General features: G+C 44.5%; 1 protein-coding gene across 1 annotated transcript; it reads right to left on the bottom strand.

Annotated features, from left to right (window-relative positions):
- Positions 1-588: 588 nt before the first annotated feature.
- Positions 589-48,572, bottom strand: ETF1 (eukaryotic translation termination factor 1). The gene is made up of 11 exons (XM_068277925.1): positions 48,404-48,572; positions 48,196-48,312; positions 32,288-32,463; positions 29,209-29,348; positions 25,319-25,457; positions 18,372-18,562; positions 14,080-14,209; positions 11,384-11,539; positions 11,224-11,288; positions 7,142-7,289; positions 589-3,549 (listed from the first exon to the last, which is right to left on the bottom strand). The coding sequence occupies exons 2-11, from the start codon at positions 48,279-48,281 to the stop codon at positions 3,467-3,469; spliced, it is 1,314 nt and encodes a 437-aa protein (XP_068134026.1). The 5' UTR covers positions 48,282-48,312; positions 48,404-48,572; the 3' UTR covers positions 589-3,466.
- Positions 48,573-60,948: the final 12,376 nt, after the last annotated feature.

Genomic DNA, 60,948 nt, shown 5'->3' with positions numbered 1-60,948 from the left:
TCGTTAGGTCGATTTGCCACACTTTACATGGCAATCGACTTAAAAATAATCGAAATTCGTTCGGAAATGCTCAGAAATAATCAAATTGAAGCGTATCGACGGACGCATTTGACGCGGAAACTCATGGTGTGTATCCAGCATTAGAAAGATCAGCTTTTCACTGACAAACCCATGTGACAGATAAAAATCTTTGCAAACTAAGGAATTTATCTGATGGTGTACTCAGCTCAATAGAATAGACTGTGCAGGTATACTCTCATACTACATGGTCTGTGATCTTTCATTTTCCAAATACTTATCTCGTGTGTACTTAAAAGTTGGTATCCAAGGTCCAATGTATGTCCACCTTGAATAAAAATCAACCAAAAATTGGTACCAATACAAGACAATTAAAACATGCAAATTACAAAAATATCTTCGAGACAGATGACTACAAGTTCGGCAGGATTTTCTTTTGGAACTTATTGCCGAGTTCCCCAAAAAGTTGCATGACCGTTAAAAACAACCAGTTCTGCAAACAGTTTCTACAAACTACAGTGCATTAAGACAAGAGTCAGTATGAGAGTGGAAATAACAGCATACAACAAATATTCTTAAATATGGTTTAATACTTTTCTCCATTTCTGTACATCACAACACCAAGTTATTACTGCTTGGGAACACTCATTTTGAGGATAAGGTTAAGAATTGTACCCCATTTTATTTGTACATGTATGTATATGATGTGCCACTGTAAAGATAACATTAAGGAAATACAAAAAAATTTGGCATCATTTCCAAATATAGCAAAAAAGAAAAAAAGGCTAACGTGTTGAATAGTACAGAATTGTGTGGAATAAATTTAACATCTTTTCAAATCAATGCAAGTTTAAATTGATTATCCTATAAGCATCTACAATAAACCCATACACAACGGGATCATACCATTTGTCAGTTCTGCAATTAATGAAAGGCTCAGAAGTACTTACATTAGAAGCATTTTTTGGAAGTACAAAATAAGTACTGTAGACCTGGTCTTAAAAAGGCATTTACCCAGCAAAGAAACCCAATAGCTGACAAAGTTAGAAAAGCATAAATGTGAAGTAGTTACCCGTTGTGTTTCCATCCGAGAATTCCACCATCAAACTATCAGTTCCAACCACACACTGACCCCTGTATGCCCCACTGCACAGGCTCATACTTCACCATCAGCCAATCAAATTATTTCATCAACTATGGGTGGAATGCGGGATGGCATGCAGTGGCCAGTGTGTTCAGGAAATGACGAGCCTTTGTTCCAGGAATCGGGCTTTCCCGGAAATGCCATATTAAGAGACAGGGAGGCTTTTATTATATACTGTTGTGCTGCATATTACATTTGTTTCTTCTCCATCGGGAGTACGCAGCTTGACAAAGGTTACTAAACGCTGACAAAAACATCACCACAATGCACGAAGGCATTTACGAAATATGCCAGAGTAGATTGTTCCCATGAGTGCTTCCAACTCTCCACTAGAGCACTTTTGTGGTGTGCAATGCTTAAAAGTGTACCAGAGATGAACCTTGGGTCAAAAAACAAATACCTGGAAGGAAGACTCTGGATCCTGTAGAAGCTTTCCCACACTATCCTCTGGACCACTGTTGCCGCTCACAGACCACCGAAAAATCAGACAAGCTTTTTCTGATTGCTATCGCTCTCCTCTTCATGACCAGGCACACAGTAGCTGTGCGCATATGCAGTGTCTGCACAGTAAGCCAGAGTCACTCCTGAGAGCGCGGTCACGATCTTCAGGAGCGTCCCATGTAGCAGCTGTGGTCTGGAAGAGGATGTGAGGGTCCAGAAGCTTTCCTCCTCTTGGGTATCTGTCACGAGGTTTGCATCAGGTTCACTTTAATGCTCGAGGAATGCAGCATAAGAGGGGACAGACTTCTATTCAATGAAAAAAAAAAAAAAACAAACCTGTATGTAGTGGCATCAATGCATACCCAAAACAAAAAAAATATAGGAAATATTCCATTTGGCCTTCTTTGGAGTCTATGAATGCGTCGTATGAGTGCAGGCCTCTCAAGAGTTCAATAGAACTATTAACAGCAATATGTACACCAGTCAGATGTGTCTATCAGCCCCCCCCCCCAAAAAAAGTGTAATGAGTTGTGCCCTTTTACTTTTCAAAGACACATTAGAATTGTACACATGTTCCATAAACAAAGCCTCTCGAGATCCTGACGTAATTCTGTGGCAAGCAAGGCAGATACACCTTGTTGTACACACTAGCCTTGGTGATCACATGACAACTTATCTATGCTGCATTAAAAAAAGCCAGTCTGATTTTACCACATGCTTCCAAAGATAAAGTATTAGAGGGAAGAGCCGTCCCAACAGGAGTGTAAATGCATCTTCGCGATTCTGCAACGTTTTAAGGCTGAAAGTAAAAATCGGACGTCAAGTCATTGCAAAGGACTAAGTACGAGAAAACTTGCGCACTCACGTTTGTGACAGCTGAGCATGGAAGCATATTATGAAGTTTAAAATTAATCATGCAAAATGACCGATGTTACAGACTTCAGGGAAAAAAAAAACCTAAGGAATAATTAGTCACAAAAATGACTTAATAAAATACATGAATAAAATTAAACTGAGAATCCAGTTCAAACCTTATGTCAGGAGTTTAAGTTAACTTTAGGTTAACTTCCCATTGTTATGAATTGCTGTGGCTGTGAAAGGCAGATACCACATACTTTCCATGCTCTGTACAGATTGTACAGTTTGCATCAATCTGTTTTGCGGGTGTCGGAGGGGTGGGGGGGGCGTTAGCAAATGCTGCGCTGCGAACTGAAGTCTCCATTTATATTGCACAGTATCATGCAAAGATATGTTTCGTTGATTTTGCATTCAGGGCATATTACATCATTTCATGTTCATTTTATTCCAAGAGGTAAAGGAATAGTATTCGCCTATCCCCTGCAATTAAAGTAGCACAAATAGATTACAATATGCTTTGTAAGTTCTGCTATACTGTTTTTTTTTACATTTATACCGTGTACTAGTCTCATTTACTCTGAAGGTACAAACAAATTGAATTAACAGGCTTTCTCCATTATGTAAAATAAAAAAAAAAGAAAAAGAAAAAAGTAAGCATCGTGTTAACTTGCATGGATATCTGAAGCAACTTATTTGCCTGTGTATAAAGATAAAAAAATAAAATACAAGACCAATCGATTTTTTTTTTAAGTAAAAATTGATTTTTGCCAGACATGTCCGGGTGGCATGAATGAACCTTGCAGAAGCATTCACTCTACATTATGACAAAACAGAACAAAGAGGGAGGAAAAAAAAAAAGTCATTTTCATATCCAATGCTTCTAGACAAAGTACTGGAAATGTTCGAATTCTAAGGCAGGGACATATATGTCTTTCTCCAATGAAATTTCTTCTTGGGTTGGATGCTGGAGGGTTAGGCACATTCTGCCGGACCCGTGTCGACTACCTAGTAGTCATCAAGGTCAAAAAATTCATCATCTCCTCCTTGGTATTCCATTCCTTGAAAATCAACTCTGTATCGCAAGATACCTGAAAGTTAAAAAATAAATACTTAAGTTACCTTGTTACTAAACTTCAATAACTTGGGTTAATGCATCTTAAATTTAGGAATGATCAATGAAGTGCAAATAATTCAGAGTTCAGGTAGAATTATGTAAATTCTGTATGCAAATGTATACGGCTTGTAAATAGACCAATCAATTTAAACATTGCTGGGACTTGATTGGTCAATTTTTCAAGCTGCATAAGAAATGAATTTGCGTACAAAATGTACACAGTACTGCACGAACGCAGAATTATTTGCATTCCATTGATCACCCCTACTTAGGAAACGTTTGTTTTTTTAAAGAAAAAAATTGTATGTTTGCACTGTATATTCCTTTGTTTTCAAAAGGTACACCAAACAAATCATTCAACTTGTTCTTAATATCTGGATGGATAAATCCGTCCAGCAGGAGCTGCTTAGTGGCAATCTGGACGGATGTATTGGAAGGTGCACATACACTGATAGCTTCCAGGAAAGTCTACAGCGCCATCTAGTGGCGGAAAGGTAAAAATACATACATTTAGTACATTGGGTTGCAAAAGTTTGGGCAACCTTGTTAATAGTCAATTTTCCTGTATAAATCGTTGGTTAGGATACAAAATGTCAGTTAAATATATCATATAGGTAGGAGACACACAGTGATATTTGAGAAGTGAAATGAAGGTTTTTGGATTTACAGAAAGTGTGCAATAATTGTTAATATAAAATTAGGACAGTTAATATAATGACAACAGTGCCTAAATGTATGGATTCCAAAACCTTTAGAACTAATTATTGGAACTCAAATTGGCTTGGTAAACTCAGCGACACCCGAGTTAAAGAGATCTGTCCATACTCTGAAGCCATCAAACCTAAATTATAGATGTTTTGTAAAGCGGAATGGCCCAAATACCTTCAATCAGAATCCAGACTCATTGGAACCTACAGGAAGCGTTTTGAGGCTAATTTCTGCAAAAGGGGGCTCTACTAAATATTGATTTCATTTTTTTGTGGTGCCCAAATGCATGCACCTGCATTTTGTTTGAACAATTATTGCACAATTTCTGTAAATCCAATAAACTTAATTTCACTTCTCAAATATCACTGAGTCTCCTATATATTTAACTGACTTTTTTTTACTGTAACCACCAACGAGTTATATAGGAAAATCATGACGATTAACAAGGCTGCCCAAACTTTCACATCCCACTGTATTTTTTAAAACTATTAACTCCCCCTTCCCCCTAGCAACCAAACATGAAAAAAAAAAAAAAAAAAAAAGAGTTTACAAAAAATACATAGTTACTTTACGGTCTGAGACCAGGTGCACACCAGTTTTTAAATATGCTGCTAATGTTATCCTATGTGTCTGTGCACACTGGAGCAATGAGGTTTTGTAAAAAAAAAACCATAGCATTACATTGGGAAGAGCTTTTAGAGGTTTCAAAAGCTCTTCCCAATGTAATGCTATGGGTTTTTTTTTACAAAACCTCATTGCTCCAGTGTGCACAGACACATAGGATAACATTAGCAGCAGATTTAAAAACTCAAAACGCTCAGAAAAACTCCTCTGGTGTGCACCAGGCCTGTGTTTTGTTTTTTTTAAATATGTACATAGTGAGCGTATACTACTGTTATTTAGGAAAATAAAGGCTTGTAACTGTTGATAGGGTAGAAACAGAAAAAAAAAATATTTGTAAATATATTGTCACCATACATTGTACTAGGAACATAATTTAAAATGCTGTGATAGCCGGTACAAATGAGCAAATAAAATGTGTGCGTTTTATCCATAGCAGAATTGTTTATTTTAAAACTATAGGGGATGGAATTGGAGAAATTGTGCATTTCTTGTCTTTCACTATAAAATGCATAGAAAATAAAGTAATTACTGAAATAGAGTATAAACACCAAAAAATCCTAATTTGCGGCAACAACAAAACAAGATAGCATAGATCATTTAGGTGTTATACGTAGTGATAAAGCTGTTAGTGAATTAATGACAGAGGAAAATTGCTTCCGTCCTTAAAGAGGAAGATCAGCCTAAACAAACATACTGTCATTAAGTTACATTAGGTTAATTAAAATAGGTAGGTAATATAATCTCTCACAGACCCTGTTTTAAAAGAACAGGCAATGTTTGTGATTTCATGAGGGCAGCCATCTTTTTGGTTGAAAAGGAGGTGACAGGGAGTATGAGACAGTTCCAACTATCCTGTGTCCAGATCACTCCTCCCAGTTGCTAAGCAACGAGATCAGAAATCCCATCATGCTTAGCACAGCATCAGGGGAAAAATGCCCGGGAAGTTTTTTGATGGGGAGCTTAGTTTCCGTGCAGCTAAAAATGAGGCTTTGGTAAGAAAAGTTCTGATGCTGTGAAATAATATGATGTGAATTACAACCTAGAGCACCGGTGTCAAACTCCAGGCCTGGAGGGCAAGATCCATGCCAGTGTTTAGGATGGACTGAGAAAGAGGAATGTGTTCTACCTGATGGACCACACCTTTCCTGATTCAGACCCATCAATTTGAGCTGTGTCAAAAGTGTGTGATGACCTCAGCCCTCGAAGGACTGGTTTGACATCCCTGATCTAGAAGGTAGTTGGATTGAGACACTGGGGGAGTAGATAAAGGGGTTCACACGTTGTCTATACAGACATTGATTCCAACAAAAATCTACCAAAACCTTGAGCAATTCAATAAAATATCGATTTAATATTGATTGGACAAGCCTATACTGAATACTGATTGGAAATGCCAATAATACCCAAAAATACTGCCCCATAGTGTATGGGTGGGTCAGAATTTCAGGTGATATTACCAGACATTAAAGAGTACCCAAAAATCACATGCTAACCTAAGGAGAGGGAAGCCTCTGGATCCTGTGAAAGCTTCCCATACCATCCTCAGGTCCTTTGTTGCTGCTCAATGGGCCCCCCAAAGATTTCTGACAAGGGCTTGTTGGAAATCTGATCAGTGCCATGCTCCCCTTCAATCACGCCAGAAGAGAAGCACGAACCCAATCAGCGGCAGAAGACCGGGTTGGAAACTCCTGGAAGATCCTCTACAGGTCTACACTCCTTAGGTTTATACGATTTTTCACCTGAGCTTCGGCTCAGGTTTGCTTTATGTGAACGCCAGCAGAGCTCAAATAAAATAACATGAGGAAAAGTTACTGCTTGCCAGCACTAATTCCAGAAGCTGAACATTGATTTGATTGGAAGCTCACCGCCTGGAAATGACAATGTTCACAAAAGCCATGGAAGCAGCAAGGTGGGAAAAAAAAGTGTGTGTGTGATATTCAGATAGTACAGGTTTTATTTTAAGGCAGCAGGAAAGCCAGGCAATTGGTATTGTATAAAAGGAGAAAATAAGGCAGCCTTCATATCCCTCAGTTCCGGTGTCCTTCAAGGCTGCATTTGTGCTGTATAATCTTTCTTAATGCAGTTCACTGGCAGCCATTTTGCATGGCGGCTGGCCCTCTAACGTTGAGTGTGGCATGTAGTGAATAATGTTATAACAGACCATTTCTGTATCAAATAAAGGAAGAACAAATTGATAAAATTTAGCATTCAGCAGGAGTCTAATCTGTATTTACCTCCAATACCACCAAATCCTTTCACAAATTGGGATCCTTCTTGTGACTTGTCTGTAACAATCTCCAGTGTTGCTCCAAATTTTTTGTAGTTATTAGCAAACCATTCTAACAGAGGCATACTCTCTATCAGTTCATGTTCTTGTCCAGTCTGAAAGACAAAGTAATTAAATTACAAACGCAACAGTCAAGTTCTGTTGCAGAGCAATGAAAGTAAGGCCCGTTCAGTGGTGCAATGCTGTTCAGCACAATGGCTGCTCTGTAGCAACCAGAGGCTGCTCCATACTGACGCAATTATGTAACTTTTTAATTGAAAAAAAAAATGCTAATTTTTAATAGCCTATTTTTGTGCTGCAGCGCCAGTTATTTTTTTGCCTCCCCACTGCAGAGTGGTGCAGGGTGCGCTTTATAAGTTACCTGATCCAGACACAGGATCTCCTATTCCACCACCAAGCAGTGCTGTAACAGCATCATCCTCCAAGTCTTGATTACATGATATGACATGTGACTAAAAAGGGCGCATACACTGGATGATTTCAGCCATCAATTGGATCGATCAGAAATCGTTTCTTTCAAAATCAATTTGTTGCCGATTTCGATCAATTTGATCTGATGGAAAATCTAGGTCGATCTGCTGCTGGTAGCAGATAGATGGCCCATAGAGCTGCATTGGATCTAATGGTCCAATAATGCATTTAGATCGATTTCCAATAGATTAATTCTGAAATCTATTGGAAATCTGTTCCTAGTGTGTGGCACACATCAGATAGATTCCTGTCAAATTCGACTTGACAGGCACCTGACAGAAATCTGATTGATGGTCGAATTTGCTGCAAATCTATAAGTGTATGGCCACCTTAAGGCCCCAAAGGATGTCAAGTATTAGAGCTAGTTCACACTGGGCACTCTTCTAGCGATTTCGGCAGCATTTCGGATCGCTACAGATCAGGCAAAAATTGCTGGAAAAGTGCTACAGCAACGTATTTTAATGGAGCTGTTCTCATTTAAGCAATTTGTGATTTTAGGAATCGCAAACAATGTGCATGCAGTGTTTTTGAAGCAATAGCGCCTCCATTATAAGTATATAATCACAAAATATAATGTAATCACAAATCGCTCCAATTCTGTATTCTATAGAATCTTAATAAAATATAATGTATAAAATTCCAATCATCCACAATCCACACTCATACACACCACAACCACTCAATATTGCTCTAGGGCCCTTTAAATCAGCAGCACTCTAATTTCCAACTAACTATAATAAGTTCGTTAGGAATCACTCATATCAATGCACAGAAGGGATTCAATTTGTCAGGCAATATTTAATAAAATAAACGCTACTTACCGGGGGCGTCCTCCAGCCCCAAGCTCCCAGGACCTCCCTCGCCGCAGCTCTGCCCGCAGCAGTTTGCTGGAGCTCCGACCCGGTCCCCGGCGATGGCGTCAGAGCGACCTGGAGGTCGCTCTGTACTGCGCCATCGGCGCTGTCAATCACCGCCACGTGGGCCGGAGCGGACTGCACAGGCGCAGTAGTTCTGCGCCTGCGCGCTCCGGCCCACGTGGCGGTGATTGACAGCGCCGATCTTGCAGGCGCAGCACAGAGCGACCTCCAGGTCGCTCTGACGTCATCGCCGGGGACCAGGTTGGAGCTCCGGCAAATGGCTGCGGGCAGAGCTGCGGTGAGGGGAGGTCCTGGGAGCTTGGGGCTGGAGGACGCCCCCGGTCGAAAGCGTTTATTTTAGTAAATATTGCCAACTCCTTTAACCTTTTCGGGACCGGCCACCTACCCCCCCTTAAGGACCAGGCATTTTGCGCGGGAAGGGGGTGCGCACGTTTGGGGGGGTCAGGCGGCCGGATCCCGTGTGTGGCTGCCTGGCATTGTGTCCCTCCTTGGTGGCCTGGGCCCCCCCTTCTGCCAGCAGCCTTCACTTACCTTCCAGGCTCCAGCGATGAGCCGCACGGGACCCTCTTCTCCGGCCGGCATCTCCGTTCTGTCTGACGAGCAGTTCCGGGTCGCGGCTTGATGACGTCATCAAGCCGGGACCCGGCGCTGACGTCAGATGAAGCGGAGATGCCGGCCAGAGCGGAGGGGGGCGCCGATCGTCGCTGGAACGGCAGGGAGGTGAGTGGATCCTCTTCTTTCCCCCCCTGCCGCCGCAGCTGTCAAACAGATCACTACGATCCGACGGCGATCGTAGTGATCGTGTGATCAGCAGCCATACGCGATGGCTGCTGATCACTCGGGGGAGATGTCGGCTGTCATATGACAGCTTAATCTCCCCCTCCGGGTGCGCACGATCGCGTCGGGAGCGGAAATTGCGGGCCGGCGTAGATCCTACGCCGCATCAGGCTAGAACAGCCACAAGTGCGGCGTAGGATCTCATGCACATGGTCCCGAAAAGGTTAAACTTGCGAATAGATAATTCTTATGTTTATAGATAACACAATCCACATTATGCAGAAGCGCTCATATCTGTGCACGAAGGGGATCCGATTTAAATTGTCCCGTTTTCATTGAGGAAAATAACAGATCCTACTTATGTCTCAGAGTGACAGGGTTCAGGTCTCTTATATAGGAGCTCTGTTAGTAATCACTTAGTATCCAGTACAACGATTCCTTGTATGTTTAATTCTCATATGTCAGTCTCTCATAGCCAGCTGCACTCACAACGGATTGTTTTCTGAAAACCGCTCTGATGCGAGTGCTTAGCCTCTACGATCTCCGCGCTGCCTTCCACTGTCGGCGGTGTTCAGGCGGGGCTGCTCTGGTTGTCCACAGAGTCCCCTCGCTGTACTATTTTCGCCCAGCTGGTACCGGTGTGCGCTAGTTGGGTGACGTCACCACTGCAGGGTATTGGATCTTTGTTATTCAGAACGGCTGCTGCACGCTGTAGGTCAGCCAGATCCTTGCCCTTAACTGATCGTAATGGTAAAACAAATTAACCTTAACGCGTTTCGACCGATTAAAGTCGGTCCTCTTCAGATTTTGGTTATGGGAGTGTCCATCAGTCCAGTGTGATATAAACTCCTTGTGGGTAATCTCCGCCTCTATGCAAATTTCCTCAAAGGCTTTTCATTAAAGTGATATAGTGCGCATTTTGCTGTTGATTAGATTGTTTCACCTATGCATAGTTCCCATTTCGCTGGGAACTAAGTGATTACTAACAGAGCTCCTATATAAGAGACCTGAACCCTGTCACTCAGACATAAGTAGGATCGGTTTGTAATTTTCCTCATTGAAAAACGGGACAATTTAAATTGGATCCCCTTCGTGCACAGATATGAGCGCTTCTGCATAATAAATGTGGATTGTGTTATCTATAAACATAAGAATTATCTATTCACAAGTTTAAACACAAATTGGATCCCTTCTGTGCATTGATAAGAGTGATTCCTAACAAACTTATTATAGTTAGTTGGCAAGTAGAGTGCTGCTGATTTAAAGGGCCCTAGTTGTGATAACATTATATTTTGTGGTATTACATTGAGAGAGGGTTGAAGGTATCCCTCTGCAACACGTAGCTTGTGTAGAGTTACTTACCAGCGCCATATAAATTTTATATCTATAAGTATATAATCACTTTTTTTTTTAGTGCAGCGATTTAAGCGCTTTCCCAAATGAAAACTACTACCCACCAATCACTGGGTGATCGTTACACTCTGAAATCTCTATAAAACAAAAAAAAAAACCCAAAACACCTTTTTAACCGGACACAAAATCGCCCCTAAAGCACTAGAAAAAAAAAAGTCACAAAATCGCTAGGCGATTGCCAGTGTGAACCAGCCCTTACAGCATTTCTCAATGGTGGAAGGAGGTGAGAGACGATGCTGGTGGTGGAAGGGGAGAGCAAATTCTGGGTCTGAATCGGGTAAATATGAAGCATACCCTGCACCACTATGGATTAGGCTGGGAGAGGCAGTCCGAGTATAGCCGACTGCAGCAGCCCTGCCCCAAGCTGACAAATTAACTTGGGTAGGTCTATTAAAAAGGTTAACTGTTTTATCAAGAACAGAAACTAACAGCAAATAAAATGGGTGAGCTACGGTAAATTAAAAAAACAAAAAAAGAACACATTACAAACCTCTTTGTCAGTGAAGTGCGATTTATCTTTTTCTTGCTCTGGTGTTAAATAGAGAACTTTGTCTTCTAAAAGGGGGAACAAAAGAGATCATATTTAAAACTGCAGAACGATACCATAAATGGTTTCTTTATGGACATTGTAGAAGATTCGGACAACTGACCTTCAGAACCATTACATCTCAAGACGTATCTCATGATGTCCAAGTTCTCGTAAACTATTAGGATTTCTACAGCTCCCATTTCCAATGCTTTTAGTGTGTCTTCAACGCCAAAACAGTACTTGCCCGTGTCCTGACTGATCTCGTCAAAGTATCTCCCTGGAAACAAATGCAGTGTTTTAAAGAAAAATATAGATATAGCAAAATATCCACAAACACAATATTCAGGACGAGGAGGGTGGGGTGTAACAAATAGATGCAAGGAAGGAAATAGAGGGAGATGACCAGGGCTGTGGAGTCTGAGCAAAAATCATCTGACTCCGTTTATAAAAACAGACAAACTCCAGGTACCCAAAATTGCTCCGACTCCTCGACTAACACCACAGCCCTGGAGAAGACTTGTGATGGTAGTCAAAAGGGGTTTCTAGTTTACGCAGACATGTATTATAATGTAGTGGCTGATTTAGTTCTGAATGTTTGTGGTTTCAGAAAGCGGACTGAAACCCAGCATTTCTTCTTTGCTTTAAAAAAAAAATTTTTTTTACATTATATCCTTCTCAAAGGTTCCCTTTAACAACATTCCTCCTAAATGGCATCACTTGAAAGAAACATGGGGAAACTGATCATGTGACTGGATCAGCAATTAGTGTAGGCAAGTGGCTGTATTATGATAAGACTTGGGACTTGAATGTTGCAATACTTAGGAATCCGTCGTGGTGCATCAAAAGGTTTTTCTTCTTTCAGCCAACCAAACATTTTTGAACTGGAAAAAAAACGCACACACAGACACACACACACAGACACACACACACAGACACACACACACAGACACACACACACAGACACACACACACAGACAGACACACACAGACAGACACACACACACAGACACACACACACAGACACACACACACGATTAGGTAGATGTATGTAACTGGATTGACTGAATCCCACCCAAGGCAGAGTTCGACTGGACCATTTTCAAGTGACAATTTTATACGCATTGTTGCTAATCATGGACCATCCCTATTATGCAAAACCAAACGCAGTGAGTTTAAGGCCTTGTTCACATTCTAAATCACCAGCGCTGTCGCAAACGCTGAGCGATTGATAGTTTTTTTTAAGCGCTTTTCCCTGCGCTTTGCACTTAGAAAAGTGCTTTTCTAAGTGGTTCGTTTTTTCACTTCCTGATGTCAGTCAGGAAATGAACTCTTTCACTTGGAAAGGAATAAATGCAATGTATTTATTCAAAAAAGCGCTCAGGTAATCGCTAGACAAAGCACTTAGTGATTTCCCTATACCTTCCATTGAGCCAAAGCGCTCAGAAAATGGTACATACATTGTCTGCGATTTCAAAGAAATCGAAACGCTTACATGTGAACACCGTCATAGGAAATGACAAGCGCTTTAAAGGGAAGGTCCAAGCAAAAAAAAAAAAAATGAGATTCACTTACCTGGGGCTTCTACCAGCCCCATGCAGCCATTCTGTGCCCTCGTAGTCACTCACTGCTGCTCCAGTCCCCTGCTGGCAGCTTTCTGACCTCGGAGGTCAGGGCCGAATTGCGTACATTTTTACACATTCCCGCTAGTGCAGGAACATTAACACATACATTTTTACGCGTTAGTGGTGAAACGCGTACATTTTTGTTCCTGCACTAGCTGGAATGCGTAAAAATGTATGCAATGTGGCCCTGACCTCCGAGGTCAGAAAGCTGCCAGCGGGGGACTGGAGCAGCAGTGAGTGACTACAAGGGCACAGGATGGCTACATGGGGCTGGTAGAAGCCCCAGGTAAGTGAATCTCATTTTTTTTTTTTTGCTTGGACCTTCCCTTTAAGGGCAATTTCTAAAACCATGCGCTTAAAGGGAACCTTAAAGGGAAGGTTCAAGCAAAAAAAAAAAAAAATGAGTTTTACTTACCTGGGGCTTCTACCAGCCCCATGTAGCCATCCTGTGCCCTTGTAGTCACTCACTGCTGCTCCAGTCCCCCGCTGGCAGCTTTCTGACCTCGGAGGTCAGGGCCACATTGCGTACATTTTTACGCATTCCAGCTAGTGCAGGAACAAAACTGTACGCGTTGCACCACTAACGCGTAAAAATGTATGCGTTAATGTTCCTGCACTAGCGGGAATGTGTAAAAATGTACGCAATTCGGCTTTGACCTCCGAGGTCAGAAAGCTGCCAGCGGGGGACTGGAGCAGCAGTGAGTGACTACGAGGGCACAGGATGGCTGCATGGGGCTGGTAGAAGCCCCAGGTAAGTAAAACTCATTTTTTTGCTTGGACCTTCCCTTTAAGGAAGCTATTGCAGACAACAGGTACATTTTTACGCGTTATGGGTGTAATGTGTAAAATTTTACGCATTACACCCGTAACACGTAAAAATGTACTTGTTGATGTCTGCAATAGCTTCCTGCACCAGCAGGGATGCGTAAAAACATACGCATGGCGGCCGGCCAACTCCCAGTTGGCAAAAACGAAACTAGCTAGCAGCAGGGAACCAGAGGAGCAATGAGTGACTGCGAGGGCACAGGATGGCTGCAGGGGGCTGGTAGATGCCGCAGGTAAGTAACACCTGTTTTTTTTTCACAGTTAAAGTTCCCTTTAACAAATAAAACCTGCAAATGTTCAGTGTGAACGAGCCCTAATGGTGTCCTTTAATTTTAGGATTTTTAGTTAATCAATTAGTTACCACACTTACCTATTAGCTTCTTCTCCTGGATGAATTTCACATTTGAAAGAACTTCTGTGGACAGTTCAATTGCTTGGTTAAAGCCATTCTCTCCCCCATAAGATATATCGACTAGTTTTAAAACTTTGGATTGCAACCGCTAAAAAGAAAACATCTTTATTAGGAATCGCTAATGTAACATTGGGAAAGGTAAAAATAATTGGCAGGGAAATGTGACTTAAGGGTGCATACACACATCAGACTATAGTCTTTGGAAAATGAAAGATCACAGAACAATCTTACCACCCTTCATGTAGTATGAGAGCCAAACCTTCACAGTCTTTTCTATGGAGCTGAACTCCCCATCAGATAGAAATCTTTGCAAGATGCTGCACACACAGATGCTGTACAGACACAAAAGATCAGTATCTGCAAAAGATCTGTTCCTGCCAAAAATCCATTCATGCAAATTGCAATGATAGTCTATGAGATCTGCAGATCATCATACACACATGATTTAACTGACATTCATCTGCAGATCAAGCAGTCATCTGCAGATCTGAAAATCCATCCTGGTGGATCTGATCTGCAGATGAATGTCAGTTAAATCATGTGTGTATGATGATCTGCAGATCTCATAGACCATCATTGCAATTTGCAGGAATGGATTTTTGGCAGGAACAGATCTTTTGCAGATACTGATCTTTTGTGTCTGTACAGCATCTGTGTGTGCAGCATCTTGCAAAGATTTCTATCTGATGGGGAGTTCAGCTCCATAGAAAAGACTGTGAAGGTATGGCTCTCATACTACATGAAGGGTGGTAAGATTGTTCTGTGATCTTTCATTTTCCAAAGACTATAGTCTGATGTGTGTATGCACCTTACTTAAGGCCCTGTACACACCACTATGCTTGTGCTGCGCTTTTCAAATCGCATGTGTTTTATAGTAAGGTCTTTTGAAAAATCATGAAAATTGTGAAAACCTGTACACACGGGTGCGATGCACTTTTTTCTATTCTCATGAAGGCTTTCGATTTAAAAATGCAGCGCAAGCGCAGCAGTGTGTACAGGCCCTTATCCGTCTCATGACCACAGCATTCGCTTAACAGATACACGTGGAAAATAGAGTTCGAGCTAAAATGGTAGAGGTGCTCTTGCAAGAACGTACTGGCCTACAGATGAAGCTAAAAAAAAAAATTAGAATATCGTGCAAAAGTTAACTAATTCAACTAAAATGGTAAATCTAAAATATGAAAGACTCATTACATGCAAAGTGACATATTTCAAGCCTTTGCTATAATGCCGATTACAGTTTACAGCTAATGAGCACACAAATCTCAGCTCATTAGAATATTGTGAAAATGTTCAATATTCTAGGCTCAAAATGTCACTCTTATCAGCTAACTAATCCAAAACACCTGCAAAGGGTTCCTATTTCATATACCTGTATTAGTTTCACCTTTTAAAAACAGACTCTGAAGCGAGAATAAATCTTGCTTCAGAGCTTATATCCCACGGCTAAGAAGGGGTCCCTTACCCCCCAAATCCCCCCCTTGGAAAATCTACGACCAACTTGGTTGTAGATTTTGCTGCTGCTGGAGGCAGGGCTAACGGCTGCAGCGGCGCATCGCCGCCTCTCTCCCGCCCCTCTCAGTGAAGGAAGACTGAGAGGGGCGGGAGAGAGGCGGAGATACGCGTCTGACAGACGCGTGTGAGGCAGGGCTGTGGCCATTAGCCCTGCCTCACCAGGCAAAGATTCCCGGGCACCACGGAGGGGATTTGGGAGGTAAGGGACCCCCTGTTCAGCCGCGGGATAGCGGCGTTTTAGCAGGGGCACACATGCCCCTGCTGAATATAAGCTCTGAAGCGAGATTTATTCTCGCTTCAGACTCTAAGTTGATTTAGTGAAATATATGGACTTTTGCACGATATTCAAATTTTTCAAATTTCTCCTGTATGTCCCATCCATTCCACAGGCTTTAAAGGACATCCGAGGTGAAAAACTGATGAGAAAAACAATTGTATCCACCCCCCTCCTAAAAATTACTTTAGACATACCAGTTTTATTTTAAATCTAGTTTTTAAGTTTATACGGTTTGTCTCTACTCAATGACACCTTCATTGAAGTATGCTAGAGCTCAAATCTATAAATTATTGACCATTTTTATCCCTTTCCTGCTCTCTCAGCCATTTACTGACAGTAAAGTATTTTATGGCTGTAATTACTAATCGGTGAGGGTTATGCTACACTGTGACCCAGTCCGACCTGGACAGAAACTCACTTCCATACCTGATTTTTTAACTCTTTTAGGCAGAGAAAGAAAAAACAGGAACACAACCTAATTATTTGTGTGCTTGGCACTGTACATACACGTCTATCACGTCACCTGGGTTGTCCTTTAATTGCTCCACTACTCCAGAAGCACCTGTGAAAAAGCGCATTGCCAGAGCGCCCTTGCAAGTTCACAAACCATGCATGTCTATGAATTACCATATTGTTAGCGCCACAAGATGTGCCATTTTTCCCAAAAAGGAAGGGGGGGGGGGGGGGGGGGAGGGTATGTCCTACAGAGCAAATACAGGGGAAGCAGGGAGGGGGGCCTGACTTCTCTCCTCTCTTCCTCAATAGAGCAGTGGCATAGGAGTTGCTTCAAAAATACTCTCCAGATCCAGTCGGACAACACTGCACAAAGATCTCCCATCTCATTCATCCTCTGGCTGGCACAACTCGCTCTACTGGTTCTCCTGCACGTCGCGCATATGTGACAAGCAGGAGAGTGAGGCTCATACAGAGAACATACTATTTCCGATATATGGCAAATTGGATGGAAGACTTGAAGTACCTCCGCTGCCACTACTCTGCCGTTCGTGAATTCAGTAGAGCATTCTATCGTGTTAGCCATCGGTAAAAGGAAAATAATCTATGTACCACCTTTTGATGTTGCATGTATATAGCTGTCTGTTCCAACATCTTGTAAGCAAACAGGATTGAAGTCTGACGAAGGCCGCACAGCCGAAAGGTTACTCATTCTCTTAAGTTAGCCAATACATATCATCCCGATTCAAAACTTATTGCATTAGCAAAGTCCGTCAACTTCGCACACTCACATGCAAATATATTTATGCAACTGCTTTCACAGAAATCAATTATCCTGGATCCACTGCTAACACCCCCCCCCCCCCCCCACCAAGTTAGAAGCCGGAGTCTTGGTACAAAATACAATTCTCTTGTGTAGTCACCTACACCGCGCAGAGGTACCCCAGTATTACTGCGTCCTGACCCTGGAAATTCTGAATGAGCAGAACTTGCAGTTTTTATACTGGCTGCAACTAGAGGGAAGATGTGAAGCACAAAAAAGAAAAAAAATTCCAATTCCAGGTCAGCCAACTGCCTACACTCCAAAACAGCACTATAATCTATTACTGTACAAAATTATCTAAAGCATATAACCGTATATTACCACAGATAGGGCGATTGACACCCAAATTTTGGACGTAAATTCAGCCCATCCATGGGAGATGTGTGTTGGCCCCGGTATGCAGAGTGCGCTGTGGAGCGTACTTCAAGATGCATAGCCACTTAGCCTCGCTCTGGCTTGTACCCTCTAGTGTCCCGTGCAGCTTCTGAACTCGCTAGAGCTTCAGGCTCATTGTGGTCACATGACGTTGAACCTGGAGCTCTAGCGGACAGTTCAGAAGTTGCACAGGACACTAGAGGATACAAGCCAAAGCAAGGACAGGTGGCTATGCATCTTGAAGCGCACTACTCTAACACGGGTGGGAGACATGGCCATATTTTTAGGGCCATAAGTGGAGGGTTGTTGTATGCGCAGGAGAGCTCATCAGGGGGTATGTACAGTACATCAATGTTAGGCCCAGTGCACACCAAAACTGCTAGCAGTTCCTCAAAACGCTAGTGGTTTTTGGCGCAGATTTCAGAGCGATACTAGGCATGTTTAGAGACATTTTCTAAACATGCTTAGCGTTTTTGTGTAGCAGATTTCAAATATTGTTACAGTACAGCTGTTACTGAACAGCTTCTGTAACAAAAACACCTGGAAAACCGCTCTGATGTAGCGTTTTTCACAGCAGTTTGCATTTTTACTATACTTTACATTGAGGCAGAAACTTCTGCAAACCGCAAATGTGCAGCAGGAGGCACGTTTGCGGTTTGCTAAACAACCTCAAACCGCTGGTGTGCACCAGCCCATTGAAATACATTAGCCAAGCATTTTCACTGGCGGATGCGGTTGGTGGATCGCGCCTAAAACCACTCGGTGTGCACTGGGCCTTAGACTCAACATCCAATGTAAAAATCTCACCTGATCAAACATGTCAGACTGACTGAGCTCCGTCTTGAAATCGGCAGATCCAGCTAGCACAAGCCCTGCTACGTTTACTTTATCCCCGGAAATGAAGAGTTGCACAGCCGTTTCTGCCACTTTTCTGACGTAGTTGTGACGCTTCTCCATTCTAAGACGGGCAAAACGCAGAGCAGACTGTCCTCCTCTACCTGTGTCAATGAATGGAGAGAGGCAATGTAAGGATTTGGCAGCAACAAACGAGTAATTCTAGCAAAGAGCGGTAGTGCTCGATGTAAACTAAAATTCATTGGCTCTTAACTTTTCCAAGACTCAGTCTTGCCTTAAAGTGACAGAAAAATTACCTGGGGCTTCTTCCAGCTCGCCTACAGTGGATCAGGCTCCTTGGGGTCCAACCAGTCCAGTCAGTTGAGCAGCCCAACTGTGTGCCTCATCGATCCCACTCTCGTACATGGGAGCATTCTGTGCATGTGCAGATGCAAGTGTTACGAACTGCGCATGCCCAGAACGTTGCCAGGCACCAGATTGAGATCAAGGAGGAAGGCACGGCTGGGTGTGAGTGGGTGATGGTGGCACAACTGATCGGACCAGAAAAACACCGAGGGACCCGATAGATGAGCTGGAAGGAATCCCAGGTAAAAACTGCTTCCCCTCTCTTTAGGTTTCCTTTAAAGGATACCCGAAGTGAGATGGAATATAAGATAAGTGCATCTGTAAAATCCCAATCCTACTTAGAACTAGGCAGTGTTCCTCCCCTGCCCCCCCCAACTCTGCCATAGCGGACAATCTAATCATGCTGCTAAACTGATTCCATTTTAATGGGATGCTCAAATTGGTGCAATAGCAGTGTGGTGAAATCTGTCAGAATAGCGTGAGGCATATTGTGAGAAGTCAATAACACTTATTAGGCATCTATTGTTGCCGGTGGTAAAGGGCTGTGGAGTCGGAGCAATTTTGGGTCGCTGGAGTCGGAAGTTTCATAAACTGAGGAGTCGGATCATTTTTGTACCGACTCCACAGCCCTGCCCTGGTTAAAGAGACTCTGAAGAGTCTAAATTCTCTTTATTAGGGCCTTTTTGCACTACCCTGCGATTTGATTCTGATCGCAAATCGCAGGGTACATTAAACTAATGGAAACTGTAGCAGCAATTTCCATTAGTGCGATGTGATTTTGGTCAAAACAATAGTCGTCCTGCCGCGTTTTGGGTGCGATTGAGCTTTACTATAATGAGTATAGTAGCTCAATCGCATGGTGGAAATTGAAACGCGATTGCGTCATAGTGGAAAAGAGCCCTTAGCTTGTATTCATTTGAATCACCCTCAGCCCTCCTAAACCACCGCTATCCGGCAGCAAAACGAGGGTTTTATACCCCCCAAACCACCTCTCTTGTGTCCGGGGAGCGCTTCCTGATTGAGGCAGAGCTAATGGCTGTAGCGCTGCCTCTTCACACGTCAATCCCCGCCTCTCCCCGCCCCTCTGTCTATCTTCACTGAGAGGGGCGGGGAGAGGAAGAGAACCGTTGGCAGATTGACGCACATGGAGGCAGAGCTGTAGCTCATAGCTCTGCCTCCATGAGCAGCAAAATATCCACGACCAAGAAAGTCATGGATTTTGCAGAGGGGATTTGGGGGGTATAAACCCCTCATTTTGCCGCAAGATAGCAGTGGTTTGGCAGGGCTGTGGGTGATTCAAATGAATACAAGTTAAGAGAATTTAGACTCGCTTCAGAGAGCAGCCAAGAAAAACAGAAATTCGCCCTGTGTGTATTTACAAAGAACAACCTGTCTAATTCTGGCCGCAATAGCAGCATAGGGGGCGATAAACAGGCTGGGAACGAGAACAATCACTCGCGTTCCCATGCCTGTCGGCCGGTGACGGCCAAACCGGAAGTGTTCGCTGGCGGGTCCAGAGGCATCGGACCAGAGCTGCGAGGGCACCGATCGGCTGCAGGGTGCTGAGGGAAGCCCCAGGTGAGTTCATCATTTTTTTTTTACTTTAGGTTATCTTTAATGAAGAAATGTTTTTCTGTAAAGGTTATGCTGTTGCATATCCTTTAGAGCAGAGAGGAAGTTCTAAGTTTAGGTTCACTTTAAGAATGGAAAGTTCTCATCAGGAACCCCACAGACGTGAGGTGAAAGCTTCTCACAATAGGGCTGAACTATTTTCGGTTTAAAACCAAAAATCACGATCAGGGGCTTGACGATCTTCAGATCGTCAAAGTGTCGGTTTTGCTGCGATTTTTGGAGCCGCTGGTACCTACTCCTCTCCCGGCCCCCTCCTCCAGCAAGTTCTTATCCCGTTTGGCTTCACCGCATTAGACTGCTGCGCAATGAGCCGTGGTGAGTGTTGCCGAGTATTGCGGGGCCTGAATCAGGAAGTGTGACATCACTTCCTGGCGCCCACCGTTACCAAGCAACACTCGCTGCCTGTTCACCGCGGCTCACCGCGCGACACTAATGCGGTGAAGCCGCATGGGATCAGAACTTGCTGGAGGAGGGGGCTAGGAGAGAAGGAGGGGGCCGGGAGAGAAGCAGGTACCATCGTGAGGGGGATCTGCCTAGATACACTAACAGGAAGGGGGGGGGGGGGGGCGGGGGGAAGTGTATCTGCCTATACTAAAGGGGGGATCTGGCTATATATGCTAAAGAGGGGGATCAGGCTATATACATTAAGCGGGGGAAGGGGGGGGGGGGCTGCCTATATACACACTAAAGGGGATCTACACTAAAGGGAAGTGGGAAAGTGTGTCTGCCTATACTAAAGGGGAGATGGCAATATAAGCTAAAGTGGGGGATCTGCCTATACTAAAGGGGGATCTTGCTATATACATTAATGGGGGACGGACTGCCTATGTACACTAAAGGGGTGATCTGGCTAAAGGGAGGGGAAAGAATCTGCCTATATACACTAAGGGGGGGGGGGATCTGGCTATATATACACTAAAGGGGGAATCTAGCAATATACACTTAAGGGGGATCAGCCTATATACACTAAAGGTGTGTGCGACTGTATGTGTGGGGGGAGGCGGGGGGATCTGGTTACACTAAAGGGGATCAGGATGGCTACCCTGTACGGCGGCACCATACACTGGCTACCCTGTAATGCGGTACCTAAACAGGCTAACCTGCACTGCAACACCTATAGCTGGCTTATCTATACTGGGGCACCTATAGTTAGCTAACCTTTACTGGGGAACCTATAGCTGGCTAAACTATACTGGGGGCATTGTGAATTTAGTGCTAAAGCTCGATTTGAAGAAAATCGTGAAAAAAAATCGAAATCGCAATTTGAGAGAAAAATCGCAATTTCAATTTTTTCCTAAAATCGTGCAGCCCTATCTCACAAGCAGCAAAATAAAGATTCTCAACTTAAAGGATATCCGAGGTGACACGTACCATGATGAGATAGACGGCCAACAGGCTGGGAACGCGAGTGATTCTTCGCATTCCCACCCCCTATACTGCTATTGCGGCCTTCTTGCCGCATTAGGAGCACAGGGGGTGCTATTGTGGCTGGGAACGCGAAGAATCACTCACGTTCCCATGCCTGTCGGCCGGTGATGGCAGAACCGGAAGTCGCCGCCGGCGGGTCCAGGAGCATCGGAGCAGGGCTGCGAGGGCACCGATCATCTGCAGGAGGCTGAGGGAAGCCCCAGGTGTGTTAAACTTATTTTGTTCCCCTGACTTAAGTATCCCTTTAAGCTAAAAAAGGCTTTGGCAGGATGTCGGTTTAAATAAAAATAGAAATACACAGTAAAACCACCACCGGTAAACTGCTAACTGTGCAAACATTCTGTTGATATGGCCTGAAAATACCCAATAGCCTTCTATAGTATACCCAGTTACCTAAAGTGGAGCTTCTTTATTAATTCTATTACAGAAACTTTCTAGTTTCATAGCTTGCCCAGGACTGCAAGCTGTTTAGCTTCACACACTGCACACGTGTGCCTACCAAGGACCCTTCAGGTGGGAACCAGTCACCTGCAAATATCAGCTGTATATTCCTGGTGACCAGAATAACCAGGCCTGAGTGCTCTGCAACAACGACAAGCTGCTGTAAACAGACAGCCGCTAACAAGTAGTTTCAAACGACACGTGAACTGAGAGGGATATGGAGGCTGCCATTTGTATTTCCTTTTAAACACTGCACATTGCCTGGCTGTCCTGCTGATTTCCTGCCTCTAATACCTTTACCCATAGACCCTGAAGCCGCATGCTTGTTTCAAGTGTGTGATCTACATAATACTGCAGGCAAAGATCAGCAGTACGCCAGGCAACTGGTATTGTTTAAACACTGCTGGCACAGTCAGGCGCAGCTGCCGTGGCCGTATATACCACAGGGAATCGTACCACATTTACTGGCCTTAAAGAGGAACTCCAGTGAAAATGTAATAAAAAGTGCTTCATTTTTACAATAATTATGTATAAATGATTTAGTCAGCGTTTGCCCATTGTAAAATCTTTCCTCTCCCTGATTTACATTCTGACATCACATGACGACATTTTTACTGCTGGCAGCCGATGTCAGTGGAAGTAGATGCTGCTTGCTTTTTTGGAAGTTGGAAACAGCTGTAAACAGCCATTTCCCACAATGCATCGAGGTTTACAGAGGAAAATGCCAGGACCATGGTCCTCACAGTTTCCTGTCGGAGGGGTTTCACCACAATATCAGCCATACAGAGCCCCCTGATGACTCGTTTGTGAAAAGTAATAGATTTCTCTTGTAAAGGGGGTATCAGCTACTGATTAGGATGAAGTTTAATTCTTGGTCACGGCTTCTCTTTAACCTCCCTGGCTAGGCCTGAACGATTTCAGGAAAAAATTGAATTGTCGATTTCTGTCCGAAATTGCGATTTCAATTTGATTCACGATTTCCTTCAAATCAAGCTTTGTCCCCCCTCTTTGCCTGTTTGTTCCCCCTCCTTGCCTGTTTGTTCCCCCTCTGTCCCCCTGTCTCTTTGTACACCCTTTGCCTCTTTATGCCTCCTCTGGGTTTCTCTTTCCCCCTTTGTGTCTGTGCCCACTCTGTTTCTCTCTGTGTCTCTTGTGTCTCTGTCTGTGCCCACTCTGTGCTTCCTCTGTCCCCCAAGCTGCATCAGTTCTGTACATAGCTTCCAGCATGAGACCAGCGATACCCGTCTATCCACTTCGCCTCCTGCAGGCTCTAATGCATGGAAAAAAATATATGTACAATTGCTCAACAATATGTATCAAACCTCCCAGGTGCTAGCACTGGTAATAATAAACCACCCAAAATACAGAACCAACACCAGTTTAGCTGCACTCATAAGAGAGAACCATTTATTGCACAAAAATATGCTTCACTGTTTGAAAATTTGAGCAAAAAGCCCCAATATAGGGTATAAATTGCATAAATCTAAAAATGACAAGATCCAATTGGGGCCCCAATGCATCTAACAGAGATAAACCACTCACATCACCACTCACTCATAAATATGCAGGGATACGACTTCAATCCGAAGATGCAATAAATATCAATCACTGCATAATTTATTGCATCTTCGGATTGAAGTCGTATCCCTGCATATTTATGAGTGAGTGGTGATGTGAGTGGTTTCTCTCTGTTAGATGAATTGGGGCCCCAATTGGATCTTGTCATTTTTAGATTTATGCAATTTATACCCCATATTTATTGGGGCGTTTTGCTCAAATTTTCAAACAGTGAAGCATATTTTTGTGCAATAAATGGTTCTCTCTTATGAGTGCAGATAAACTAGTGTTGGTTCTGTATTTTGGGTGGTCTAATGCATGGAATACTTCCTGTATGTCATGTGACAGAGGAACCCGGAGTTTTGCCAAGCAAAAGAGTCGGCAGACTGTGATAGACAGAAAGTGTTTCGACTCATGCGAAAGGTATGTCCAACGCTACGGGCCCCACGCGCCGGGACTTTGGGAAAGTTTGAAGCCACTCCTTCAATCTTCCCCCGTGTGGAAATGACGTGATCGCGATAATTGCCGCTTTGACGATTCCGAAATTGTGATCTTGGTGATCACGATTTCGGTTTAAATTCGATTTATCTTTCAGGCCTGGCGTTCAATTTTCCCGGGATTTCTGTGCAAAAAGGGTCTAGTATACAGTGCATGAGAGTATTGATGTGTATGCACGTTTATACTGTTCACTGCATGTTTTTATGGACGGATACATCTGTCCATACCACTAGGGAGGTTAAAGGATACAAGGCAAATTAAATAAAATCAGATTTGACTGGCCCTAGCCAGGTCGGCGGATGCTACAAAGGGGGGACCCAGGAGACTGGCAGAGAGAGGAGCTGCGGTGAGGGACACATAGGCTTCAGGGGTTGGAGAAAGCCCCAGATCAGTAAATCTGACTTTAAAATTTGCCTCATGTATTCTTTAACCTCCCTGGCGGTAAGCCCGTGCTGAGCACGGGCTATGCCGCCGGGAGGCACCGCTCAGGCCCCGCTGGGCCGATTTGCATAATTTTTTTTTTGCTGCACGCAGCTAGCACTTTGCTAGCTGCGTGCAGTGTCCGATCGCCGCCGCTACCCGCCGATATACGCGTCGCCGCAGCTGCCCCCCCTCCCAGACCCCGTGCGCTGCCTGGCCAATTAGTGCCAGGCAGCGCCATGGGGTGGATCGGAGTCCCCTTTGACGTCACGACGTCGATGACGTCATCCCGCCCCGTCGCCATGGCGACGGGGGAAGCCCTCCAAGAGATCCTGTTCTTTGAACGGGATCTCTTGATCTCTGGGGTGATTCCGCCGAGCAGCGGCTATCATGTAGCGAGACCTCGTCTCGCTACATGAAAAAAAAAAAAAATTTTAAAAACGTATTTGCTGCCCCCTGGCGGATTTTTACAAACCGCCAGGAGGGTTAAGGAAACCAGTTTGGGGAAGGGGTTGGATTAATGCATATTAAATCTTCTGTAAAAGAACAGTAACTGGAGCTTTAAAAGCAGTGCTTACCGTGCTTCTTTGGAAGATCCACAGTGAATTTGTGAAGCACTTCTCTTGTATTTCCTTGAAGAGTTCCAAAAAGTGCCCCGCTACCATCTATTACAATGAATCCAAACTTGCTATCGTCAGAGAGGAGAGCCGTGAGAGCCTGCAATCAAAAACATTCATTGGTGATCAGAGTATTTCCGATGTCTCTTTTTTAAACAGCAAACAAATGAGGGAAACGCATGCTTTGAGTGATCAAGCATTTAATCAGTCCTTCATTGTGTTATTTTTCCTTCAATAAATATTGAACTAACAAAGCGTACCCGAACTCATGCACAGCACACAGTAGGCAGTAGCAGTGTTAAGGAGACTTGCCCAAGAATCTCCTTACTGAAATAGGTGCTGGCTTACTGAACAGGCAGAGCCGAGATTTGAACCCAGGTCTCCTGTGTCAGAGGCAGAGCCCTTACCCATTACACCATCCAGCCACTGCTTGTTTAGGGAGAACACATTTCTAATTAGTTCTCATCAACCAATGTTAACAGGCTGAAGGAGACCTCTGCTGAGGCAGCTCTCCATTAACACTAAGGCTTAACCCCTTCAGTGCCTTCTACAAAAGTAAAACTTCGAGCGGGTGTGGGGGGGGGGGGAAATATGGGGGTTAAGATTTCCATAAATTGTAATGAAGACTTCTTTCAGCACAAAGGTTAAGCTATGGCTAATCTTTTAGAGCAGAGAGGAAGTTTTGAGTTTAGTTCCACTTTACCTCCCTGGCGTTCTATTAAGATCGCCAGGGCGGCTGCGGGAGGGGTTTTTTTTTTATAAAAAAAAAAAAAACTATTTCATGCAGCCAACTGAAAGTTGGCTGCATGAAAGCCCACTAGAGGGCGCTCCTGAAGCGTAATTCCGATCGCCTCCGGCGATCAGAATTAACAAGGAAGGCCGCAATGAGCAGCCTCCCTTGTTTTGCTTACCTCGTCGCCATAGCGACGAGCGGAGTGACGTCATGGACGTCAGCCGCCTCCGATCCAGCCCTTAGCGCTGGCCAGAACTATTTGTTCCGGCTGCGCAGGGCTCAGGCGGCTGGGGGGACCCTCTTTCGCCGCTGCTCGCGGCGATCGCCGCAAAGCGGCGGCGATCAGGCAGCACACACGGCTGACAAAGTGCCGGCTGCGTTTGCTGCTTTTTGTTAAAAAAATCGGCCCAGCAGGGCCTGAGCGGCGACCTCCGGCGGTAATGGACGTATATAGTCGTCCATACCGCTAAGGAGGTTAAAGTACTCCTGAACTGATACCAGTTTAACCCTCCTGGCGGTTTGTCAAAATCCGCCAGGGGGCAGCAAATACGTTTAAAAAAAATAAAAAAAAATTTCATGTTCAGCGGCATCCCCCCCAGCCCCTCCGATCGCCGCCGGCGATCGAAGATCAAGAGATCCCGTTCAAAGAACGGGATCTCTTGGAGGGCTTCCCCTGTCGCCATGGCGACGGGGCGGGATGACGTCACCAACGTCGTGACGTCAAAGGGGACTCCGATCCACCCCACGGTGCTGCCTGGCACTGATTGGCCAGGCAGCGCACGGGGTCTGGGGGGGGGGGGGGGGGGGGGAGGGGGGCTGCGGCGACGCGTATAGCGGCGGATCGGCGGCGATCGGGCACTGCACGCAGCTAGCAAAGTGCTAGTTGCGTGCAGCAAAAAAAAAAAAAAAATTATGCAAATCGGCCCAGCGGGGCCTGAGCGGTGCCTCCCTGCGGCATAGCCCGTGCTCAGCACGGGCTTACCGCCAGGGAGGTTAAAAAACAAAAACAAAAGAAAAACCGCACACATAACTCTCCTACTCCGGGGTTCCCCTCGCTGTCCTTGTCCTTCCCGTTACAGGGTCCTCTTGTAAACACCGGCATTTTCACAGAAATGGCACTGACCCAGAAATACTTTTGGGTCAAGACAGCAAGGGGAACCCAGAATAGGAGAGTGGATTTTTTTTTTTTAAACCGGTAATTCATTGCTATTGCTGGAGGCCAAGTTATAGTGTTTTAAGAGCAACTTCTGCTCCGCCTTCTGACAGCGCTGAAGTTACTCGCAGTGCGCAGTCTAAGGTGGCGCCGGTTGCGTCCAAGCCTCCAGTGCTATTACAGTGCTCGTGAGGGGGAGGTACAAGTGTGCCTAAGGACAACAGAAGGATAACTGCAACTTTCCCACCACCCATATTTGAAGTTCATCCCAGTCAAACATGTCAGCAGAGTACTACAGGGACGCCTGGGGGCACTGGAGCGTAAAGATGGTGCTGTGACATGTCAGGTGCTTGTCACAACACCGCAAACAAATCATTTATAGCATACAAATCACCCCTCTCAGTTCTGGGGTACTTTAAAGAAAACCTGTACTGAAAATAAAAGTCAAAATAAGCATACACAAGTCATACTTTCCTTCCATGTAGTCTACTCAGTGTCTTTCTCCTGTCCCACGTCCTGTTTGTTCACTGTGATCAAGGGAATTTTCCGTCCTCCATTTTGAAAATAGCCATTACCCATAACAGCTTCCTGGTCAGCACACTGTTAAACTAACATCGCCCACTTGAGCCATAGGGAGACATGGACATTACTGACAGCAACTGATATTTTACTGACAGCAACTGATATATTTCAGATCTGACAAAATATTGTCAGAACTGGATGGGATTATTGTCAGAAGAAAATGGTGAGCTTCTGAGAGGAACTGATGGCAAGGTAACTATGTAATATTCATTTGAAGTTACCTCATGTGTTTATTTTAAATATTTTTACTCAGTACAGGTTCTCTTTAAGCTTCGTACACACCCAGATGGTTCCCGGCTGCTGAGAATCCATATTGTGTGTACAGCAGTCCCTTGGTGATTGAATGACTCAGCCGAAGGCATAGTTTCCCCTTAACCCCCCCTCCCCTGCATAGAAACTGAAGGTGTTGCTTGCCTCCTGTACAGCCTCATCCCTGCACAGTTGCCCTAGAGATTAGAGTCCCAATTCCTCCTGGGTGACAAGTGTACGAGGCTTTAGAACTCACCAATTATAGCGCAGGATATTGTGGGAGAAAGTGAGACAACTGCCTTATTCCCTGCGTCTGAGTAATCAGTGGTGGAATGAAACCTGCTATACTGGATTATAATTCTTAAAAGGTCAGGCCACTGAAGGGTGTCATTGCAGCTTGTGTTGGATGCCAAATCACTAGCTTAGTAATTTGTCAAAGCAAACCTTTGAAGTATTTAGGGGCAAAACGTAGATTCTTATCTCGGTAGAGTGGAGACACCAGATCCGCCAGAGGCTTCCAGCCCCCCCTCCCCCCCCCTGGTCCGGTGTTGGGACCCCAATGCTTGCAGCTGCACTGTGCAGACAGCCTGTGCAGTAGCACTGAGCAGCCACTCTGGCTCAGTGGTAAAAGCTAAGTAGATTGAACCTGCGCAGAGCGACCGAGCTCAGCTCACATGCTCTTTTCTATGGCCTTCGGAGGATCAGAGCACTGAAAAGTGCGAGGTGAAGGGTGACGGTGGATCCAGAGGCCTCCCTCTTAGGCCTTGTTCACACTATACACATTGGGCGTGTGCACTTCAGCAACATGTATGGTGTGTGACATGCAGGAATGTCAGAAGTGCCTAGACTGCACTGTCTGATATTCAGACTACATGGGCTGCACAGAAGTGTGATGCGCTATCATACTGCTGCCCGCATTTTTCAGCAAAGCACAGCACTGACCCATTCATTGTAGTGAACAGGATCAGCAGCGCAGATGACAAAGCGTGCCGATAAATGAATTTACTGTATCTACTTACACACATTTACTACAGAATTTACTTTTACACATTTTAATTCTAAAGTGGAACATTCCAAATCGCACAACTATTCCTATAAAGGAAAAAATAAATAAATAAAATTGCAGCGCCTTACCTCAGTATGAAATTTGTTGTCACATAGGTACAAAGATGTGTTGATTGGCTTGAAAGGCTCGAAGTCTATGTTGACCTTCTTTTCCTTTCCTTCTTCTGTTACAATTGTTCCACAATAAACAACTAAACCATTTGGTGGTACTGAAAACAAAACACCACAAATGTATAAAGGGACCAAACCAATCCACAGAAAACAAATTTGTATTCCTATGTAACCTGTAAAGCATCACTAAGGGCTCTCAGATCAATAACAGCTTACATAAAGTGACACTGAAGCAAGAATAAATGTATGAGATAATTGTATGTGTAGTACGGATAATTAATTAGTAGCAAAGTTATATAGCTATTTCTAACACTGCATCATTCTGTCATATTTGCAGCTTAGAAAGCACACTCTAACTCTTTGTAAAACAGAGCAGAGCTAATGATCCTTTGAACTTTCCTGAGGTAAAACCTCATCTCAAGCTGTCTCTCACCGTTTTCAGCTGTTGAGCTATTCAGAAAACTGAACAGAGTTGGAACAAGTTGGTGGAATAGCTCAGAGAATCTCTTTTGCGTAGATAACGTTTTAACTCTTCCTGTACTGGAAAACATGTGACTTTCCTTTGCTACTAATGTTCTATTTGTTTTCTATACTACACATACAATTCAACATATGGTATTTTCGCTTCAGATGTTTCTTAGTGTATCCAAGGTGGATTGTGACCCTCCCCCCCCCAAAAAAAAAACAGATACTTAGGCTCCATACACACATTCAATTTAAATCTGCAGATGACTGGCCAATTTTACCACTGCCATGTAGTGTGAGGGCTAACAGATTTTGAATACTATAAGTAGGCTGTGTAGGTAGGCTCTCATAGTATATGGAGACGGTAAAATTGACCAGTCATCTGCAGATAAAAATTGGATGTGTGTATGGACCTTTACACATGAAGAGGGAAGCTACTGGATCTTCTATACGCTTCCCACGTCTTAATTTGCCACACCGTTGCCAATCGCTAACTGTCGGAACATATCAGGCAAGAGCCTGTCCGATTATTGTAACTTTGCTCCCCGCTATGTACAAGCGCAGCCAAACTGCACAAATATGGTCACGCATGCACATAAAGAAAAAGCTACTTGTCCACGAGTGGCTCCGTGCTTCTGCACAGGCGTGGCCATACGTGCATGGGTCAGCACTGCCGTGCTCAATCATGAAGAGGAGCGTGGTCACGGACTTCAAGAGGGTCCCTGAAAGCGGCAGTGGTCTGGAGAAGGACACAGGGAGCCTCTGGAGGACCTAGAGGCGTACTTCTTTCAGGCAAATATCTTTTACAATATTACAATCGGCTTTGGGTTTTCTTGCTTTATCAGCCTCTCCTGTTTATGTGCAGGTCGTTTCCAACATTTGCAGCGACCTCTGCATGTGCATCTGAGCGGATGGAAGTCTGTCCTGGTCGTGACTTCTTACTGGCTAGTTACCACACCTTGTTACAACCGCTCTGTTTTGCAGCCAAAAGGTACTTAATCCCAGCAAATGAGCAGCTAATTGGTGTTTTTAATGTGCTATTTGAAAGAGCCCTAAACGTTTGGATACCTTTAAAATTGAGGAATACAGGCCAGGACAAGCAAATAAAGTAACAAAATAAAGAGGCACAGAAATGATCGTACATCTGGAAATACAGCAGTTAGGGGTGATGCACAGAGTGCTTTTCTGACCATCAGCGCAGTCTGAGACAACACTCCCATTGACTAACGCTAAAATCATTGTAAAATCGCTGCAGTTTTACCGTGATTTAATGCAAGTCAATGGGAGCGTGTATTAAAAACGCCCAGACAGCAATGATGGTCAGAAAAGCGCTCACAGTGCGTCTCACCTCAAACAGCAGCAGCAGCTGATAGCAATGAATAGGTCTGGTCTATAGTGAGAGAAGCAGCACAAACATTCCATCTACCATTTAGTATAACGCCCATGTATTGGAGGCTGCCAGTTGTCTGGCACACAGGTTGCATGCTAGTCACAGGGCGGGGCATCACCTGCTCAGCATCACTGGATGAAGCCACCGTCTCGGATGGAATAATGCAGTCTGGATTAAGACCAGGACAGCTTTTCGCTGCAGGATCCCCTATAACTAATGACTATGAAATGTTCTGTAATGTTTTAATTGCGCCAGATGCTGTTCCCTCATGAAGAAAGCAAATTGCATAGTGACAGGTTTGCTTTAAGCACAGCAAACAGTAATGGGAACACAATCACAGCAGTTACATAATAATAATAAAAAATAAATAAAAAAAATAAACAGGTAGAACTATACCTGCAGTGTTTTCCTCAAGCCCTATTAGCCGGGTGCTCCACACTGCTAATTCTGGTGAGCACCCGGCTGTCATGGCTCTCTCACCAGGACAGCACATGGAGAGGAGGTGGGGCCAGCCGAGCAATGAATAATTAAGGGGTGGGATCACACACTCACAACTCTCTGGTCCTGCATGTCAGCAGATTGGTAAAGTGTACAGTGTACAGCACAGAGGCACCCTAGATTTTGCGGTCTGAATTACCATCATGCAAATATGGTACATTGGGCGATTTTTCTCAAACTCACCCTCTGCTGCTAACACACGGACTGCAAGTGTGTGCATCGCACCTATTTGTTGCCTCCCTGTCTGGCGCTGCCTTTCTCCACATGCTGCTGCCATACCAGAGGTAAGCTTCTCATGTCTGCCTGTGTGTCTGTTTCGGTGTGTGATTGAAGGTACACACAGCAGCATCTAGCAATAATATGTCAGAGGAGCCCACTCATTTTGCAAGGGCACTGGGGGAGCATTGTCAATTGGGGTGGGGGGACTTGGAGGCCCATTAGCCAGCTCTGGGCATTTGCCCAGTTTGACCTTCTAAAACTACTTTGCCCAATAGAAGCGACGGGCCCTATTTTTCCTTGCCCTGCCCAACTAATTTTTTATGACACTCGGCGGGAAAGAAATCCTGGGTAGAACGCAGACTTATGTATTTGTTGAAACATTCAGACTCAATAGTTAATAAAATGTAAGAAGCATACATCATTTCCATTCCACATGATGGATAACATTGTACAGACTTGCCTTACCTTTATTATAGAGTTTAAGCCTTTGCTGTACAGATGTAATGGCTCCCAATACTGAGAGCCGGTTCACACGAGACTTGATGTTTGACGCTGTCCCAAACTCGTCTGCCAACATCTTGGCCACCCGTGAAATTTGGTCTTTGGGAGGAATGATCAGAGAGATCATACTGGTGCCATTACTGTAGAGAGAAAATTGCAGTGACAAACCTGATATGCCCAACAAAATGATCAAATGTGAATGGCAATTACAAAAGATAAGCCGGACGACAATTCAATTGCAAATTTAAATAGTTAAAAATGTACACCCAAATGCAAGTGCTGACACCTTCTGCAGTGCTTTACAGAGTACATAGTCATGTCAGCAGCCCTTGGAGGGGCTCACAAACGAATCTCTACCATAGTCCGTTACGCCTACCTAGAATTTGGCATGAGTGCATTTGAGACAATGTGTCGGCGGGAGAGACAGTCTGCCAATTTAACACACACATACATACACACACACACACACACACACACACAAACTGATGCCTCTGTATAACTCCCAGTCCCCAACTGTCATCCAAGGGATCGAGTCCCGACAGTCCTCATACATAGACTGTGGCCAATTGTTTTGCAAGAAAAAAAAATAAACCAAAAGAAATCCATGGAAACATACAAACTAAAGATTTAACTCATTTAGGACTAGAGCCTCTGGTCCCATTAAAGTGAACCAGAGATGATCAAATGAAAAAAAAGTTTTATACATACCTGGGGCTTCTTCCAGTCCCCTTCATGCCGATGAGTTCCTCCCCACCGCCCTCTACAATTTAGCCGGTAACTTCAGAAGTCAGGAGCTTACTGCGCAGACTGACCCAGACTGGCTGAATTACCGGGGCGGATTACGGAGGATGGCACAATCAGGCCGAAGGGGCTGGAGGAAGCCTCAGGTATTTATATTAATATAAAAAAAAAAATCCAGAACACACCACACTTTTGTTTCATACACTTAAAGGACCAGAGGCTTTTTTATTTTTACACTTTCCAGGGCTGTGGAGTCGGTCCAAAAATCCACCGACTCCGACTCCTCAGTTTAGGATTCCACCGACTCCTCGACTCAGACTCCTCTAATTTGCATATTACAATTTTGTTGATTAAAAGTATGTAACGTGAAATTCGTCTCTTAACTGCCAACGCTTAGGAATTTTACAAGACAACTGAAGTGAGAAGGATATGTAGACTACTATATTTATTCCCTTTAGACTAAAACTAGTCCTTGGTAAGAGTACTTGTAAAAGGTACAAACCGGAACAAAGAACATCTATCAGGCCCTAGGCAATGTAAGTGTGGGTGCATGCAAGAATGATGTGCAGGTACTCTGCAGGGGAATGAGGAGATTCTTCCTATATTACACTTCATGTACAATCTGAACAAGGTTTATGGGTGACAGACAACACCTCTGTGTTCAATGTGCACAGCATTCTCAGTGGATTCCCTGCAGCTCTGTGGGGAGTGCATATGTAGAGTATAGTGCTACTGTGTAACAAAGTAAACCTGAGACAGATGAAATTAAAGTTTTATACAGACTTGGGGCTTCCTCCAGCCGCCATCAGGATAATCAGTCCCTCGTTGTCCTCCTCCATCACCTGGATCTTCTGCTATGCGTCCAGGTACATGAGCCATTCGGGCGTAGTGCGCATGCACACACTCCGCCGCCAGGAGCATATTACACCTGTGCAGCACCATTGCACAGGTGCAGAATGTTCCTGGCTGTGGGAGCGGCATGCGGCCGGACAGCGCTGACTGGCTGAATTACCAGGACTCATAGCAGAAGGTCCGGGTAGTGGAGGACAGCGAGGGACTGATTAGCCTGAAGGGGGCTGGAGGAAGCCCCAGGTATGTATACAACTTTACTTTTCATCCGTCTCAGTTACCCTTTAATTTGTAGTCACCAAACCAAATTTTAATAACATATCAAATTATTTGATTTCATGAGCAAAGGGAGTGCATACATTTGCATAAATCAGCATCAATGCAGAATTATTTCCATCTCATTGACCATCTCTATTAGTGACAGCTACACATCAGGCTTTATTCTTACAGCATAGATGTTATTTAGTATATATAAGAGATTCCTGTGTACACATCATATATACAGTCACAATCAGATCTGTATATCTGACCTTAAAAATACGGTGACTGCTTTATTGAAGCAGCACAAGTAACTAATTTTGATTGGTTTATTTCATTTTTGTGGACTAAGCACAGCTATTACTGTATATATACATTATTTTTAATGACTTATCTGAGAAATAGAACATTTTATCATATTTTCTATTTTAATTACAGTTACAAATTCAGTAGGAGTCGGAGTCGGTGCATTTTTCCCCGACTCGACTCCAGGCACCCAAAATTGCCCGACTCCACGACTCCGACTCCACAGCCCTGACACTTTCACCGATTGGCTATTCCTTTAAAAAGAACCACAAATTAACGCTTTAAACAGACAGGATGGAAAATCCAGGGCGATTGGGGGTGGAGCAGGAGTAGCAGATACAACCAATAGAGAAGCACGGATTCCAACAGAGGAAGGCTGTGGTTCGATCAATCCTTAATACATTCCCTGCTAAAATCTGAGAAATCGATGTGCTGTGTGTGGTAGGAATAGATTCCTTTCAAAAAGGAATGGAGCATTTTGGAACATTAGATGGATATTTACCGTATGTGTATGGCCAGCTGAACACTTTCAGATTTGGTGGGGGGAGCAATTTTCACTCAAGACAGTGGAGACCAGGGCTGTGGAGTCGGTCCAAAAATCCACCGACTCCGACTCCTCAGTTTAGGATTCCACCGACTCCTCGACTCCCGACTCCTCTAATTTGCATATTACAATTTTGTTGATTAAAAGTATGTAACATGAAATTCGTCTCTTAACTGCCAACGCTTAGGAATTTTACAAGACAACTGAAGTGAGAAGGATATTTAGACTACTATATTTATTCCCTTTAGACTAAAACTAGTCCTTGGTAAGAGTACTTGTAAAAGGTACAGACCGGAACAAAGAACATCTATCAGGCCCTAGGCAATGTAAGTGTGGGAACATGTAAGAATGATGTGCAGGTACTCTGCAGGGGAATGAGGAGATTGTAAACAGACAACACCTCTGTGTTCAATGTGCACAGCATTCTCAGTGGATTCCCTGCAGCTCTGTGGGGAGTGCATATGTAGAGTATAGTACTACTGTGTAACAAAGTAAACCTGGGACAGATGAAATTAAAGTTTTATACATACCCGGGGCTTCCTCCAGCCGCCTTCAGGATAATCAGTCCCTCGTTGTCCTCCTCCACCACCTGGATCTTCTGCTATAAGTCCAGGTACTTGAGCCAGTCGGGCGTAGTGCGCATGCACACACTCCGCCGCCAGGAGCATACTACACGTGTGCAGAACTATTGCGCAGGTGCAGAATGTTCCTAGCTGTGGGAGCGGCATGCAGCCGGACAGCGCTGACTGGCTGAATTACCAGGACTCATAGCAGAAGATCCAGGTGGTGGAGGACAGCAAGGGACTGATTAGCCTGAAGGGGGCTGGAGGAAGCCCCAGGTATGTATACAACTTTACTTTTCATCCGTCTCAGTTACCCTTTAATTTGTAGTCACCAAACCAAATTTTAACAACATATCAAATTATTTGATTTCATCAGCAAAGGGAGTGCATACATTTGCATAAATCAGCATCAACGCAGAATTATTTCCATCTCGTTGACCATCTCTATTAGTGACACATCAGGCTTTATACTTACAGCATAGATGTTATTTAGTATATATAAGAGATTCCTGTGTACACATCATATATACAGTCACAATCAGATATGTATATCTGACCTTAAAAATACGGGGACTGCTTTATTCAAGCAGCACAAGTAACTAATTTTGATTGGTTTATTTCATTTTTGTGGACTAAGCACAGCTATTACTGTATATATACTGTATATATACATTATTTTTAATGACTATTATCTGAGAAATAGAACATTTTATCATATTTTCTATTTTAATTACAGTTACAAATTCATTAGGAGTCGGAGTCGGTGCATTTTTTCCCGACTCCGACTCCAGGCACCCAAAATTGCCCGACTCCACGACTCCGACTCCACAGCCCTGGTGGAGACAAATGTAAAAAAAAAAAGCTCTTGCAATTTGATTTCAGCCTGTGGGAAGAACACTTTGTTCATCTTTGGAAAAGGACATTTCATTTGCGATGACTAACTGAGCAGGTAAGCAGAGTTTTCCCATACAGCATGACTGAGTCACGTTATGTGTGAGTCAACAGAAATATACATGAGAACATGTGACACACACTACTAGAGGACACCTAGGACTATTCTTATCTCCGTCATCCATGACAGTGCATGTTTACATAAGGCCCAAGCTGCATACTACAGCAGAATATGGTTATAGTAAACCTCTGGATATAGTGAACGCAGTCTTCAGGTCCCAACAATTGCGTCTGTAGAAATATACAATGACCAATTTTCGTATAGTAAACCTCCGATATAGTAAACTACTGTTACTGGTCCATTGGAGTTTGCTATAAACAGGATTCAACTAATCATATAGGCTGATAGTATCCTGTGTAATAAAACCTAAGTGTCCGTGTGTTTGCGCTACTGAACATGTACAGCTGTTGGGACAGGGAGCAGGACAGGTGCTCACATGTGTGTAAACAAAACAAACAAATTCTGTAGGAAAATTGCAGAAACACTGCAAAATATAAATGTTTCTTGGTAGTCCCATATGCAAAGTGCGCTTTGTCTCAAACTAGAAGTTTGTCCTAGAAACATTTTTCTTCTATTTCTAGGCAGTTAGGAGGAGGGGAAAAACTACTATACTAATCACCCATTTTTCCCACCCACAAGGGAAAAAAAAACATTTTAGTGGAACGTGAGAAGAGTGAAAACTTCTACAGGTGTTATCAGTGCTCAAAAGGTGTTGTGGCAGTGGGACAATAACAGTGTCACTAGCTTTTCTGCATAGACATATGCCGGCCGATAGCCAAGTGTTTTAACTGTTTGTGACCCATGTTACTGTAGCAGTGAGCGCTCACTGATCCATGTTTCTTGGTTTTATCATGTGTGTACTTGCGATTTTAAAGTTGATATTTTGATACCAATATAGTCACAGCTTGAGTAAATGGTGCAGCAAGCACATTGAGGCACTGCTTCCATACAGTTTGAGTACCTAGGTCATTAGCAGATGTCCACCTCCCACGACTGGAGAGTTGTGCATGCAGATACTGAGTGGCTCTCCTTCCATATACAAGTGTCCAACGGGAAACAGGATCCTGGTTACACCATCTAACCATTATTATTTTTTAGTAACTATAGCAGATAGGCAGAAGCAGGAAGGATATGTAATCTGGGCTCAATTTTCATTTTATTGCTCATTATTTGAAGCCACCCGTCTTGTCTCCCCGCAATACTCCTGATGATGCCATCCTTGCACTTTGCAACTGTTAGGCTTCCGTTCGCTGTCAAATGATAGGGCATGGCACGTCCTCCTCTCAACCATGTATGTTCCGGCATTCCAGAGAGCCTGAGGGTTGCACTCAAACTAAAGGGAATACAAATAGCCTATAAACGACATGGTGGTGCTAGGAAAGAACAGCATCAATTTTCACCAACAGTTTTGGGCCAGCTTCAACAGAAAGGAATGTACACGGTCCAGACTTTCCTCAAAATAAATGTGAGTATCTCGGGCAAAATTGTGTGTTCAGGTGTCCCCTGACGTCAGCTTCCTTTCCCCAAACAGGCAAGTTGGATTAATTTTACCCAAAGACTAGGGATGAGTAACGATAGATAACAAACAGACAGGCTAAACTCTCTAAATACATACAGGGTGCACTTCTCTAAGTCCCACTTATCTTTGACTAATCAAAAGTTGTAATTTGATCCCTCAACTATGTCACCTGACTGCCACGGCAGAGATCTCATTTGTCAACACAGGATGTTAATATGTCTGCTTCCATGAAAGCAGGAAGTAGAAAAAATGCAGAATTATTGAAGGATTTGTACAGACTAAACAATACATTTTTTCTTTAAAGGTTATTATGCTGTTGCCTATCTTATAGGCCTGGAACCCACTACAAAACGCTATCGCTAATCGCAATCTCTAGCGTTTTGTATGAGCAGTTTGTAAGCGATTTCATGAGCGTTTTAGGGAACGATTTTAGAAAGTTAATCAATTTGCCAGCGGGTGTGTAGCGATTAGCTTTTTAAAGTCTGATTGGTCCTTTCAATTTTTAATTTTGTTAGTGTACATTAACGTTAAAACGCTAGCAAAATCGCTCCGTGCAAGTTTTGATGAGCGATTACGCCAGTGATTATACATTTTACATTGAAGCGCAAAAACGCTAACAAAATGCTGCATGTCCTGCGTTTGCAATTTAGGGCGTAAACGCAGGACTAGCAATTTCTCACGCTCCCTAAAACATACAAAAATCGCTCTAGTGGGTTCCAGCCCTTAGAGCTGAGAGAAGTTCAGGTCCACTTTAAGCTGCATACAAATGTATATAATCATCCCCATTTGTTATTCTACTGTACTCCCAACCACGGGGGTTAAAGGGGTTCTTTCGCGAAAAAAGTAGGCAGTTAAAAAATGTGACAGATGACAGGTTTTGGGCCAGTCCATCTTTTTATGGGGGATTCTCAGGGCTTTCTTTGTTTTCAACAGCATTTCCTGAACAGCAGTTTAACTGCCAAAATAGCAAGATACCAGCCGACCTCCCTAATCACTTGCACACTATTATGTCAGTTAGATTTTGCAACTGTTGTTCAGGAAATGCTGTTGAAAACAAAGAAAGCCCTGAGAATCCCCCTTAGGCTCCCTGCACACTGCAAATCCGTTTTCCGATTCCGATTCCGTTTCCGATTTTCCTTGAATACAATCAACAGAAAAACGGATCAAAAAACGCAGCATGCAGTTAAGATTAAAAATCTGAATCGGAATCGGATGTAAAAACAGATTAAAAATCTGAATCTGAATCTGATTTGCTTGCAGTGTGCAAGAGGCCTTAAAAAGATGGACTGGCCCAAAACCTGTCATCTGTCACATTTTTAACTGCCTACTTTTTTCGCGAAAGAACCCCTTTAAAGAGAGTCTGAAGCGAGAATAAATCTCGCTTCAGACCTCAGAGTTAGCAGGGGCATGTGTGCCCCTGCTAAAACGCCGCTATAGCGCGGCTTAACGGGGGTCCCTTCACCCCCAAATCCCCCTCCGTGCAGCGCATCCCCTCTTCCTGGTTGGGGCATGGCTAACCGCCGCAGCCCTGCCCCACGCGCGTCTGTCAGCACGTATCTCCACCTCTCCCCCGCCCCTCTCAGTCTTTCTTCACAGAGGGGCGGGGGAGAGGCGGCGATGCGCCACTGACAGACGCGGTTGGAGGCAGGGCTGCAGCCGTTAGCCCTGCCTCCAGGAAGCGATAAATCACGACCAAATCTGCGACCAAGTGTCGCAGTGGTCGCTTTGGGGGTGAAGGGACCCCCGTTAAGCCGCGCTATAGCAGCGGTTTAGCAGGGGCACACGTGCCCCTGCTATTTATGAGCTCTGAAGCGAGATTTATTCTCGCTTCAGAGTCTCTTTAAAGGCACCCATTAGGGCTGAACGATTTATCGATTTAAAACCGGAATCGCGATCACGGAAATGACGATTCCGTGATCGTGAATGCCGTGCTCTCTCACGATATCCCTCCCGCCCTCCTGCAGTTTTCAGTTCAGCCAGGCAGTCCATCTTCCGCATGCCAGCTCCCTACTCCTTCCTAGTGCCGCCTCCACCTCTGACGTCATCACAGGGCTCAGCCTCTCACTTTCTCCCTCCGCCTAGTGAGTCATTGACTGGGCGGGCGGCCGCGGCAGGCTCTCACACTTTCGCTCCGCCCAGCCTGGCACTTCATCAGCTGGGCAGGCGGTAGATTCTGCCCACAGGCTCTCGGTTCTCTCTTCTCCCGCAGACTCTCGTGCTCTCTAGCTCCTAGCCTAGCGCGCCACGGAAGGCCTGTCAGTCACAGACAGTACCACTACCGACTACGAGCTACGAGCCAGGCATCTAGGCTAAGATTTATCATGGCTCCGCCCCCTGCCTCCTTTGCAACTCTGCACAATGCACACCAGATCACTCTGACACCCTGTGCGACTAATTCTGTGTGTGTGCAAGATGTGTGCTGTGGGCACTGTGCATTTGAGCTAAGGTGACCGAGCTGGACTGTGTGATATACTAAAGCTTGATTGAAAGAAAATAGTGAACCAAATCGAAATTTCGGACAGAAATCGTGCAATTCAATCTCTTCCTAAAATCGTTCAGGCCTAGCACCCATACATTACTTAATATTGCGGCCCGATTAACCTTTCAATTCCATAATTTTTATTGAATTCAAAGAAAATCGGCATCATAACACAGCCACCCTATTAATCTTTCTATCCGAAATGCTGGCAAAACAGTCACAAGGGTGAGGTAGTAGTGGCATTTGATATTGCATCAACCAACCGAGGACACCTGACCGGTCTCCTCCACCCCCGCTGTATAAACGAAAACCTACCCCCCCCCCCTTCCCCCGCAGTGTTGAAGTCTTGCCTCTTTAACAGTACCACTCCCGGCCTTCTCCGGCACCCCCATGAGTGCCTGTTCCAGGTGACACTGGAGCAGTGTTCTCCCCAGAATTTTTTTCCACCCGGGTGGCATGAAAAAGCTGCCAGGTGGGGCACGACTGGTGAAAGCAGAGTCGGCACAACTCTGCTCACAGCATGGCAGGAGGCAAGCTGATGACAGCTGGGTGCTCACCAAAATTAGCCGGGTGGAGCACACGGTTAAAAGAACCTGGGGAGAACGCTGCATGAAATACAGGTGCTCGTTGTGACGATGAACACCAGAGGAGGCCTGAAATCTCGCCGGCAGAGAGGTGAGACTAACACTGAGCACGGGAGACTTGTGAGGGGGGGGGGGGGGGGGGGGGCGACCCACCAGCATGTTTATGATCACCTTTGACACCAGACAGCTCACAAAGTGGATAGGCTTCTTTACAGGTGAGCAGGTGAGTAATGATACAACGATGAATCATTTAGCCAACTTCAGATCCGCTATGACATTCCTAAATGAGGAATCCATCGCTGAACATCGCCAAAATGCACAAAAATCTGTTTCCCCAGCCCCTGAGAATGCATTATTTTTATATACAGCACTCAAGAGTCTCCCGGGAGACTAGTACCAGAAAAGGACTATTTACTTGACATTAATGCTGATTTCACATGAACATTTTCGATACACTTGGAAAAAGACTGAAGTGTTGGAAAAGTTCCATTACTTCCATGTCAGTGTCAGCGCTGGCTAAATTATTTTTATCTTTCAGCAGGGTGGGGTAAGGCTGGAACATCTAGTTTATACTGCTCTGCTCCTATTGGAGAAATTCACTTTCTGCAGTGTCATCAGTGAATGCAGGAGAATTTCTACAAAGCAGATAAGACAATAAAAACTTAAAAATGTTGTGTCCTTTTCAGACACAAAATAAAATATAAACTTTGTTTTTTAACTATACCAGATCGGTGGAAGGAGATGTAATCTGGGCTCATTTTTGTGCGTTTAGAAATAAGTCTGACTGTACAGAAGTCAATAACCCACAGGTGGCGAGTAACTAGGCGCTATTGTGGATGCATTATATTTACTACACCTCCCCTGGGGAGTACTCCTCTCAGGAGAGGGAAGTCTTTGGATCCTTAAAGAGGAGCTGTTAGGTATAGGGTCTCAGAGAAAAAAAAACACATATCAGTAGCTAAATATTGGCTGTACTTACATTACATATGCATTTCACTGTCCACGTTTGGATTTCACAGAATTTTTATATAGTATTTGCAGAGAATGATGCTCCTGACAGCTCATGGCAGCTTCCATGTTTGTCTGTCTTGTATGAAGCCAATTGTGATGTCATATCCTCCCTTACCTTGCTTCCTGATGATTCGACTCACAAAAAAAGATCAGGATCAAAGATCCTAATGGTTCATGATCCGACAACACTACTGTGCAGTGAATATTAATTAGCCATGTGGCTAGGAACAATAGCGGACTCATGCAGTATACTCTAATGGAACATGTGCCCTGTGATTTTTCAGTGCTGTGAGTTAGGCTGCTGTTACAAGCTGCTGTAACATGAGTCTGTAACTTCCCACTGTGAAAGCAGCCTTAGGGCAGGATAGGGAAATGAAGGGGAGGACCAAGGGAGTGCACTGGGGAGAAGAAGCAGCCCCAGAATGCTTTGCAGTATCTGTTATGCGGCCTGCTGGCCTCCTTAGGAGCTTGGGAATAAAGAGGCTTGCTGTTCAGCAAACATCAAAGTAAGAGATTTTTAACTTCAGTATTGCTTTTTTGGCTTCCTTCTAAACTGTTTAACACAGGAGAATAGAGGTTTAAATTAGCTTTTGCAGCCTGACAGTTACTCTTTAAGAAGCTTCCCCCATCATCCTCAGCAGAGGGGATCTAGCGATGCCACCCCTGAAGGTCCACATGTCACTGCTGCCCGCACGCGCACCAGCAGCTTTCTGCCCAGGCAGAAGTAGCCAAGTCTGTTCGGGTTCACGCTATTGCATAGGCACAAGCTGCTTGTACAGTAGAGCAGACCCGATCGGGCTAGGCCATTTTCGCTGGAGTCTGAGCAGAGAGCTGCTAGTGCTCCTGCACAGGTACTGTTGCTACTTGTCATCCAGAGGCTTCCCCCCTAGTGAGGTAATTTTTTTTTATTTTAATTTATAAAAAAAACTCACAGATTCTCTTTAAAGGTGAGCTAGTTAGCATGTCCCATATCAGGACAGTCTCTAAAGGGAATCTAGCACCAGTACTGCCACCTCAAAGTGTTGCCGTGTAGCGGTGGCTGAGTTCCTCTCCTTACCTCGCCCTCTGGAAGCTGCTCTGTGTTGTGCTATGCAGACATTCTTCCATGGCAACAAGACTTGTGAGTCTGACTGGCATGTGGCCCTAAGTATTGCCCAGGAGATGGAGTACCAATTCCTGCAAGCAATACAGTGCATGCGTACGCACCTTAACTTGTGCCGCCTACACACAAATTATCCCTGAAGCCGAAGAAATATGTGGAATCATCCCATGGTGGGCTAGATGACCTGCTGCTGAACTTGTTTGTGGTGTTCCCCAACCTTTTAACATTCATCTGGTTTAGCAGAATAAGTTGGAGGGAATGCCTATGCAGAAGTGATTCTGAAGTGAGCATGCACGAGTTCCAAACTGTGCATGCTCAGTAAAAGGAAATACTTGTACACAAAAGAAAGAAAAGTTCTAATCACTAGTTCCAAAAAGCTGCTGGGGGAAAAGAACAGGAGAGACTCTGAAAAGGACAAGTACCAGCAGCAGGTAATCACATTGGGTGCCTCCATCCTACCCATTAATAGTATGGAGTTGGCTGTCTTTATGAGCATGCGTGGACACAAGTGCTCCAGAAGCCTTCTGAGCGCTCATAGCCTGTTCGACCAGTTGGTTGAATAGTTGTAATAGCGCTGGAAGGAAGGGGCCAAGAGGGGACAGTGAAGGCTCAGTAGGATTCAGAGCCTTCCCTCTATAGGCAAGCATCTGATTTTTTTTTTTCCCCTCATTACAGATTTAACATCCGGTGTGTCATATCCTTATGCAGTATTGGAGGACACCTGTACATGCTAGATTCTTGGACCAGATGATCTATTCCTAATGGCCACCTAGCAAAGCATCATCTAGCATGTGTACTAGGCCTGAACGATTTTAGGAAAAGATTGAATCGCACGATTTCTGTCAGAAATTGCGATTTCGATTCACAATTTTCTTTAAATCAAGATTTAGCGCTAAATTCACAATGTACGGTAACATTTACAAACCTGCATCAACAGAAAATGACATACTATCACATAGCTAGTATGATGTCATTTTCTGCCATGTTTGTAAATGTGACTGCAGTGCATTGTGAATTTATCAAAACACTTTTCTTGCCACATCAGTGCTATGCAGATCATTCCTGCAAATTACAACGATGTCCATGGAGGAGGGGGGTGTCAGGGTATTAGCATTGCATAGACAGAAGCAGCCTGTGGGGTGTTTAGTGAAATACACTAGTACACAAATCAGATATTAGACACACATCATAGCCAGCCCCCTGCACTCTCATAGGCCCCGGCTGACTCACCTAGTCTGACAATGCAATCACGGCGGGTGGCCTCTGCTGGAGACGCACTGGCTCTCCCTCTGCTCTGTCACCGTGAGGCCTTCCACGGACTGCGCCAGGCTCTCGCGGCCCTGCCGGCGCCACCGCAACATCCTGAGAGCAGACATGCTCTGCCTGAAGCGTTGGAGCACGTCACTGACGTGAGCCACGCAACGCAGGAGACAGACAAGAGCTTCCACTCGCTACTTTGCACGGAGCAGCGAGCTGTGCACAGCAGAAAGAGGACTGCGCTGCCCGGGGGAATATCTTAAAAAAAAAAAATTTTAAATCGCCACCTTGACCATCTCAAGATCGTCATTTCCAATATCACGATTTCAATCGCGAAACGATGAATCGTTCAGGCCTAATGTGTACCCAACGTGAACAATCTGTAAATCTTATACAAATGATAACTGCAATGCAGGGGGAACTAAAGTTGCCTTTATAAAAGGGATTCTCAGGACCATTCACAATACAAGCTATTATGGAAAATCTCTGTGACCTCAATCCATTAAATAACAGTATGGACAAGAAAGCTTCTGTTCATCAACTGAATTCAGAGACCCTATGATCAAAGCAAGAGCAAAAAGATGACAAATCTTTCAAACTGGACCATGAGTATCGCTTATGTAAAGGCAAGGCTGTACATGCAAGAGAATAATAATGCAATTTGCTTAATTACATTTTCCATGACAAACTGTGAAACCCGATAGGTGGCTGCAAGGAACTGCGGAACCTGATTCCCAATTAAAATATTCAGGACTACCATAATCATAACTGAAAAGCAGGAAAAATAGATTTCAGTCAGGGTTTAGTTGGCTTTTAAACAAAACTGAGCAGCCTGTTGTGAGGAAATCATGCCGACTGCCGCAGTTCTAAGGGGCACCATAACTGGCTGATTAGTGACTAAGGGAAAACAATTATCCCTGAAGTTGGAAGCTGATTTATTAGTCATTTTATGGCAGATTACTCACCTACAAAGCCAGTTTGAATTTTTAATGGAAAAAAATAAAAGCTTTTATCCTATTTTTAGAGAAGGAATGAGACACCACTAATGCTACACTGCACTACTTTGTGCAATACTAGCTTTGCCTCATGAAAGGTGGTAAACACACAATTTAAGTCTGTGGAGCCGGAGAGGATTGGATGTCTCACATGCCTCTCCTATTCAAAGGCTGACCCTCTACGTCATGGCATACAAACCGTATATATAGTTTCAGGAAAGTGGTAGCGGGATACTCTCTAGCTAGATCATTCATTGGTTTGCTACTTCATATGACCCATTTGGACCAGGGACCTATTAAAGGTAACCAGAGATGAGTAAAGTTAAGTTTTCTACATACTTGGGGCTTCCTCCAGCCCCGTTCACAAGGATCGCTACCACGCTGCAGTCCTCAGTCTTCAACTCTGGGTCCCGTAACTTCGGCCAGTCTGAGCATGTGCAGTGCGCTCTATCCGTCAGGGAATAGTACTGTGCAGTACTATTCTCAGCCGGAGAGAGTGCACTGTGCATGCTCAGACTGGCCGAAGTTACGGGACCAGGTGCTGGAGAAGACCAAGAGCGGCAGCGTGGTAGCTATCCGCGCGGATGGGGCTGGAGGAAGCCCCATGTATAAAACAAAACAAAAAAACACTACTTATCTCTGGTACACTTTAAGACATCAATGCTTATTTCATCAGCAAAACACAAAGGTGCCTTTTAATGTGATACTAGATTGCACCAATTGCAAAATGAGCAGCACGTTATCTCCATTCTATAAATAGGCCGGAGTGCTGCATACTCAGCAGCGCAGACCTGTCTTTCTATCTTTGCTTGCAGGGCAGATTTCATTTTCATAACAAATGAAGTGACAAATTGAACTGAGCAGTATTTTTTTTGTAAATGAAGTACATAATGGACTGTGCTGTTGGAGGAGGTAGCCTCACTACTTTCCTATAGGGTGCTGCTCTTCTGACTAGCAGCATCTGCCAAAGTTTGTAGTTCTCTGCCATGTCTGATGAGCACTGTAATGCATACCAAGAGATTTAGTCCAGGGATGCGACTACATGTCTGTATTTGCATCCACAGACTATATCTCCCAGCACGCATTTGCAAGACTGCCAAGAACTACAAAATTCGGCAGATGTGGCCGATTAGGTGCATCCCATACAGGCTGGTGGACAGAGGAGCAGCACCCCATAGGAAAGTAGTAAAGCTTACCCGACGGCACACTCCATTATGAACTAGGGGAGGCAAAAAAAAAAATAAAAAAATACTGGTGCTCCGTTGACGCCGGTGGTCAACATCGCTCAAGGGGCCATGTGAACTGGCCCCTATTTTCAGGGGAGGTGTTATTTTTCCATAAACAATCTAGATTTTATCAGGAACAAAAATAAATAAATCAAACAAACAGTATTCTAATGCAGTCATACCATCAAATTCAGTAACATCCGAATTCAATCATTTCTCCTAATCGACCGAATTTCCCCTTTACCATATACAACAATTTATATTTACCGAGAGTCCAGCACTTACCAACCCTAACTGTTTTAGGGTCTTGTGGGGTATTTAGAGCAGGGCTGTGGAACAGGCAATTTTGGGTACCCGGAGTCGGAGGTTTTGTAAACTGAGGAGTCGGAGTCTGCTGATTTTTGTACAAAATCCACATCCGTGTTAAGTATTAGACTAAGGAGTCGGAGTCTGAGCCATTCTGGGTACCCGGGGTCGTGATTTCATAAACTGAGGAGTCAGAGTCATTAGATTTTTGTACAGACTCCACAGCCCTGATTTAGAGTTCTAGCCTTTGGGGGTGCCTACCTTCCTTGGTGAAGGGTTTATCTGTCCACCTGTATTCTATTACATGTATACCATAGCTGAATTGACACTATTTACATAGATCTTTTTATGAACTGTAACTACGGCTTAAATTTCAAGCATCTTAAAAAAAAAAAAAAATCATACTAGGGCCTATTTCTGAATGTTATTTTTGCTACAAAAGATGCATTAGGGCTTCTTTTCAGGAAAGATCTTATTTTTCTATGAACAATAATTTACACTTCATTTTGGAAAAAAAAAAGTCAAGATCATGAGTCTCAAAAATGACCTCATTTCCTTTTTCCATGTCCAACAATCCGCATTTACTAAGAATCTGGCATTTGTCGACCCTTATTCTAGCGGCCTTTTGAATGTGATTCTTTTGGGGACATCTGCCTTCCTTGATGAAGGGTATACATGTCCTTCTGTATTCTATTACCACTTGAGTTTGATTTATTTTTTTAACATATATACCATAGTTAAATGGACACTAATTGCAATGACTGTACAAACTAATTACTGAATGAACTGTAACTAGGGCTTACTTAGAGTAGATCTGATTGTCCAGGAATATATATATATATATATATATATATATATATATATATATATATATATATATCACACACATCACACAAAATAACCTCTTGTCCTACAAGTTGAAAGCACTGAATGTGTCCCATCAATAAGAATGGGAGGAAATCCTGCCCTCTGGGAAGCCCCCTTGGCTGCCCCTGGAGCTCTGAGCAGAGCACAGGATGGGGGCAGAGGCCGCAGTCACACAGCAGTGGCGGCGGCTGGGTGAGGCATATGCCGGCGCAGTAGTGCTGGATGGGCAGCAGCGTGCCCTGTCTGGGCTGCGGCCTCCTCGCACTTCCCCTCCCCGCACTCTCCTCCAGTCACAGCGAACCGCAACACTCACCCTCTGGCCGCCTCCAGGCTCTTAATCAGCTTCTTAATCTTCCAGATCTCCACGTTCCTGTCCGCCGCACTCGGATCGTCCGCCATCTTCTCTCCTCCTGCCGTCTGACGCCGAGAGCTGCTCAACAGAAAGCCACACGGTTAGTGACACGGCGCCAGCGCTGCCTCTGCTGCCCATGTGCGCGATCCCGCCAGCCGCGGCCCCCTACCTGTCCCCTTCTCCCCGGCTCTCAGTGCCGAGCACGACGTCCGCTCTCAATGGAGGCAGCCCAGAGACTCCCAGATGTGACGTAGAAACCGGCTTCTTTCCCCGCCGCGGCTATTTGCTGCATGTGTTGCAATCCAAGCTCTGCTCACATGGGGCGCGTGAGCTCACTTCCTGCCGCCAGCACCTCGTCGCTCCATTGGCTGCGATGAGGGAAATAAGGCACGCGCCCATTGGAGCAGGTAGCGCGTGCGCCAGTGACGAGGGTTAGTCGAGCGGCGCGCTGGGAAATGTAGTTTCTTCTTTCTCAATGAAAAAGTTCCATGCTGTACTTTACCTCCCAACTTTCTGAAATGGGAGAAGGGGACACAGCTATGCCCATGTCTCTGCACTGGTTCCTTTTTCACATCAGAATCAAATCCAAACTGCTGGGCTTTGCCTCAAAATCTCCCCAGTGCTCTTGTCCCACTTATATTTCTGACCTTATACTTTTATTATTATTTTAGGCTGGTAGCACGCGTTTCTAGGGAATTGTGGCGCTTTGCATTTGCAGTCGCATTTTCTGCCCGTGATTCTTTGTGATTTTTTTGATTGGGGCACAATATAATTTGGCAACACATGCGGGGGGAAAAGTAAACTGCTATGCAATTTAAAATTGCGGCATGAAATGTAAATTAATGCAAACAATGCGATTTGGCGACGTCTGCTTTCCTTGGTGATGGAAACAACTCGATGCCCGAGCAGGCCCTTGACTACAATGGCCAGTGCAGAAGAGTACATTTTGCTGTATGTGGCAAAATGTGCACAATTCGATGCTAGTATGGTTTAATTAGCACTTGCACATTGCAGGACAGTTAGAATCTTAGCCGGGGGCACCGTCTGCACAGAGTATGTATGTATGTTTTGAGGGGGATTCCTCCGGGGACTCTAGTCTCCTCCCACATCCCCAAAAAACAGAGATAAGTTAATTGGCTTACCCCTAAATATGGCCCTAGACTACGATGGACATATGACTATGGTAGGGATTAGATTGTGAATCCCTCTGTGGGAAATTCAGTGACATGACGGATGACTATGTACTCTGTAAAGCACTGCAGAAGAGGTAATTGCATACCCGGGTTGCTAAGTCCAGCAGCCATGATAATAGCAGGTGAAGAATCAGTCTTCACTCTGGATGCAAAAGTCCTCAGGTTGCTCTCTATGGAAAAAAAAAACTTATAAGGATGTAATTCAAACTATGTGTGAGAATCCGCTCAGCTGCCTGCGCAGGCAGGCAGCCTTTTGACCATTGTTTAGGTTTGCTTGCTGCAGGACTCTGGAAAGGAGACCTTCTGTCAGTTGTGCAGCTTGTGTTGCTGAGGGATTTGCATACATTATTCATGCAAATCCATTACCTGCCTTCTTTTGATGACTGGCACTATAAAAGCATTCTGCTCCCAGAATGCTTTGCTGGACATTTCCCTTCCATGGTCTGTTCCTGATGGACACTGCTGGAGTGTCAGCCATTGCTATCTAGTATAGTTAATTCCTGGGGGTTGCTTTAGGCTCCCCTTCTAGCCCAGTCAGGTTGTATTATCTGTATTGCCTGTTCTGTCTTGTCTTGCCTGTTGCCATTGTCCTGTCCCAACGGTGGTCGACAGGAAATGGTTCTGATCTCTGTTCTTGGAGTATAGCTGGTGCAGCGGTTGCTACCAGCTATCTCTTCTGTTCTGACTCCTGGGATCGCGCTAGCTACTCTTCGCTAGCGCTGGGGATCCTTCTGTTCTGTCTTCTGGGATCGCGCTAGCTACTTTTCGCTAGCGCTGGGGATCCTTCTGTTCTGCCTTCTGGGATCGCGCTAGCTACTTTTCGCTAGCGCTGGGGATCCTTCTGTTCTGTCTTCTGGGATCGCGCTAGCCACTTTTCGCTAGCGCTGGGGATCCTTCTGTTCTGCTACTCTGTACCTGGATCGCGCTAGCCACTTTTCGCTAGTGCTGTGGATCCTATCTCTCGCTTGTCCCTGTTTTCGTGTGTCTGTCTTGTCTGCTACGACCGCTTGCTGGAGGCTCGGTGAGGTAACCGTTAAGCAAGCGTTCGCGTCCCCTGTTTCATGTTTGTCTGTCGATGGTTAGTTAGGCGTGCTTGTCTCTATTGTGCTTATCACGTGGAGACCGCGCATAACCGCGTGCACTGTTGCGAATGAGTGCGGTGTTCGCGGTTAGCTAGCGTTTGTTATTTTCTGCATCTTCTCTTTGTATGATTTGCTGTGCCTTTGCTACTCTCGTGCTCCGCCTTGCTGTAACCTTGTGTCACGTCTGGCGATCGCACCTCTCGCGATCGCGTTCCTGCTTCTTATCTGCTGTGGTGTGTGCACAGTCGCGGGTTGGCGACTAGTTTTATGCACACATACACAATCTGTCTCTGTGCTCACTCTCAATCGCTTCTCTTGCGATTGTGTTTTTTCCCTTCGTACAATTCCTGTCTGGCGTGTGTGGTAGGGCAGAGGAGCTGTTCCTCTACACTCCACAGCTCCACCTGCCGACAGGAATTTCCCTCTGCAGGTGCATAGCACCTAGCCTGGGTGTCCTCAATTATACGCTTGTGGAGGAAATCCGCCGCGTCAGCGCACGTCTGGTGTGCTGACCATGGAGACGATTCCGCAATCGTTACACTATGAACTAAAAATACACTCAAAGGAGAGGATGCAGAAAATATTAAGATGGAGGAGGTATCCAGCAGAATATAAAATTAAAACTGGTTAACCACTTCGCATCCAGACCTTGTTTCCTATTAATGGACCAGAGCAGTTTTGACAGTTTAGCTATGTCCTTATTTAATCAGAAATAACTTTATCGCTATTTATGCCACAGAAATTAAATAAATATTTTTTTTCAAGACAAACTAGGCTTTCATTGTATGCCATGTTTTCCATCGAACAATTTTGTTTTCTATGCATTTTTTTTTTTACCAATTCCAGTTTAAAAATAAAAAGTTCTACTGTAGATAAAAACACAAATTTTGTTTGGCTATTCTTACCGCTTATAACAAAACTTAGATTATGTTCCTGTCACAATTTATGGTGAAAATATTTGATTCTGAAGTAATGCTACAGAGTGTATTTTTCACTATGAACTGAGAAAATAAAATTATTTTTAATAGTAAGAATCAATCTCATTAGCTCAGGAAACATATATTCCCATTCACCAATTAGTGCTGCATCAGATAGTGCCAGGAATGTGCACAGGAGCAAGTCCAATCCTGCACAGCACTGCTTCTGTTACAACACATATATCTACTGACTCGTGGCTTAGATGAAGTAACAGAGGACGTAGATATACTGTAGTGGTGGATAAAGTGGTTAAACTGACAAGAAAAATGCTTACTTCTGGGGAGATAATAATAAATACTTTATTTGAAATAAAGAATGTTGCAAGACTAAGCGTTTCACGGGTCTGAGCCTGCTTCTTCAGGTCAATGAGTATCAACAGGTGTGCATGTAACGGCTAGAAGATTCTATCACCTCTGATACTCATTGATCTGAAGAAGCTGTCTCAGACCAGTGAAACGTGTTGTCTTGTATAATGGAATTAAGTATTTATTATTATCTCCCCAGAGGTAAGCCTTTTTCTTGCCATTTTAACCAGTTTTTAATTATTCTATCTTCTGTGGGTCACCTCCTCCCTCCTAATCTAACAGTGACACAATAATAGGGAAGTATTAAAAAAAAAAGAAAGAAAAAAGGTAATACATAGATGATAAACAGCAATAGGCAAATGCTACTGCACGTGATTGGTCAATTTTCAAACTGCATAATTTTGAATCAACTAAGAATTACTAGCATCTCATCGACCATCCCTGGTGTATACAAAAGCTTCCTTGCACATATTCATAAAGATGTTGGCATATGGTGGGACCACATTTGACCCCATATCCGTGCCCCTCACCTGCATATAGAAGTCACCCACAAAACAGACATAAAATAGAATAATCCTCAACAGATCAAATAAGAAGCATATCTAACTTCCTGTATACCGAAAGGATGCCTGTTTTACCAACTCCACATCTCCATCTTTTAGATTGGACTTATGAGCTGGTGTAAAGCAGCATCCAAATATTTAGCTAAACAGAACACATGAGTTTAACCTTGCAACTGAAGGGCAGTCTTGAGGTCAGTCTAAAGCCTGGTACACACTTTCAATTATGATTGTTTAATTACTGAACAACTTTAGCTCCTCCATGTAGTATGAGGGTTTACCTAAACAATCTACTCATAGTATTCAATGACTTTGGACCCTCATACTAAATAGAGGTGCTACAGAATAGTCTCGTATTTTTATTTTCAGCTTTCTAGTTTTATTTTTGGATTGCATTAGACAGTCACAGCTAATGTTAGAATCCACACACTTGCCTTTTAAGCTAAAAATAAGCAGAAGAAATTACCCTTTGAAAGTTTCTGTACTAAAACCTTATTATTTAAAGGGAACCAGAGACGCCAGCAAAAAGAAGTTATACATACCTGGGGCTTCCTCCAGCCCCATACGCACGGATCGCTCCAATGCCGCCGTCCTCCGCTTCCTGTTTCAGCCAGTTCTGGGTCCCGTAGTTTCGGCCAGTCGGCGGCAGCACGCGGCTAATTGTCCGCATCACAGGGGCTCCCGGCCTACCCTTACGTGTGCGGCTGCATACAGCGCAGCCGCACGCTTAAGGATATGGAGGGAGCCCTTGATCATGCGGACAATTGGCCGCATCCACCGGAAGTGACGGGACCCGGTACCGGCCGATCCAGGAAGCAGGGGATGGCGGCGTGGGAGCGATCCAGGCTAATGGGGCTGGAAGAAGCCCCAGGTATGTATGAAATCTTTTTACTTATTCTGTGGCCGGCGTCTCTGGTTCCCTTTAATCTTCTCCTTGACAGATAATAGGTTTGCAGCTTCTATTTACTTTTCAGGAAACCAGACTTAATTCGACGAGCTGTTCGACAATCCCAGACAAGCTCTTTTGCATATATAACAACTCAACTTTTTTAAACTCTTGCTGTACTGGAAAACAAAAAGGGACTCAAGATAATTTTTTTAGTAGGGATAGTACTATCTGTGTATATGTTTATCTCATTGTGTCACATGTCACTTCAGGTACACAAGGTTTAACTTGGAGTGGTTCTCCACTCAATGTTCTAAATTTTGATCTATCAGTTATCACTAAGCCTTCTCTTTGTATTGATCTATGTATTGATTGTATTAATCTCTGTCTATCGCAACTATTGCTTTCTTTTTTGATTTTAGAACTGTAATAGCCTTTCTCCTCCTTGCAATGTCCATGAATTCCAAAAATAAAATCAAATTTTGATTCATCAGATCATTGGACATTCATCTGTTTTGAATCAATCCATCCTAAATTAGCTCAGGCCCATAGCAATGGTATTTTTGGAGCATGTTTATAGTGTGTATGGTTACTTTTTTTGTGCTTTTGATTGCAGCTATGAGCTTCGTTTTACAGACAATTATTTTTAGAAGTGTTCCATACAGCGATTTCCATTATAAAATTGTGTTTTTTTTATGTATTGCCCTACGAGGGCCCAAAAATCACAACCATTCAACGCTGGCTTCAGTCTTTTCCTGATTTCCTTGGATCTATTCCAGACTCTCTGAATCTTTAAAGTATGTTATGTCAATCATGTAGGTAATGGAATCTCCAAATTCTTTAGAATTCTGTGTTGAAGAACACTATTATCAAATTGCTAACTTTTCCAGTCATTTGTTGCCTTAGCTACAGATTTGTTTAACTGTGTTGCTGACATCAAATTCAAAATGAACATTTTTAAATAAATAATAATGTTCAGAATTTGATATATTGCCCCCTATTCAATTCACATTCTTTTTCTAGGAGATCTATTTTCATCTTCTGTTTAAATTACTTATATATATAAAAAAAAAAAAAAGTACTGTCGAGTATTTTCATGCTTGCTTGTGGCTTAAAGGGCATTTTATTTTTTATTGATTACGTGAAAATATCACCTGGGTTCTAGGAGAAGACTTAAAGGGACTCCGAGCTCAGAAAAAAAAGGAAAGTTGTACTCACCAGGGGCTTTTTCCAGCCCAGTGCTGGTCGGGAGGTCCCACGCCGGCGTCCTGGCTCCTCTTCTTCACCCCGCTCCGGAATAGCTGACAGGCCGCAGCCCGGGCGACACTCTCCCGAGTGTCGGGCTGCTCCTTCCGCATATGACGCGGATTACGTCACACGCCGGCCGCCTCGCGTCATCACGGCGGCCGGCGTGAAAGTACTGCGCATGCGCGCTTTGTTGGCGCATGCGCAGTACTTTCACGCCGGCCGCCGTGATGACGCGAGGCGGCCGGCGTGTGACGTAATCCGCGTCATATGCGGAAGGAGCAGCCCGACACTCGGGAGAGTGTCGCCCGGGCTGCGGCCTGTCAGCCATTCCGGAGCGGGGTGAAGAAGAGGAGCCAGGACGCCGGCGTGGGACCTCCCGACCAGCACTGGGCTGGAAAAAGCCCCTGGTGAGTACAACTTTCCTTTTTTTTCTGAGCTCGGAGTCCCTTTAAAGTGAACAAGAGATGAAAATAAACTAATGAGATAAACAATTGGATCTGTTCTTCTCCTAAAAATGACTCTTTTAGATATCTCAAGGTTTTATTTTATGTATAAACATTTGCAAAGCAGATTAAGGCTGCTTACACACAGGGACGTTACAGGCGCACGTTAGTGCAGCCTGTAACGCTCCCCCAACGCACAGCAATGTAACACAAGTGGGCTGTTCACACTGCCCACGTTGTGTTACATGTAACGCTGCACGTTCTCCCGAAAGTGCAGCATGCTTCGGCGTTACAGCGGCTTAAGCCACGTTAGACTGTTTGCACATGCTCAGTCAGGTTGGGGAGGAGTGGAGAGCGGCCAGGCACATGGCTAATTAATATTCCCTGCACGTTGTGACATGCAGTGTTTACTTCCTGGTGCGGCCGCTCTGTGCGGCGATTGGCCGACGGGACCACGTGCTGCCGCATGCGTCCAAGAGTACGCATCAGGGCATCACGGATGCCAGAGTGAGCTGCACAACGCGGCTCACTCCGACGTCCACATCGAAGAGCACCAGGCCTTGCGTTAGGTGCACGTTATGCGACCTTAACGTAGCACCTAACGCAACGTCTTGGTGTGCAAGTAGCCTTAATGTTTCATAGTCTGTGCTCAGTTGCAGTGTCTCAAGAGTCCCAGAGTGAAAATATAAGACTATTGACCCTTTTATCTTTTCCTCTCACGGTAAAAAGCCCAGGTATCTGCTTAGGAATGTATTTTATAGCTGTAATTTGTTATCAGTGAGCCGACTGAGTCCTGACTGGAGAAAAACTGTCAGTTCCATAGCTAATTATAAACTCTTTCAGGCAGTAAAAAAAGAAAAGGAGCACAACATAAGTGTCTGTATGCTTGCCACTGTACAGCGGTTGGACAAAATAATGGAATCACCTTGAAAATCAACAAAATATATTTTAATACGGTGTAGGTCCAACTTTTGCGGCAATTACAGCCTCAATTCTCCGAGGTATTGATTCATAAAAATTGTGAATTGTTTCCAAAGGAATTTTAGCCCATTCTTCAGTTAAAACACCCTCCAGTTCTTTTAGAGACGATAGCGGTGGAAATCGACTTCTTACTTGAATCTCTAATAACGACCATAAATGCTCAATAATGTTGAGGTCTGGGGATTGTGGTGGCCAGATGAGATGCTCAACTTCATTAGAATGTTCCTCGTGCCATTCTTTAACAATTCTAGCTGTATGAATTGGGGCATTATCATCTTGAAAGATGGCATTCCCCTCCGGAAATAGTTCTTGAACCATAGGATGAACTTGGTCGCCCAAAATTCATAAATAGTCTCGGCTGTTAATTCTTCCATGAAGGGAAATCATTGGCCTGGCGGATTTTCAAGAAATAGCGCCCCAGATCATCACAAAACCTCCACCATGTTTTACGGTTGGGACCGGGGCGTAGCAATAGCCATAGCAACCATAGCATTGCTATGGGGCCCGCCCGAGCCCTACGTCACAGGGGGCCCGGAGCAGGATGCCCCGCTAGGTGCTGGAGGGGTCACAGCATGAGGGGAGAGCTTGGTGGCACGTCGGTGGGGAGGGGGGACGGGGCCCCCCCTCCCTCACCTCGGGCTCTCCCCTCTGAGCTCTCCCCTCCAGCATTAAATAGTCTATATGCAGGCGGCGGGGCAGCGGTGGCAGATACATCCCTTCCGTGCGCTCCACGAATGCGTCTCTCTCTAGCCTCTGACGCGACTGGAGGGGAGAGCGCAGAGGGGAGAGCCTGAGGTGAGGGGGGGGGCCCTTCCCCCTCCCCACTGACGTGCCACCAAACTCTCCCCTCATGCTACGACCCCTCCAGACCCCAAAAACAGCCCTGAGCGGGCCTGGGGGGGGGGCCTAACCTGGGGGGTGCCGCCTGTCACTCACTACCTAACTGGGGGGCGCCTGTCACTCACTACCTAACTGGGGGTCCCTGTCACTCACAACCTAACCTGGGGGCACCTGTCACTCACTACCTAACCTGGGGGCCCCTGTCACTCACTACCTAACCTGGGGGGCCCCTGTCACTCACTACCTAACCTGGGGGGCCCCTGTCACTCACAACCTAACTTGGGGGGCTCCTGTCACTCACTACCTAACCTGGGGGGCGCCTGTCACTCACAACCTAACCAGGGGGTCCCTGTCACTCACTACCTAAACTGGGGGCTCCTGTCACCAACCCAGCCACAGCATCACCGCCAACCCACCCACAGCATCGGCCACGGCATCACCGCCAGCCAACCCGACCACAGCATCACCGCCAGCCGGGCAACAGCATCACCACCAGCCAGGCCACAGCATCACTGCCAGGCCTTTCAGCCCACACATCATCCCCAATCCAGCCAAAAACAGTATTGCCAGGCACAGCAGCCAGTACAGGAGAATTCAGAAGCCAGGTGAGAGGTGTCTACCATATTAAGGGGGCATTCTGCCTATTTATGTGAAATGCTGTCTATTTATGTGCCTCATGACTGCTGAATTTGTCTTGTTGGGGGCCTCATGGTTACTGAATTTGTCTTGTTGGGGGCCTCACGATTGCTGGATTTGTCATGTTGGGGGCCTCATGATTGCTGAATTTGTCTTGATAGGGGCCTCATGATTCCTGGATTTGTCTTGTTGGGGGCCTTATGATTGCTGAATTTGTCTTGATAGGGGCCTCATGATTCCTGAATTTGTCTTGATAGGGGCCTCATGATTGCTGAATTTGTCTTGTTGGGGTCACATGATTGCTAACTGCGAGACTATGGGAAAAACTGAATCATCATCATATGAGACAATAGCATTAAACCTACTTTTTTAGCTTTTTAAAAAAGAAAATAAAACTGGGAGGTTCTAAAAAAAATGAATATATTTTTCAGGAGTAGGATGGATGAAATAGTTTATCTTTACAGTTTATTTTCAACTTGGATTTTCCATAATGTTCATGTATGAGTTAAAACGTTTGTACAGTATTTAGTTTAAATTGCTGTTGCCACAAGGGGGCCCAGTGATTTCTAGTTACGCCCCTGACTACTACCTAAACTGGGGACACCTATAGACCTATAGACCTGGCTACTTATACTGTACTTAGAGGGGTGTGGGAATGTTGAGGTGGAGGGTCCTGGAGGAATGTTTGGGTGGGAGGTTCAAGGTCCGTGGGGTTGGAAGGTCGTGTGTGTTTGGGGGGGGGGGGGGGCATAAACATTTTTTGCTATGGGGCCCAGTCATTTCTAGCTATGCCCCTGAGTTGGGAGAAGGCATTCTGGATGAAATGCTTCTTTCGGCTGTCTTCAACCGGAGGTTGGAAATAAGGTAAATGATGATTCGTCAGAGAAAATCAAATTTTTCCATTGCTCGAGGGACCAATTCTGGTGGTTTCTACACCACTCTAAACGCTTTGAAACATTTGTCTTTGAGAGCAGAGGTTTTCTAATTGCAGTTCTTCCGTGGAATCCAGATTTGTGCAGCTCCCGACAAACAGTTTGTGTGGAAACTCAGTTCTGTAGGTGTTCATTCAGCTCTGCAGTGATTTTAGGAGCCGTGGTCTTGCGAGCTTTTCTAACAATTCGATTTAGAGTCCGACGGTCTCTCTCAGACAACTTCGACTTTCGGTCACAACTGTGCTTTGCTGAGGATGTTTTTCCTTCTCTTTCAAAGGCAATCATTACTTTTGAGACAGTACCTCTTGAAATAGCATTCGGGAAGTTTCTATTACAGTAGCGATTGCCATATGAGCACCAACAATGTGGCCTTTTTGAAAATCTGAGAGATTTGCCATTTTATAAATTATAAACAACTTTTGTTTAAATATTTGTAAAAAAAACAATTATTTTAATTAAACATATCAAATAAAAATAATAACCCCCCAAAAATTAACATATGTCAAGTTTTGATTGCTTAAAATATATTAAAAGATTATAAAGTCAAAATGTTAGGAGTTTCCATTATTTTGTCCAACCGCTGTATATGCACAAGTCTATTTCATCATGTCACATGTCATCTCTGGTCCACTTTAAGTAAAAGTGAATTGAATAAAGACCATTGAGCCCAATCCAATCCACTTTTTCTCCATGTTTTGTCCTAGGTGATATTTTCACATCTTATCAATAAAATGCCTTTTAAGCCACCAGCAAACAAGAAAATACCCAGAAAAATTCTGATAGCTGAAAATTGTATACTTACCTGTCGGTAATTTTCCTTTCCATGTGTGTCCATGGCAGCACGGTTGGGTAAAGTCCCCGCCCACTTGACCACACAGGACCCTACCTATAAATTTCTCCCTAGACTCCCCCCCTTTAGTCTTAAAGTTGGACTCGGAATCACCGAATCTTTGGGAGGGAGCCCCGTGCTGCCATGGACACACATGGAAAGGAAAATTACCGACAGGTAAGTATACAATTTTCAGCTTTCCATATGTTTCCATGGCAGCACGGTTGGGAGCTAACTAGGAATAACAACACAGGGAGGGATGAGGTGCAATGCTGAACAAAAATTTAATGTTACTTCACATTTAATACAGAAACACCAAAATTGAGTGATGAATTTGCAGCTGGGTCAACTTTGTAATGTCTCATAAAAGTATGAATTGTTGACCAATTGGCCGCTTGACAAATCTTGTCGGCCGGCACCTTATTAAAGGCGGCCCAAGATGCTGCTAGTCCTCTAGTCGAGTGTGCAGTAATCTGTTGAGGAGGATCAAGACCTTTCCCCCTGTATGCACACTGAATAGTTTTTACCAGCCATTGTGCAATCGTCCTTGTAGTGGCTGGCTGACCTGACCTATAACCGGCAGGGACTATAAACAGTCTGTCCGACTTACGTAGATCTGCCGTTTTAACGAGGTAAGTTTTAAGAGCCATTCCCACATCTAACATATGTGGATCTTCGTTGTCCTCGTCATAAAAAGTTGGTAATGTCCATTGTTGGTTGAAGTGGTATTCAGAGGATACTTTCGGAATGAAGTGTTGTATTGGGCGTATTACCACTCTGTCCGGATAGAAAGTGATGCTTGGTTCCCTACAGCCTATTGCTTGAAGTTCTGATACCCTTCTCGCTGATGACATGGCAACTAAGAATACAGTTTTGTATGTTAGTTGGAGGAGTGTACAATCGCTAGTTGGAACATAAGGAGGCTCTGACAGCATATTCAGAACTAGCGGTAGGTCCCACTGAGGAAAAAATGATTTTATTGCAGGTTTTTTCTTCATTACACCCCTCAGAAACTGTATAATAAAAGGATGCAAAGCCCATCTCTGATCTGAGAGAGCTGATAATGCTGAAATGTGTGTCTTCAGCGTGTAGTAACTTAAGTCTTTGTCCAGACCAGTTTGCAGAAACTTCAGAATATGGATCACCGACGGTTCAGTCGGATCAAACTCATTTATGGCTGTGAAATCCTGAAATTTTGACCACACCCTCTGATATGCTGCCTTCGTTGATGGTTTCCTTGCTGTCATTATGGTGTTTATTACTTCCGATGAACAACCTAGCTTCTCCAATTTCCCCCTTTCAATTTCCAAACTGTGAGGTTTAGTTTGCCCGGGTTGGGATGACGAATTGGTCCTTGTGTCAATAAATTCGGAATTACCGGAAGACTTAATGGAGCCTGGATTTTCAGATCCCATAGCAGGGGAAACCGAGGGTCTCCTGGGCCAGAAAGGTATGACGGCTATGAGTGTCACCTCCTCCTGACACAATCTTAGCAGTAACCGGTGAATTAATGGTACTGGCGGAAAGACATACGCCATTTTGAAATTCCAGGGTGTCGTCAGGGCGTCTGTGGCAATTGCTGATGCTGAGTGGTATCTGGAGATATATCTGTGACATTTGCGGTTGAGTCCCGTCGCCATCAGATCCACTTGTGGATTCCCTAATTGATCGCATATTTTCTGAAATATTCCTGTATCCAGTTCCCACTCGTTGTTGTCGAGGGTTGTTCTGCTTAAGTAGTCTGCTGTCACATTGTCCTTGCCCGGTATGTATACTGCCGAAAGACTGTTGAGGCTTTTCT

Source organism: Hyperolius riggenbachi, chromosome 3 (assembly GCF_040937935.1).
Source record: "Hyperolius riggenbachi isolate aHypRig1 chromosome 3, aHypRig1.pri, whole genome shotgun sequence".
In the NCBI taxonomy this organism is placed as follows: domain Eukaryota; kingdom Metazoa; phylum Chordata; class Amphibia; order Anura; family Hyperoliidae; genus Hyperolius; species Hyperolius riggenbachi.
The sequence above is the reverse complement of the archived record's forward strand: the minus strand, read 5'-3'. Positions and strand labels throughout refer to the sequence as shown.

Excerpts from the sequence above, each read along its gene's own strand:
- ETF1 (XM_068277925.1), bottom strand. The coding sequence starts at position 48,281 with ATGGCGGACGATCCGAGTGCGGCGGACAGGAACGTGGAGATCTGGAAG. Across the intron at positions 14,210-18,371 it reads AGTCTGACATGTTTGATCAG|CGGTTGCAATCCAAAGTTTT; the intron begins GTGAGATTTTTA and ends TTTTCTTTTTAG. Across the intron at positions 11,540-14,079 it reads CCAGGAGAAGAAGCTAATAG|GGAGATACTTTGACGAGATC; the intron begins GTAAGTGTGGTA and ends ATTTGTTTCCAG.